At 37.6% G+C, this 72,089-nt stretch overlaps 2 protein-coding genes across 9 annotated transcripts; one reads left to right on the top strand and one right to left on the bottom strand.

Moving 5' to 3' along the window:
* Positions 1 to 27,284: 27,284 nt before the first annotated feature.
* On the top strand, positions 27,285 to 34,386 carry LOC105238896 (C-type lectin domain family 4 member D). Of its 5 annotated transcripts, none has more exons than XM_011228694.3 (6): positions 27,285 to 27,598; positions 28,750 to 28,839; positions 31,297 to 31,401; positions 32,107 to 32,258; positions 33,650 to 33,765; positions 34,061 to 34,386. In XM_011228694.3, the coding sequence occupies exons 1-6, from the start codon at positions 27,571 to 27,573 to the stop codon at positions 34,203 to 34,205; spliced, it is 636 nt and encodes a 211-aa protein (XP_011226996.1). In that variant the 5' UTR covers positions 27,285 to 27,570; the 3' UTR covers positions 34,206 to 34,386. The 5 variants fall into 5 exon arrangements, with proteins under 5 accessions (XP_011226996.1, XP_019658323.1, XP_019658324.1 ...); XM_019802764.2 differs by having other exon boundaries at positions 27,296 to 27,598; positions 28,753 to 28,839; XM_019802765.2 differs by lacking the exon at positions 28,750 to 28,839 and having other exon boundaries at positions 27,298 to 27,598.
* Positions 34,387 to 39,095: 4,709 nt separating this feature from the next.
* LOC100480687 (C-type lectin domain family 4 member E) lies at positions 39,096 to 44,344 on the bottom strand. Of its 4 annotated transcripts, none has more exons than XM_034645503.1 (6): positions 44,102 to 44,340; positions 43,190 to 43,319; positions 42,471 to 42,560; positions 41,606 to 41,757; positions 40,827 to 40,942; positions 39,096 to 39,430 (listed from the first exon to the last, which is right to left on the bottom strand). In XM_034645503.1, the coding sequence occupies exons 2-6, from the start codon at positions 43,227 to 43,229 to the stop codon at positions 39,259 to 39,261; spliced, it is 570 nt and encodes a 189-aa protein (XP_034501394.1). In that variant the 5' UTR covers positions 43,230 to 43,319; positions 44,102 to 44,340; the 3' UTR covers positions 39,096 to 39,258. The 4 variants fall into 4 exon arrangements, with proteins under 4 accessions (XP_034501394.1, XP_002922300.1, XP_019658325.1 ...); XM_002922254.4 differs by having other exon boundaries at positions 43,190 to 43,282; positions 44,102 to 44,339; XM_019802766.2 differs by lacking the exon at positions 44,102 to 44,340 and adding an exon at positions 43,460 to 43,501.
* Positions 44,345 to 72,089: the final 27,745 nt, after the last annotated feature.

The raw sequence follows: 72,089 nt of genomic DNA, 5'->3' as shown, positions 1-72,089 counted from the left end.
ATTTGTTTGATAGAGTTTCCTTCAGATAACAACCGTATACTTTCACTTCCATGAAAATGGGATACTACCGGGTGGGTTTTTTCCCATGAATCACGAGTCGAGTGGTCCCTTTCTCTAAGGATCCACCTATTGTTATCTTTCCTGGTGTCCCCTCAGCATAAACTGTCTGTTTGTACTTTTTATCTTGGAGTTGTGGGTCTCAAACTTGGCTTGCCCTTGAGAATCCCCTGAAGAGATTTAAAAAATTCTGAAGTTCAATACTTATCCCAGACCAATTAACTCAGAATCTGTGGGAGTGGCACCCAAGCATTGGTATTGTTTTAAACCTCACTTATTTCCAATATGAAGCCAAGTTTGAGAACCACTGTCTTTGATATGTGACTTAATATGTTTCCCATACTTCTGGGGTGCCTGGGTGGTGCAGTCGTTAAGCATCTGCCTTTGGCGCAGGGCGTGATCCCAGCGTTCTGGGATCGAGCCCCACATCAGGCTTCTTCGCTATGAGCCGGCTTCTTCGCTATGAGCCGGCTTCTTCCTCTCCCACTCCTTCTGCTTGTGTTCCCTCTATCGCTGGCTGCCTCTCTCTGTCAAATAAATAAATAAAATCTTTAAAAAAAAATATGTTTCCCATACTTCTTTCCTCAAGGCATGTGCAGCATCTCTACACCCTTAAATATACACACCTTTTGAAATTCCCCTTATAATTTTAGAAACACTCTATGCTTATCTTTTCAATTTCCCTATCTCCAGTTTGTCTTCATGGTTTCTGATCCGAGACCTGTGGAGAGGTAATGATTTATATCTAATCTTGAGATCTTGACTTTATTACTTTATTAGATAACTAAGTTTCTCAATACTCTATAGTAAAATTTGTGTTCTTTCCCTTGAATTGTGGTGGCACATTATCATATATCAACTCTCATATATATAACTCTAAGCGTTCTCCATCCTGTTCCATTGACCTGTTTTTCTGTGCTAATATAATACTGTTGTTGCTTTCCTACAGCTTTGTGATAATCATAGTATTTGGTGGGGCATGTGCATGTTTATCCATTCAAGTTTTCTGTTTATATTTGCATCAATTTTAACATCCTATATTTGCCTAGAATTTTTTCCACTTCATCTGTTTAAAAAAATGCTTTAGCAAATAGTTACTCCAAAGAGATTTTATTATTTTGAAATCTCTATCTATAGTTACTTCTTCCTGTTTATTCTATTTTTTTAAATCAATTCTTTACTTTCTTGATGAGTCTTACTGAAATTCTGATATCTTACTAATCTTTTGGATAAATAACCTTTTAGTTATGTGAATTTTTCCATTTTTATTTTCTATTTTATGAGCTTCTCCTTTTATCTTTAGTTTTTTTCTTTCCTTTTTCCTCCCTCCTCCTTATTTCCTTCTTTGCCTACTTCCTTCTTTCCCTCTTTTCCTCCTTTTCTCCTTTCCTCTTCCCTCTCTCTTTCCCTCCTTTTTTTTCAACTTGTTAAAAAGAATGTTTTACTTGGTTGAGTTTCTTGATAAATAAATTAATTAATTAATTAGTTAATTAATTTGTTATGAATATATTTACAGCAAATTATCCAGGGTAAAGCTAATTAGAGTCAAAGCTGTCCAGCTAGTGGCTAATTGGTGTCAGACTGTTTTCTTAATAGTTATGTTATACAGCTCTCTTAATGACCACTTTAAGTACTTCATAAATTTTCCTTTAAGTGCATTTAGCTTTTTTGGATAAATTTTGAGATGTATTGTAATTTAGGGTTTTTTTCTTAAAAAAAAAACATTTTGGAGCATCTAGGTGGCTCAGTCAGTTGAGCATCTGACTCTGGATTTCAGCTTAGGTCATGATGTCAGGGTCATGAGATGGCGCCCCAGTCAGACTCTACACTCAGTGGGGAATCCCCTTGCCTGCTCTCTCTAAAATAATAAGTAAATCTTTAAAAAAAACAAATTTTAATTATCGCAAAATACACATATCATAAAATTTACTCACCTTAGCCATTTAAAAAAAATCTCTGTATTTATTTGAGAGAGAGTGAGAGAGACAGCACAGGCAGCGGGGAGGGGCAGAGGGAGATGGAGAAGCAAGCTCCCTGCTAAGCAGGGAGCCCTTTCTGGTACTCGATCCCAGGACCCTGGGATCATGACCTGAGCCAAAGGCAGATGCTTAACTGACTGAGTCACCCAGGTGCCCTCACCTTAACCATTTTTTAAAAAATGGTTTATTTATTTTAGAGCAAGAGAGAATGCACACACATGGGAGGAGCCGAGGGAGAGGGAGAGAGAATCTCAATCAGTCGCTACGCTGAGCAGGGAGCCCAATACGGGGCTCAATGCCAGGACCCTGAGATCACGGCCTGAGCTGAACCACTATCAACCTTCAGAACTCTTTTTATCTTCCAAAATAAAAGTTTCTACTCATCAAACATTAACTTCCCCTTCCTCCCATCCCCCAACCTCTGGAAACCACTATTCCATTTTTTTCTCTAGGTATCTCCTATAAGTTGAGTCAGACAGTATTTGTCTCTTTGTGACTGACTTATTTTCACTTAGAATAATGGCCTCAAGTTTCATCCATGTTGTAGTATGTGTCAGAATTTTCTTTTCTTTCTTTCTTTTTCCTTCCTTCCTTCCTTCCTTCCTTCCTTCCTTCCTTCCTTCTTTCTTTCTTTCCTTCTTTCCTTCCTTCTCTCTTTCTTCCTTTCTCTTTCTTTCATTCATTCATATTATTTCTTTATTAACTTAATTTAATTTTTTTTTTTAATTTTGAGAGAGACAAGCAATGTTAGTACATTCTTAGTTTTTATTTCCCCCCAGGCTCCATGTTGCTATTGTCTGTAATTAAACTTCTATATTGTTACAGATATGCATTCCTTTAAAAATTTGTTTGGTCTTAGGTTTTTCTGAGACAAGAATAAACTTCACTAAAGGTCTTAGGTCATTTTATAAAACAATAAATTTTATTAAAATGTTTGATTCTCCCTTCTTGTATCTCTGGCAGCACTTGGCTGCATTTACTTACATATGTTCATGGGCCTCTTTATGAGTATTTTCAGTGATAGATTTATTTGGGTAGAATATTCTTATAGTGTTCTTGTATAGAAAAGACTATTTGGCTGAATATAAATTTTAGATTTCAAATATTTTTTATTTTTTTATTTATTTAATTTTTTTTTTAAGATTTTATTTATTTAATTGACAGAGAGACAGCCAAAGCGAGAGGGAACACAAACAGGGGGAGTGGGAGAGGAAGAAGCAGGCTCTCAGCGGAGGATCCTGATGCCAGGCTCGATCCCAGAATGCCAGGATCACGCCCTGAGCTGAAGGCAGATGCTTAACGACTGCGCCACCCAGGCGCCCCAGGTTTCAAATACTTTTTAAAAAAATAGATAAAAAATATTATTCCACTGTCTTCTTGTATCCAATGTTACTATTAAGAAACATGAGGTAAATCAGATTTTTCTTCCTTTGTAGAAGATTTGTTCTTTTTCTCTGGAATTTTTAAAAATACTCCTTCAATCTTCAGTATCCTTAAATTATGATAATTTTTCTTAATACATAATTTTATCTCTAGCTTTTATTACACTATGAACGCTTTCAAAAGCCATAATTCTATTCAAAATGAAAAATCTTGTAACTTACTTTCCTTGCATTAGTAAGAATTTCATTATCTAGCAGCTGCATAAGTGCATCATACAGCTTTTCTCTTTTTGTGATGCTAGTAGCCACTGGTGGGTATTTGATGACTAGATCCATTAATTCATTGGGTTCCAAGATGCTGATACTGTAATTGTATAATTTCTTTGTCATTTATCAGCTGAGAGACTTTTATTAAGAGATTTTTTCCTCTCAACTATGGTACCTATAACATTTCATCTAAGAAATGCAGGATATATACTTGATTCTTTCAACTTACTTGCTGATTATCAACATTCATGAATTTGTTCTCAGTAATTCTCAGAAGGTAGTTAAATTAGTTTTTATAATACCATTATAAACTCATGGATTTAAAGATATTTGGTGGGTGTCAATCCATTGGAATTCTTCATATTAAAGCTCAAATAATATCACTTTTGACCAGAGAAAGACTCTTTAAGTTGACTTCCGAGTATTTTTGACACGACCCTAGAAGTATTTGAAAATTTCCTTGCTATTTGGAATGGTTCCAGGTTCATCTTTTACATTCCTTCCACCAGACATGAAATCATCCATTTTTATGAGAAACTTGGCTTTCTCTTAGTGGTAAATACTATTTCAAGACCAAAGTCACAGTGCTGAGGATGGTCATGACTCAGCTGGAAGAAGTTTTAAAATAAGTGTTTTATGCATACATGCTTTTTTTTTTTTTGGCTTTTAAAATGGCAAGTATCTTTTATTATATGTCATTGCTAATATTGCTAATAAATAATTTGTCCTTACTAAATACGGACATAAGCCAAATCCCAAATACATACCAAGGTATCAACTGGATACAAAAAACTTTCTTTCCTTTTGGTGAGAGAGCCCCTCACACCAGCATGAAACCTCCATAATATTACTATTTTCTGTTATCATCATTAGGCAGTTCTATCCATTACCAGTCAACTTCTAAATACAATTGTAGGAGTGAGAAAAGTTATTTGAGGAGAAAACTGTATTTATTTAGGGAGTGATAAAAACAGAAAACTACTTACAGCAAAGATCAATACTGTAGTGGACTTCTTAAAAACAGTCTTCCCCTACAGCTAAGATATGAGCTTATACTGTTCGGCCTAATAAAACATTACAGCTTAAAAAAAAAAAAAAAAAAGAATCCCTCCCAAGAAACTGCATCCTTAGTCGCTGAAGAGGGTCAACGAAGAAACCCTGTTTCCCGCTCAGAGAGTGGCGGGAGCAGAAGACCACTGTGCTGCAGTGTGGCCGCCCGCGCACGTGGCAGAAGGAAAGGAGCAAGGGTAGCTATCCCCGAACGCCTTAGCGTTGTGGCAGGCGTACTTCACCCTCGCCCTCCTTGTCTAGCGTGCTTTCTGCACTCTCTTCCACTTCTTCAGTGCAGCAATCCGTTCCCAGTATTTGAGATGCAGCCACATGAGTCTCTCATTCTGGCGTGTGTTGGTATTCCAGGCATCGCCACCGTGTGTATCTTGCTGACATACGTCGGTCAGGGCAGCTGCATTTGCAGCTCAGGGGCAATTGGGACCTTGCATGCTCAGACCAGTAAGTCCGTCTCCATTTCCAGCAGCCTGCCCGAGGGAGGAGCAGTCTGCAGTACGTGCTCTGTGTTTTCCATTATAGCAACAAACTCTTTCAGCACGAACCCGGCCTCCCTTTGCCAGTCGTCTTCCTTTTCCAGGAAGCTCAAGTCCGCACTTCTCAAGGGCTGTAACTGTCTCTTTCCTTGCATGACCTAAGCCCGCTCCTGTTCCAGATATTACAATGTGGGGGGTTACTTAAGTTATTCATGGAGCTATACCCCTGGGCTGGGATTGGCAGGCCCGGGTCCCCTTGCACCACTGTCCGCAGGTCCTGGATACATACTTTTAACTCAAATTCAGGACTGACTTTGCAGTAGTTAAAATTGTGATGCAAACGTATTTTTATTAGCATAAGCATATTAATTCTTTCTTTGCGTCTTTCTTTCTAATACTAAACTTATCCACAATGGTGTTCCCTAAATTGCTTTCTGAAAACAATTGCTTTATCATTCATTTGTGGGAATGGTTTTCTATGACTCTGTGCAAAGAGGCCATCAGCGGGTGTAGTACCAAAAACTTTTTTTCTGGAGCATTTAAAAATACTTTATTTTCATTTCCAGTAGTTCCTCAAAAAATTACTTTAAACTCACAATTGAGGGGTTCCTGTCGTTCTTATATAATCCTTTGTTCTGGATGCCGTGCCTCCATTCAGCTTGGGGCTAGTGAAAACCAAATTGAAGGCACCATCTCTGGGTGACCAGTCGCTAGTGAGTGCTCCTTTATTCCCTAGGGAATGCATGGTTTCAGTTTCTGTCTCCATCTCAGACTGCGATTCAGAGACTGTGTCAAGTTGCAGAGAGTTGATACAGTTCCAACTTGCAGGGAGCTGTGGTGAAGGTGGTGGTGGTGTTTGCTGTTAAGGATTTTTGGGGCTTATTTCTGTCCAAAACTGTCAAAATGGGATCCTTCTTGCCTCAGGAGATGATATAATACATATTAGACACCAAAGTGAGTGTGAAACTGGACACCTATGAGTGTTTTCTAAAATACTAAGATCATTCCATGCATTCTTGAATTTCAAAGTCACAGCTTTATGAAATGTGTACCATCGTCAGCATAATTTACTATTAAGAAAAAAAAATAATGCCAAAGTGTGTGACTTGCCCAATATTTCCAGCAGAATCTTCGGTCCCTAGCTTGAGCACCAGTCCTAATTTTATGATGCCTGCTATCTTACACAGGTGCTCACCTGCTGTTGTCTCTTAAAGCACAAGAGAGCAGAAAAGATGTGAACTGTGGGGTTAGCATATAAAAGTCCTGGAAACATTCATTCACGGTGGGGAAGTTGAACTATCACATCTAGAAAGTTGTTTTCAGAAATATTCCAGTGAAAGGGACGTTAGGCTAGGACTTAAACCCATGGTGTGTATGGGAGCTGAGGGGTTTAGATAAATCAAGATGATTAGAAACTTCTTTCAAGGCAGTGTGGTTTCTCTGAGTCATGCGTTCTCTTACTACAAGTGACATTCAGAATTGTGCAGAGTCTCCTGTTAATATCATTTGTTTTCTGGGCATAAAGGAGATGGCTAAAAGTAGAATAGGCTTTCAAATCCCCATATGGTCAATCTGGAATATAATGAACAGGGAATCATTTCATTTAAAAGAAATCAGATTACCTGTGGGTTGGAGGAAGTGAGCACATTTTCAAGGTAGCTTTGTGCCCACATATCTGCAATATAAGTGATCTGCATTTTCCCCACAATTTTAGCTTCTTTCCTAAGATGATTGCTTGACTCTTTATGAATTTCCTGATTAATTTAGAATGGGATGGATGGGTTCTTGAACCACTGTAACCATCAGTGGAGCTCAGAGCTGAACTCACCAGGGTAACTGTGAGTGCTCGCTGCTTGGGGAACTCATGGCCTAACCCAGGTCTTAGGACTAAAGCTTTGGTGGTTTGTTGAGGAGAGCTCTATAGGATGCAGTTATCACATGGGTATACCAAGAAAAAAGAGTTCACAACTCAAATTAATTTCAGAACAGTGTCTTATTCAACTTTAGGATTAATTTATGTAAGAACCTGAGGACTTTTCTTTACGGGACTAGAGGCATTGTGAATCTTCAAGTGGGATATTGTAGGATATGCAGGGTTTTTCCAACTGATTTTTTGTGGTAGTTATAAGTAACTGCCACAATAGTATTTTGTGATATATCTGTTAGGGAAACACTGATATAGGCTGCAGAGGTTAGACACCCAAGCTCGTACGGCAATACAGAATTAAATGTGTAATTCATAAAACAAACAAGCATTGTTGATACAAACTAAGTCTAACCAAAAGCCTCATTTAATACTCATTCAGAAAACATATATTGCAAACCTTTTATGTGCAAGTTTTCTCCTAGGTAGGGATAAAATAGTAAAAAACAGAGTTCCTTTTCACATATATATTATATTCTAATGGGAAGAAGCAGTACATAAACAAATACATTGTATATCATATGATAAGGGCTTTGGAGAAACATTAAAACAGGATAAGGATATAGAGAATGATGGCGGGATACCGCTTAGCATGGGTGCTTAGGGAAGCCTCTCTGTGAAGGTGACATTTGGGCAACAACCTCACAGAAGAGAAAAACTGAGCCAGGCAGATATCTGACGGGAGGATCCAGGCTAAGTCATCTTGAAGATAAAGACTCTGAATTTTGAGACTGTGTAAAATAATAGGCCAGTATCAATGGATGTGCATTTGCAGGGAGAAGGTTGGTGAGGTAGACAGGCTAGAATATGTGATACCTTGTAGGCCATGATAAGGACTTTTAAATGTTATTCTGGGCAAGATAGAAAGCCAGTGAAGGCTTTTGAGTTGAGGAATGACAAAATTTCAATTTAGCCTTTTTATTATTTTTTAATTTTCTGGATATGAAGAAGCCGGCAACGTGAGACTAGTTTAGATGGGAAACCAAGAGCTCATTTTTGAACATTCTAAGTTTGAGTTTCCTATGAAGCTTTCAAATAGAGATATCAGGACTTAATTCTATAAAATTAAGATAATGCTCTGCTTTGCAAAAATAAGAACTCAAGCTGTATTTCTAGAATGAATAAAAGAATAGCTGAGTATTTTTTCTTTCTTTGAAATAAAGAAGAATTAATACCTGTTCTTCTGAAACTGTTCCAAAAAATAGAAATGGAAGGAAAGCTTCCAAACTCCTTCTATGAGGCCAGCGTTACGTTGATCACAAAACCAGACAGAGATCCCACCAAAAAGGAGAATTACAGACCATTATCTCTGATGAACACAGATGCAAAAATTCTCAACAAGATACCAGCCAATCGGATTCAACAGTACACTTAAAAGATTATTCACCACAACCAAGTGGGATTTATTCCTGGGCTGCAGGGTTGGTTCAACATCCGCAAATCAATCAACACGATACACCACATTAAGAAAAGAAAGGATAAGAACCATAAGATCCTCTCAATAGATGCAGAAAAAGCATTTGACAAAATACAGCATCCTTTCTCGATAAAAACCCTCCACAGTGTAGGGATAGAGGGAACATACCTCAACATCGTATCAACCTCAATGGGGAAAAACTGAGAACTTTTCCCCTAAGGTCAGGAACTAAATAAGGACGTCCACTCTCTCCACTGGTGTTCAACATAGTATTGGAAGTCCTAGCCTCAGCAATGAGACATCAGGAAGAAATAAAAAAATAAAAGCATCCAAATTGGCAAAGAAAAAGACAAACTCTCGCTCTTTGCAGATGACTTAATACTCTATGTAGAAAACCGAAAAACTCCACCCAAAATTGCTAGAACTGATAGAGGAATTCAGCAAAGTCACAGGATATAAAATCAATGTGCAGAAGTCTATTGCATTTTTGTACACTAACAATGAAGCAGAAGAAAGAGAATTCAAGGAATTGATCCTGTTTACAATTGCACCAAAAACCATTAAGATACCTACGAATAAACCTAACCAAAGAGGTAAAAGATCTGTACTCTGAAAACTATAGAACAATTACAAAAGAAATTGAGGAAGACATAATGAAATGGAAAGACATTCCATGCTCATGGATTGGAAGAACAAATATTGTTAAAATGTCTATGCTACCCAAAGCAATCTACACATTCAAAGCAATCCCTGTCAAAATACCCCAGAATTTTTCACAGAGCTGAAACAAACAGTTCTAAAATTTATATGGAACCAGAAAAGACTCTGAATAGCCAAAGTAATGTTGAAAAAGGAAACAAAAGTTGGAATCATCTCAATTCTAGACTTCAAGCTGTATTACAAAGCTGTAATCATCAAGATAGTATGGTACTGGCACAAAACAGAGAACCCAGAAATGGACCCTCAACAATATGGTCAACTAATCTTCGACAAAGCAGGAAAGACTACCCAATGGGAAAAAAGATGGTCTCTTCAACAAATGGTGTTGGGAAAACTGGACACCAACATGCAGAAGAATGAAACTGGACCACTTTCTTACACCATACACAAAAATAAATTCAAAATAGATGAAAAAGCCTGGCCCTGCTCCTGGTCAGAGATTATGAAATGCAGTGATTCCAAGTGGAATAATTTTTATGTTGAATAATTGACCCTTGATGGCAGTGACTATATAGTATTAATCTCTATATCCCCAGTGCCTGTGTTATAGCTGGGACTTAAAACTTTTTGCTAAGGAAATGAAATAATATTTCCCCAAACTTGTGCTTTTGAATTTTATAGAGAAACGTTTAGTGTTCTCTGAAATAATCCCAGTTTTATTGGCTTTCCATGAATGAAGCAATTTTTTTTAAATCCAATTTTGGTTTTTTGCTTTCTAAAATTGAAGTATTTCTGTAATTTAGTTGGTACTTGTGAGGTTTAAAACAGGGACTATTTAGAGTGCAAATCACTGATTTTGTTCTTTGTTATCAATTATAAAACAAAATTTATTAGGAGAAAGGCATAACTTGATTAAACTAAGAATCCTTAATTATCTAAACATTTTAATTGTCTTTGGTGTAAAGTAATCCAATCTAAAGATTTGGAGGTACCTATAACATAATGCCAAGGTGAGTACATGCAGGAAATGATGTGTTTTCTTAAGATTTTTTTGTTTGTTTTCTTTTTTCTTTATTATTATTATGTGATGATATGTTAGTCCCCATACAGTACATCATTAGCTTTTGATGTAGTGTTCCATGATTCATTGTTTGCGTATAACACCCAGTGCTTCATGCAATACATGCCCTCTTTAATACCCTTCCCTGGGCTAGCCCATCCCCCCACCCCTCTCCCCTCTAAAACCGTCAGTTTGTTTCCCAGAGTCCATAGTCTCTCATGGTTCATCTCCCCCTCTGTTTCCTCCCCTTTCATTTTTCCCTTCCTTCTCCTAACGATCTCCCTGCTATTCCTTAAGTTCCACAAATAAGTGAAACCGTATGATAATTGTCTTTCTCTGCTTGACTTATTTCACTTAGCATAATCTCCTTCAGTTCCATCCGTGCTGATGCAAATGTTGGGTAATCATCATTTCTAATGGCTGAGTAATGTTCCATGTATATATGGACCACATCTTCTTTATCCACTCACCTGTTGAAGGGCATCTCGGCTCCTTCCACAGTTTGGCTATTATGAACATTGCTGCTATGAACATTGGGGTGCCTATCAACTAATCTTCAACAAAGCAGGGAAAAATATCCAATGGAAAAAAAGTCTCTTCAATAAATGGTGCTTGGAAAATTAGACAGCCATATACAGAAGAATGAAACTCGACCACTCTCTCACACCACATACAAAGATAAACTCGAAATGGATGAAAGACCTTGATGTGAGACAGGAATCCATCAAAATCATAGAGGAGAACATAGACAGTAACCTCTTCAACATTGGCCACAGCAACTTCTTTCATGACATGTCTCCAAAGACAAGGGAAACAAAAGCAAAAATGAACTTTTGGTACTTCATCAAGATAAAAAGCTTCTGCACAGCAAAGGAAACAGTCAATAAAACAAAAAGGCAACCCACGGAATGGGAGAAGATATTTGCAAATGACACTACAGATAAAGGGCTGGTATCCAAGATCTATAAGGAGCTTCTCAAGCTCAACACCCAAAAAATTAATAATCAAATCAAAAAATGGGCAGAAGATATGAACAGACACTTTTCCAATGAAGACAGGCAAATGGATAACAGACACCTGAAAAAGTGTCCAACATCATTAGCCATCAGTGAAATTCAAATCAAAACCACACTGAGATACCACCTTAACCTTACACCAGTTAGAATGGCAAAAATTGACAAGGCAAGAAACAACAAATGTTGGAGAGGATGTGGAGAAAGGGGATCCCTCTTACACTGTTGGTGGGAACACTAGTTGGTACAGCCACTTTGGAAAACAGTGTGGAGGTTCCTCAAAAGGTTAAAAATAGAGCTACCCTATGACCCAGCAATTGCACTGTTTACCCCAAAGATACAGATGTAGTGAAAAGAAAGGCCATATGCACCCCAATATTTGTTTTCATATAATTTGTTGTTTGTAGTTGTAGAGGTTTTTTCTAAATTGAAGTTAATTATAAAGTTAAAATTGGACTACCCTGCAATAAAATTCAATAAGATAAAGTTGCCATAAATTCAGGAGATGTATGATAAAGTGTTTAATTAATCCCTAAAAGATTTTATGTTGTCCTTTGGCCAGTTGGCTAATAACATGGGTGTGCAAGGGGTTAAGGTGAGCCTTTCCAGTTATCTAGTTAGTCCTGTCTTTTATAGGAGAGAATAGATTCTGAATATGTAAATATAACATATGTGTTTATTGAATAATGCAAATAATTTTCTGCCTTATAATTTTTATATAAATTCCTGCTTGATGATTTTATATATTTTATCATCTTTATCTCCATGGCACTTGTGAAGTGGAGATGAAGTCAACCCAATTGCGGACAGGCACGGTGGCAGAGACTCCGGTGTGCTGAGGCTGTTTTTCCAAAGCACCACTTACTGTAACATCTCTGGACACAAATACAGATTTTTAACATTCATTCATATTCAGTTGCTTCTTGTTACTTTTGGCCCACCTATCTAACCTTTTCGGATTATGATACCTGATTCTGGTAGCAGAAAGATTAATGTTTCCACTCCACTTTATGTCATCTCAAAAATCTAACCGATGTATCCTATAGCCGAATAAATGAGCTAATTGTAAGTTGTGCATATTTTCTAAGAAGATATTTGCATAAGGGAAACACTGGAATGCAATAGGAAGTTCAGGGCTATCCTTCTCAGTTCTCTACTATCTCATATCTCTTGGGCTTTGTCCACAGAGACCTTAGTAATCACATTTGTGATTACCGGCCTCTCTCTCCTGTTGGCTGTACTTGGTCTAGGCTATAAAATCCAATTCTGTCTCTCAGGGATTCTGAATTTGAGCTGAGAGACATGGGGACTGGTTTTTGGGAATCAAACCTTGTTGATGGGAGGGCTCTAAGATCCAACTACATTTGTGTCCGTGAGTCCCCAAGCTACCTTGGTTCACACTTAGGGAAGCCTGTTATTTATCTTCTTAGATTCTGCAAAATGCATGAGCAGCCATCTTATACATTTATTTTTTCTTTAGCAGTTTTTAGTGGGCTTTTTACTATTATTGACAAATGAAACAACAACATAAATAATAAACAGGATATACAGACAATAAAAACTAGGAAAATGACAATCTGGGAAAGATTGGGATGGAATCTAAAAATATGGTGGTTTGGGGGAAGAGCTATAACCTTAAAATGAAAGTTAAGTATGCCCTTGACTATAAAAGAAATATAGGTGTAAGTATCTAATCTGTTTCCTACGGATTTCATCTTCTGTACTAGACCCAGTCAGTACCCTGGAAGTGTGGATGCTGTCTACGCTACTTGAAGAAAGTTCTTTGGTTAATGTCTTTGACTACAGTCAGGCCCCGAGATTGTGTCCACAGAATTTGTGGGAAGAAAAGCAAAGCTTTAATGTTGGTCTAGACATATTCACTCACAACCATTTCTGGTTTACTCTGGCCAGTCTGACCTCTGAGAAACATATTGTCCCAGGTTAGGGCTCTTTACTTGCTGAACCAAAGAGGAAACTGTGGGTTCCTGTTGAGTCATTGGATTGTTGCTATATTTTCCATCCTGTTTGCCTATGTTGGTTTCCTCACCATTGCTGCTGGTGTACATCTTTCTCTGCTGCTTGCACAGACTCCTTTTTTTTTTTTAGAGTAGTTCATTCTGCTCTCCATACTAAACATGCTCTTATTCCTTGTTAGTTTTTTTAAAAAAAATTATGTCAGCTAGTATTTATTCTGTTAGTCATTTTTTATTTGATAAAATGTCTTTTTGTTTCCTCAGAGGAGTATAACCTAGTGGTTAACTGTATGGGCTGGAGTGCCGTATTATTACCTAGATCTGAATTCCAGTTCTAGCATACTCTATGCAGGAGCTCAGGCAAATTTTTCTTTTCAAAGACTTGGATATATTATTTGTAAAGGGGGAAATAATAGTACTTACTTGATTGTATGGGGAGTAAGCAAGTTAATTTCTGTTCAGTGCTTTGAAGATTGGCCGGCATATCAACAAATATTAAGTATTGACACTTTAGAGCTATGTTTTTAATAATGCTACAAGGTTACAGCTAGTACAGCTGGCACTCATATTCTCCCAGGTGTGTTGCTTGGGTTACTTGTATTAACTTTTTTTTTTGACCAATGTTTAAAGTATTCAAACAGCATGAATCGGTGTTTTGTTTTTATAAAATATTTTATTGTTTGAGAAATCCCTGAGGTATTTCCAACTTTGGAAACTGTGGATATAGTTCATTTTCTTCATTAATGTGAAAAGCACATGGTTTTTGAGCTGCCATAACTGAAGTCTGTAAAACAGGGAAAATTTGTTTTACTCCCTTGTTTATAATAGCTATCTTCATCAAAACCGAGTATTAAGATGCCTTCATTTACATTTTCTAAATTATGATGAATGCTCTTTAGAAGCTAATTTCAAAATATCTCGTGCTTGGTTTAGTGACAATCATTAAAACGAAGCTCACTAGTTAGTAGACGACACCTGTTGTCCTCCTTTCAATGAGGCGCATATGTACCTCTTTTCCAATCCATGGGGAGTGTATTCCTCCTTTCTAGAAGATGTAGAGAGATGACTAATGGCTTGAGTATGCCATTGACCTGCTGATTTGAAATTTTATAGGATTACTTCAATTCATGGATTTCAAACATTACTCTTGCTTGGCTTTTTCTTCCCATAACTTGAGTGACCCTGCCTTTACCACCATCATTAAGGGTTTTTTGATCTCATTTGCATGATTTCAATTTAAGAACATCTGTGCAAGAGAAACGATTTTCCTGTGTGGTAATAATAATGATGGTGACTACTCAGGCAACATTTAACTTACACCGGTATGGTCAATGCTAGTTTTCAAATTTCCTTAAAATAATTTGCATAATTTCATTATGACCCCCTCATTGAGGATAGAACAAAGAAAGGCTAGAATTTTGTCCTTAGGGATGATAAACTCTAAGTTTTGACATGCTATGTTAGAAGTGTGTGGGTGTGTTAGGGGGACACACTAAAGATACAACAAAATATTTGGATAATGAATCAAAGACAACCTGTATGGCACCTTGTTAGAATCAGTCTACACAGCATCCATACTTGTCAGCCACTTTCTTCTCCAGGCTTTCCAGCTGCATCCACCAATGTCGACCTCGTACACACTCAGTCTTGCTTAGTTTCTGAGTTAACCTGAGAAATCACAAAAGACATCAACTCCTCTAATTTGTAGGCTTGAAATTAATTTTGCTGTTGATAGACCTGATATTTACCGTGTGAGGTACATACATTGTGTATAAAATTTGAAATTCTTTACCCTATCATCATACTGTCTACAAATACACCCATTTTTTGGACCCATTAAATATGATTAGGTTTCTGCCTCAGTTTTTATGCCCATGACTCTGGGTTTCTGCTGAGTTTTGGGCCCTGTGCTAAAAATTTCTTAATTGACACTCAATCTTATCCTTTCTGACTCTCCCCTCTAGCTGTTCTCCAAACCTAAAAGCATGTATTATCAAGACTCTCGGTGTTGTTACTTGTTTGATTTTAACTACAACCATTGGCTTGAATATTCTCTTGCACCTGATTCATGACTCCAGAGTTTGGCTTGTTCAGAGACTGACAATGTCTTCAACCATGGCTGAGTTAGACATGATTCCCGATCACTGTGTAACTGATTCCTCATTCTTAAATCCTGTGCTGTAATGCACTAAGGAAGGTTAGTGAGCTTTTGCCATTTTGTAATACTCTAATCTCTTGAACTAATTTATATACTCTTCCCAATCTGGGTAGTATGGAATAACAGAAAGAATGCAAACTCTGCAATCACAAAGGTCTATTGTGAAATAAAAATATGCACAAAACGATAATTCAAATAGTATAAAAGAGTTCACGATGAAAAGCAATAGTCTCTTACATCATCCTTTCCCACTCCAATCCTGCTATACAGAGGTAAATTGTTTTAGCTATATTCTTTCTCTTCTTCTTCTTTCTTTCTTTCTTTCTGTTCTGGTGATGTTTTCCATGACTCTAATTACCTCTATTTTTGAACATCATAATCTAGTACTCCTTGTTCCCCTAATTCTTTTTGACTTTCCTTCTATTTTCATTTTTTCTTCAAATTTTGAAGATTGAATGATGATTATTATTTTCAGTTATTAATTTATTGGTTAGTTTTTTAAAAAAAGATTTATTTCTTTATTTGAAAGAGAGAGAGCTCGGGTGGAGGGAGGCGCAGAGAGAGAGAGGGAGAGAATCTCAAGCAGACTCCCTGCTGAGCACAGGAGCCTGTCATGGGGCTCAATCTCACAACCCTGAGATCATGAACTGCGCTGAAACCAAGAGTTGCACGCTCGGTCAACTGACCCACCCAGGTGCCCCTGTCAGTCACATTTTAAATTTTACCTTGTCAAGGTGTTGGCATTCACATGGTTTACTATAGTCATGATCAAAGTCCATGTTTTGTACAGAGGCTAACTCTAGTCAACAAACTTTTACATGATCGTGAATCTTTTGGGCCAAAAGATGGGCTAAGATTATGTATAGATCCCATGTCTCAATTCTGAGTTATTTAGAAGAGATTGCTCCTTTCACTAAGGTCAATTGGATTCTATTTCCTTAGATTCTATAAGTTATTTTAACTCATTACATTTTAATTTGTTTCCTAATTGGACTCTACTTTCTCATACAGCCTTTTCCCCTGGTATTGCTAATTGGTTTTTCTTGGATATCCTGCTTCTATTATGCTCTTATTTTTCAATCCTTCCAATTAGTGTGCCCCTTATATGGCATTCAGCTTTAATCTGGTTTTCTCAGAGACCTCCTTCTGCTGCCCTGTACTGGACCCACTGCTATTCACAGTGGCCATCCAAGGACTCCCCTTCTTGGCTCTCCTGGTTAGACCTCCTGTTTCTTGTACACTGTGCCTTTCTCTTTGTTGCTGTGGGCATAACTCTTTATCTACAAGTTTAAATGTGCAAATAATTTCACATTTTTAAGTAAAAATAAATCTGATTCTGAGATTCTGGTATGCCAGCCTGGTAGGAAACCCAGTCTCAGTCATCTTGGGGCTCCTTTCCCCTCACTGCAATGGCAGGTGGATCCGGGAAGCTTATGTGCTGTCCAGTGAAAAAGAGAGGGACTCTTAATCTTCAATGCATTGGGGTCACCACTGCTTGTCCCATTGTTTAAGTCTGTGTGGCATCTGGGTAATGGATGGCATCAGATTTTCTGTGACAATAGTCCATTTTCTCTCAGTGAACTAAACAGTTTTTCTTCTCTGAAGTCTATCCACTTTGGGGATCTCTGTCAGGATGCACAGTACAAGTCCTTAGGGTTAACGGAATGTGACAACATTTGTTCACATCTAAGTCTTTGGAAATCTCCCCTCTATCTCTTTATTTGCCTTTTTGATGAATCACTCCAAGTATCACCATCTTCTGAAAAACAAAGGGGAAAAAGGGATATCGTTCATTACCAGGATATCTTTCTTTTTGGTGCTATACTGCATACCTTCCCTGCAGTGAGAAAACATAGGCCTGGTGACCTATGAAGGTGTAATTTCATTATTTCTAGTACCCAGTTACAATGGTAAGTGGTCGAAGATCAACTTTCTTTCTTTCTTTTGAGGAGATCTGCATTTTTTTTCTCTCTGGGAGAGTTTAGAGCCCTTTCTTGATGCTCAATCTTTTAAAATACTTTGAGGCTGTGAGCATGAGTTTGTCATTTTTGTGTATTTTCTCTTCATAACATTATTTTAGAACAAAGAATGAGAAATTTCTTGTAAAATACTGAGTCTCTGTCACATCTGAAAGGGACCCTGTTTCAGCTAATTAGTGAATCATTTGCTAACTATGCAACCTCCTATTGTCTCTAAATCTTCCAGCATTGCGGGATGTGGTGGGACAAACAACTCCTTCTCATCTTCTAAGTCATCCCTTCCTCCAGATGCCGTCTTTCCTTCCTCTGCAACCCGACTCCAGCCCAGACTGGGTTATGTGCTCCCATTTTTCTTCATTTTTATCCACTAATTCTTTCTGGGCAGTATTCATTAAATATATAAGCATTTGTAGAAACTCTGTTTTTCCCTAATACAGTGTCAGCATTAAAAGGATGCGTAATTTGGACCTATTTTGCCCATGGGCTTTTCCCCAGTGCCTAGAAAAGTCCTTGGTACATAATAGGTACACTGTGGAATTGGTGAAAGACAATGTTCCCTGTTGTATTCCCACAAACTGCAAAGTACTTAGCACCTCGTAGATACTTTCCAAATATTTGTGAACAATCAACTGATTCGTTTTTATTTCCATCATCTTCCTGGCCTTGGTTTCTTCATCAGGAATTTCCGTTATGTTTATTTCCTATATATCTTTTTCATGTTCCAACATCAGGATGAGTCCAAACCTTTTGAATGAAAAGAATTACTTCTTTGCTAAGTTTTGGAGCAAGATTTGAGGTTGAAATGTTTCTTTCACTCTAAAGCAGTAATTCATCTGTGAGATACTGTGGGACAGTCTGACAAAAGCCATTAAAGTGAAAAACTGAAGGCAAAAACTGAAACTCGTAGTGTGGAGGGGGTTGCACAACCCAAAAGAGTGCACAGCTCAGGATTTTCTCAACCAATAGGCTTTGCAATAATGCACTGTGAAGTTTTGGATAGCAGATTATTCTGGATCCCTCACTCTAACAAACCTCTCAGGCTTGCATTCCGTAGACTCCTATCCATTTCTGGGCCTGGTTGCCACACATTGGTTTGCTTATTTGGAAGGGTTGTCTGACCAACATCTTAATGAATTTAGTAGCCTGATTTGATTTTTCATTTTCTTAAAAAAAAGATTTAATTTAATTTAATTATTTTATTCTATTTTATTTAGACTTGAGCTGAAACCTAGGGTGGACACAACTGACTGAGCCACCCAGGTGCCCCTTCATATCACTTTTTTAAAGGATATTTGCCCTCTTTTGTTCTTGTTTTTACTTCAAAGATAAAATTTTTTTTATCATGTAGGTGTTTATTGCTATGAACTTCCCTATTAAAAATGCTTTTGCTGTATCCCATGAGTTTTTGTATGTTGTATTTCTTTTTTTTTTGTATATTTCCACATTTCCATTTTCATTTGTTTCAAGACATATTTTGATTTCTAGCTTGATTTCTTTTTTTTAATTTCTTTTTTGACCTATTGGTTAAAACATTATTTTACGGTATGTGAAGTACGCCATAATCAAATAATAATAATGATTTCTTTAAATGAAATGGACTACATTCTCCAATCAAAAGACTTAGAGTAACTCAGTGAATAGAACATATGCATACAGGAGCGTGTTGTTTAACCTCATATATTTCTGAATTTTTCAGGTTTTTTCTTGCGCCTGATTTCTAGATTTATAACATTGCTGTCAGAAAAGACACTTAGTATGATTTCAATCTACTTAAATTTATTAAGACTTGTTTTGTAGCCTAACGTGATCTTTCCTAGAGGATGTTCCATGTACACTTGGGAAGAATGTGTATCACGCTGCCCTTAGATGGAGTGTTCTGTACATTTGTGTTAGGTCCATGTGTCATTTAAGTCCAGTGTTTCCTTATTGATCTTCTGTCTGGGTGATCAGTCTGCTGTTGAAAGTGGGGCATTGACCTTACGCCAGTTAGAATGGCAAAAATAGACAAGGCAAGAAACAACAATTGTTGGAGAGGATGTGGAGAAAGGGGATCCTTCCTACATTGTTGGTGGGAATGCAAGTTGGTACAGCCACTCTGGAAAACAGTGTGGAGGTCCCTTAAAAAGTTAAAAATTGAACTACCCTATGACCCAGCCATTGCACTACTGGGTGTTTACCCCAGAGATACAGACGTAGTGAAAAGAAGGGCCATATGCACCCCAATGTTCATAGCAGCATTGTCCACAATAGCTAAATCGTGGAAGGAGCCGAGATGTCCTTCCACAGATGACTGGATTAAGAAGTTGTAGTCCATATATACAATGGAATATTACTCAGCTATAAGAAAGAACGAATTCTCAACATTTGCTGCAACATGGATGGCACTGGAGGAGATAATGCTAAGTGAAATAAGTCAAGCAGAGAAAGACAATTATCATATGATTTCTCTCATCTATGGAACATAAGAACTAGGAAGGTCGGTAGGGGAAGAAATGGATAAAGAAAGGGGGGTAATCAGAAAGGGGAATGATGCATGAGAGACTATGGACTCTGAGAAACAAACTGAGGGCTTCAGAGGGGAGGGGGCGGGGGAATGGGATAGACTGGTGATGGGTAGTAAGGAGGGCACGTATTGCATGGTGCACTGGGTGTTCCATGCAACTAATGAATCATCGAACTTTACATCGGAAACCGGGGATGTACTCTATGGTGACTAACATAATATAATAAAAAAAACATTAAAAAAAAAAAAAAGAAAGTGGGGCATTGAAGTCTCCTACTATTATTTACTGCTGCTATTTCTTCCTTCAGGTCTGTTAATATTTGCCTTATATATTTCAGTGATCCTATGTTGGTTGCATAAATATTTACAAATGTTATATCCTCTTGTTGAATTGACCCTTTTATCACTTTATTTTGACTTTCGTTGCCTCTTGTTATAGTCTTTGTCTTAAAGTCTGTTTTGTCCAAGTATAGCTACAACCTGCTCTCTTTTCATTTCCATTTGCATGAAACATCTTTTTCCATCTCTTTACTTTCAGACTGTGGGTATCCTTAAAGCTGGAGGCTCTTAGAGGCAGCATATAATTTTGTTTTATCCATTCAGCCACTCTATGTCTTTTGATTGGATAATTTAGTCTTTTCCATTAAAGTTGTTATTGTTATTATTAGTAGTATAAGACAGTTTAATTGTGGTATACTTTATGTACCATTAAGGTGTTTTAAGTATATATAATTCAATGATTTTTAGTAAATTTATGGAGTTGTAAAACCATCCCCACAATATAGATATAGAACTTTTTCATCACTCCAAAAAGATTCTTTGTGTCTATTTATAGTCACTCCCCATTCTCACTCCCAGTCCCAGGCAACCACTGATTTCCTCACTACCCCTATGGATTTGCCTTTTGTGAATATTTCATTTTAAAAAATTAACATGTGTTCTTTTGTGTCTGACTTCTTTCTCTTTGCATAATGTTTCTGAGGTTCATTGAGGTTGTTGTATATGTCAATATTTTATACATTTTATTCCTAAACAATATTTCATTTAGAAATCTAGCTCATTTTATTTATTCGTTCATGAGCTGTTAGACATTCAGATGTAGAGTAAATCTTTTTTCTTAAGGGCCTTCTTGAAATATAATTTACATGCCATATAATTCAGTCATTTAAAGTACACAGGTCAATGGCTTTTTTGCATATTCACAGATTTATGCAACTTTCATCACAATCAATTTTAGAACATATCGTTACCAAAAAAACCCCCAAAAAACAAAAAACCCACACCTCACACCACTTAGTCATTACTCCAAAATCTATACCACCTCCCCCTGCCCTAGGCAACCACTAATCTACTTTCTGTATTTATGAATTTGCCTCTTCTGGACACTTCATATAAATGGAATCACACAATATGTGATCCTTTGTGATTGACTCCTTTCACTTAGCATAATGTTTTTTTGATTCATCCATATTGTAGCATATAGCAGTATTTTATTCCCTTTTTTTGCCAAATACTATTCTGCTGTATGGATACAACATTTTCCCCTCAGTTTTATTGAGATATAGTTGACATATAACATTATGTAATTTTAAGGTATACCATGTATTGATTGCGTGCATTTATAAATAGCAAAATGATTACCACTGTGCTTTAGCTATCACCTCTACTCTGTCACATATTTTGCCATTTTTTTTGTGTGGCAAAAATCTTTAAAATCTATTTTTTAGTAACATTCAAGTATATACAATAATGTTAGCAATAATCACCCTGCTGTACGTTAGACTGTTAATTTTACAGCTGGAAGTTTGTACCATTTGACCAATATCTCCCTATTCCCCCACTCCCCAACTCTTAGATTGGATTGTTAGGGGTTTTTTTGTTTTTTTGTTTTTTGTGGGTTTTTTTTTTTTTTGCTATTTATTGAGTTGTATTAATTCTTTCTATTTTTTAGACATTAATTCCTTATCAGATATGTTTTGTAAATGTTTTCTTCCATTCTGTAGGTTACCTTTCCATTTTATTAATAAATGTTTTTGCACATCTGAAAAAAAAGTTTTTTTAAAAAGCAGAAAGCTTTTTTTTAATTTTTATTTTTTAAAAAGATTTTATTTATTTATTGTGACACAGAGAGAGGGAGCACAAGCAGGGGCAGTGGCAGGCAAAGGGAGAGGGAGAAGCAGGCTCCCTATAGGGAGCCAGATGTAGGACTTGATCCCAGGACCCTGGGATCATGATCTGAGCCAAAGGCAGATGCTTAACCAATTGAACCACCCAGGTGCCTGAGCAGAAAGCTTTTAAATTTGATGTAGTCCCACTTATTTATCTTTGCTTTTGTTGCTTGTTCTTTTGCTCTCACATCCAGGAAATCATTGCTGACACCAATGTCAAGGAGTTTTATCCCAATTTTTTTCTAGGAGTTTTATAGTTTCATGTCTTCTTAAAGTTTTTAATCCATTTTTAGTTCATTTTTATTAGTCATGTAAGATAAGGGTTAAGAACCACATTCTTCCACTTGTCATTATCCACTTTTCCCAACACCATTTTGAAGTGACTATTTTATCTCCATTGAGTACTCTTGGCTCCCTTGTCAAATATTCGTTGACCACATATGCAGGAGTTTCTGGGCTTCCAATTCTGCTCCACTGATCTATGTGTCTATTTTTATGCAAATACCACACTGTTTTCATTACTATGGCTTTGTAGTATAATTTGAAATTAGGAAGTGTTATGCTCCACTTTTGTTCTTTTTTCTCAGGATTGGTTTGGCTATTTAGAGTCTTGTTATGCCATACAAATTTTATTATTGTTTTTTTTTTTAATTTTTGTGGAAAATGTCATGGGGATTTTAATAAGGGTTGCACTGAATCTATAGATGGTTTTGGGTAATATAGACATTTTAAAAATATTAACTCTCCTGTCCATGAATACAGGGTATCTTTCCATCTGTTTGTGTCCTCCTTACTATTTTTTTTTAATCAAAGTCTTGTAGTTTTCAGTATAGTTATTTTACCTCCTTGGTTAGATTTATTCCTCATTATTTTAGTGTTTTTGATGCTATTGTGAATGGAATTGTTTTCTTTATTTCTTTTTCAGATGTTCTGTTGGTGGTCTATAGAAACAAAATGATTTTCTGTATGATAATTGTATCCTGCAACTTTATTGAATACGTTGATTAGTTCTAGAAGTTTTTTGATGGAGTTCTTAGGATTTTTTGTATGTGGGATCATATATGCAAACAAAAGCAATTTTACTTCTTCCTTTTCTGTTTGGATGCCTTTGATTTCTTCTTCTTCCCTGGTTGCTCTGGCTAAGACTTCTAGTGCTATGCCGAATAGGTGTGGTGAAAGTAGGCACCTTTGTCTTGTTTCTGATCTTAAAGAAATAACTTTTACCTATTCACTATTGAGTATGATGTTAGCTGTGGTTTTGTCATATATGGCCTTTGTTGTGTTGAGGTATGTTCCTTCTATACTTAATTTTTGAGAATTTTTATCATAAAAGGATGTTGTACTTTGTCAAATGCTTTTTCTGCATCTATTGAGATGGTCATATGATTTTTATCTTTTATCTTATTAATATGGTCTATTACATTTATTGATTTACATATGTTGAACCATCCTAATATCCCAGGTGTTATTCCCATTTAATCATAGTGAATGATTTTTAAAATGTGCTGTTGAAGTTGGTTTGCTATATTTTTTGAGTATTTTGTATCTATATTCATCAGGGATAATGGTCTGTAATTTTCTTTTCTTGTAGTATTTTTATCTGGCTGTGGTATCAGAGTAATGCTATCCTCATAAAATGAGTTTGGAAGTATTTCCTTCTTTTCAGTTTTTTGGGAAAGTTTCAGGATTGCCATTAATTCTTTAAATGCTTGCAAGAATTCACCAGTGAAACCATCTGGTTCTTGGCTTCTTTTTGTTGAGAGATTTCTGATTACTGATTCAATCTCTTTATTTGAAATTGGTCTGTTCAGATTTTCTATTTCTTCATGTTTCTTTTTTTTTTTTTAAGATTTTATTTATTTGAGAGAGAGCATGAGCAGAGGGGAGGGGCAGAGAGAGAGGGAGAAGTAGGCTCCCTGCTGAGCAGGGAGCCTGATGTGGGCCTCAATCCCAGGATGCTGGGATCATGACCAGGGATTGAGCTCCGCATTGGGCTCCCTGCTCAGTGGGGATTCTGCTTCTCCCTCTGCCCCTCCCCCTGCAAGTGCTCTCTCTCTCTCTCTCTCTCTCTCTCTCTCTCGCTCACTCTCTCTGAAACAAATAAATAAAATCTTTAAAAAAAGAACTGCCTTTGCAGTCTCCCATAAGTTTTGATACATTGTGCTCTCATTTTCATTTGTTTAAAGATACTTTTTCTTTCTTTCTCTTTCTTTCTTTTTCTTTCTTTCTTTCTTTCTTTCTTTCTCTTTCTTTCTTTCTTTCTTTCTTTCAGAGAGAGAGAGAAAGCGCATGCAGACACATGTGCATGCAACTTGTTGGGTAGGTGGGCAGAGGGAGAGGGAGAGAAAGAATCTTAAGCAGGTTCCACTCCCAGCTTGGACCTGACACCTGGCTCAATCTCCTAAGCCTGAGATCATGACCTGAGCTGAAATCAAGAGTCAGACACTTAACCAACTAAGCCACCCAGGCGCCCCTCCCTTTTGACTTCTTTGTTGACCCATTCAGGATCATGTTGTTTAATCTCCGCATATTTATGTTTTTTCCCAGATTTCCTCTTGTTATTGATTATTAGTTTCATTGTGCTTGGAAAAGATACTTTGTATGATTTCAGTCTTCTTGAATTTGCTTAACTTGTTTTGTGACTATCATGTGATCTATCCTGAAAAATATTCCATTTGCATTTGAGAAGAATGTATATTCTACTGCTGTTGGATGGAATGTTTTGGATGTGTCTGTTGGGTTCATTTGGTCTAAAGTTTGTTTCAAGTCCATTGTTTCCTTATTGATTTTCTGTCTCAATGATCTAGCTGTTGTTGAAAGAGAGGAATTGAGATCCCCTACTATTATTGTATTATTTTCTATTTCTCTCTTTAGGTCTGTTTATATTTTCTTGAAATATTATAGATGCTCTGATGTTGTGTGCATATATATTTGTTTTATCCTCTTGTATTGACCTTTTACCATCACATAATAACTATCTTTGTTTCTTGTTACCATTTTGGGCTTAAAGTTTATATTGTCTAATTTTAGGATAGATACTTTTTTGTTTTTGCTTGCATAGAGTATCTTTTGCTATCCCTTCACTTTGAATCTCTGTATGTGTTTAGAGCTGAGGTGAGTCTCTTGTAGTCAGTGTATAGTTGATCTTGTTTTTTTAACCATCCACCCACTCTATGCCTTTGGTTAGAGAATTCTATCCGTTAACAATTAGAGTAATTATTGATAGGCAAGAACTTGCTAATGCCATCTTATTAATTATTTTTTGGTGTTTCATGGTTCCTTTTTTTTTTTTTTTTCCTTTCTTTATGCCTTCCTTTGCAATCGATGATTTTCTGTAGTGGTATGCTTTGTTTCCTTTCTCTTTATCTTAGTGTATCTATTTTAGATTTTTACTTTGTGATTCCCATGAGGTTTACATAAAACATCTTGTAGATATAACAGTCTATTTTATGCTGATAACAATTTAACTTTGTGTGCATGCCAAAACTCCATTTTTTACTCTCCCTCTTTGTACATTTTTGATGTCAATATTTACATTTTTATTGTGTCACCATCCATTAAGAAGTTGTTGAAGCTATAGCTATTTTTTTTAAACATGTATTTATTTATTTTAGAGAGAGAGAGAGCATGTGTGGACAGAGGGAGAGAGAGAATCTCAAGCAGACTCCCTGCTGAGCATGGAGCCCAATGCGGGACTTGGTCCCACAACCCTGAGATCATGATCCGAGCTGAAATCAAGAGTCAGACACTTACTTTACCAACTGAGCCACCCGGTCGCCCCTGTCTTTTTGTGATCTTAACTGTATCTCGGACACATCTTTTCACTTGGTTCAGGAAACTTTCTAGAGCAGAGTTTCTCTCCTGTGTTTGAAATCAGGTTTGTTTTCTGGGAATAAGAATATGCCAGCTGTAGTTTATTTTTTCCTGTTCTAGGTGGGATTTATATATCTTCTAAGGCTCCTAGATCCTTTTAATAAAGAACACATATTACTTTAGACAAAGATGTAGTTTCTAGGGTTGCTTTGAGAGTTTGTGGGTAAGTACTATTGCTGCTGTGGGAATACTTTTGGTTGTGACAGTGTTGAAAAATATGTGTTGTCAAATTTATAATTTTACTTCTTCCCACTTCCAACTTAACATAGCAAAGTAGCATTTCATTCAAGATCACTAAAAATATTTATGTTTGTATATATATATATGTATGTGTGTGTGTGTGTATATGTATATAAACTTAAAGTAATATTGTAGCTTAAGGAAGAAGGTAGGTGAAGGGCCATATTTTGGAAGTTAGAATTTAAGAAGGGTCTCCAAGCTGCTAGTTACTTGTTTTTGTGATCTCAGGCTGCTGTAACAAAATACCGTAGATTAGCGGTTTAAACAACAGGAATTTATATCTCACAATTCTAGAGGCTGGAATGTTTGAGATCACAGTGCCAGCATGGGTGGGGGACACAAACATTTAGTCCATGATGGCACTGGAAAAGAAGTCAGGGACCCTGATGATGTCTTTATCACAGAATGTTACATTTCCTTTTCCTTTGCCTTAATCAGTTTATTTTCTCTCATCTAGGAAGATTTGAGGATTTAATCAACAGCTCTACCATCCCTTTCTCAACCCCGAAACAAAAGTTACTGTGTCTTTTGCATACAATATACATACACTGTGTACATTAAAAGCTTTAGCTCAGGGATGCCTGGCTCAGTCAGTTAAGCGTGTGACTTCAGCTCAGGTCATGATCTCAGGGTCCTGGGATCGAGCCCCACATTGGGCTCTCTGTTCAGCAGGGAGTCTGCTTCTCCCTCTCCCTCTGTGCTCTCTTTCTCTCAAATAAATAAATAAATAAATAAAATCTTAAAAAAAAAAAAGCTTTACATTATCTTTTGCCATCTTGCACACAACTTACTCAGCTCAAAGAACTTTTTAAGGCAGAATTTACCGCAATCATGTAACTGCCTTTGAAAATATAACATCCAAAAAAAAAAAAAAAAAAAAAAAAAAAAAAAAAAAAAAAAAAAAGAAAAAAAAAAAAAAAAAAAAGAAGAAGAAGAAGAAAGAAAGAAGGAAAGAAAGAAAAAGAAAAATGAAGGAAATTAGGTATAATGATTATTCTTTTAGGGCATTGCTAAACTTTTTGTTTGAATGAAGAAAAACAAATTGAGAAATTTCACATGACACACTAATCTAGTGATCTCAACATACTTAATGGAAATTTCTACTGGCTGTTTTTGGTTGTTGCTTTCCCAATTTCCTTTTGTCTTTGCTCTGTCTCCCAGAGTGAATCAAAGGAAACTTGTCTTTGAAAAGACTTCTTCTTTTGACTTGTCTTTTATATAGGGAACTTTCTGATCTTACCAGAATAAGTAAAATTAATGTTCAATCTCAAGTATTTCTGAGGACATACTCCTTACCCACAGAAATACACACTTGGGGCAAAAATAGAAGAGGCTTCTCATTCTCCCAACCACTGGACAGCAAGAGTTAACTTACAATGAGACAAGAAGAACCTCAAAATAAAAGTGAGTACATTCTCTCCTCTCAGTTTTAAAGAGACAAATGTAATTATGACTAAGATTTAAAAATACAAATTAATGGTAGTTATAGTTGTGAAGATTGAGGATGATGGCAAGGAGGAGTTAAAGGAAATGGCAATGACTTTGGTGAAGAGGAAGGTCATAGATTCAAGTATGTTGGGTAAGAGAAACTTCTTTGTGAAACATAAATTAGGCCAAGAGAAGAGATAAATTATGCAAAAGAAAAATAAGATGGAAAGAAAGAGTAATTTGGGAAGATTCTTTTAAAGGCAAGAAGCAGAAGGAAGATAGACAAAACACACCAACTAAGGCTCACAGTTTACCTGAGGCTCTGACTTTATCCCATTTTATTCTGTACTTAAGGGTCACAATATATTTGTATTACAAGAATATTAAACAATATTCTTGAGAAGGAGAACAAACGCAGAAATATATAATTTTAAAATTAGTGTTTTGGTTCACCTCATCACTCCAGCATGGCAAACTTCAATGGGACCACAATGTACATTGGTCCTGAAACACACCTTCTTTTTTTTTTTTTTTTAAAGATTTTATTTACTTATTTGACAGAGACAGCCAGTGAGAGAGGGAACACAAGCAGGGGGAGTGGGAGAGGAAGAAGCAGGCTCCTAGCAGAGGAGCCTGGTGTGGGGCTCAATCCCAGAACACTGGGATCACGCCCTGAGCCAAAGGCAGATGCTTAAGGACTGTGCCACCCAGGCGCCTCTGAAACACACCTTTTTACATAACAATATGTCTTGGAGACTTTCTGTCAATACATACTGATATATAGGATTATTTGAATCACTGTGCAGAATTCCATCATAGAGATTCACCATCATTTAGAATCTGTACTATTAATAATACACATGCAAGTATTGGTTTCTGGTTTTATTAAAAAAAAAACCATTGGCTTTATAAAAAGCCTTTCCATTCAAAAAAAAGTTTACATTTTTATGTATGTATGTTTTTATCAGTAAGCTCTAATACTGATTTATTCAGGAGGAAATCTTTAAGCTCTCCTCTAGATCTAAAATATTGTGGATGATCTCATGTTTAGCTTGCTTCCCAGTAGAATATCTTCCCTACTTCTTATGGCGGAGAAGACAATGTATTTATCTTTCCTTTTGTCCTAGTAGGAGCCCATCATTCCCAGTTGATCCCTTGGGCCATTGCTGTTTTTCTCATCTCACTGCTCAGTGCTTGTTTTATTGCAAATTGTTTGGGTAAGTTATTAGCAGAAATGGAACTCTGTGGCTTTCCCCCCAATGACTTTCATAAAGTTCCTCTAAGCCTTTTGTTATTTTGATCCCCCCCCCACAACATTTCAATCCATACTGCTTTTCAGGGTCTTGAATTTAAAATCTAGAGCCACATTTTTCACCTTCTATTCTTTGATGGTGCTGTCTTGTATCAGGGAATGAAAGATGGAAGTTAAACCCTTTTCTATACATATGAAGGTTGGTGGCTGTAGTAAATCATTCCTCATTTTTTACTGAGATTACAAAGGGCTGTATCTTATCACTAAAGAGTAACCAGCAAAAACTCAACTTTCAGATGGATTGTAGTCTGGCTTTGAAAAGAAGAACAGTTGAAAGATTTGTTCTTCCTAATAGCAAGACCTTGTGTAAAGTTATTATAATTACAGTAATATAGCATAGGTGCAAGTACAGACAAATAGACCAGAGGAAAGGAATAGAGAGCTTAGTTACAGATCCTGTATGGATGAACGCTTTATATAAAACAGAAGGGGATGCTGCAGTTATAGGAAAGGACAATTTTGCTCAATTAATGTGCTAGAGGACCATTGATTATCCTTATTCAAAAAATGAAATTGGTCTCCTGTCTCATATCATGTACAAAACCAACCTGGAGTGGATTATTGGCCAAAATGTGAAAAGCAAATCAATAGTGCTTTTTAGAAGATAAATGGAGAATATATTCATATCCTCAAGGTAGGGAATGATTTCTTAAGTCATAAAATGTGCTAGCCAATGAAGGAAATATTGACCAATTATTCTATATTAAAGTAAGAATTAGAGTGCAACAAAAATACCAAGAAAGAAAACAGCCATAGGAGAAAGTGTTTGTAATGCATATAATTGATAAAAAATTAATGTACAGTATATATAAACAATACTTTCAAATCAATAGGAAAAAATCCTGACAATACAGTAGAAAAATAGGCAAAATTTTGAATGGGCACCATAGAAAAGAAAAATTGAAATGTTTAATGAACAAATGTTTAATGAACACCATAGAAAAGAAAAATTGAAATGTTTTCAGGGAAATGAAAATTCAAACTCACAATGAAATACCATTGCATTCATACCAGGATGGCAATAATTAAAAAGTCTGGCACTATTAAATATTGATGATGATGTGGAACAATTGGACCTTCAATGAATTGTTGCTAGTGGGAGCATAGCGCAGTAAAACCACCTTGGAAAACTTTGCCACTATCATAGTTGGCAATATGTATATTCTATTACCAGCAGTTCCATTCCTAGGCATATAGCCCACAGAAATGTATGCTTATGTGCTCTAGGATTCATGGTCAAAAATGCTTAGAATGCTACAGCTCGTAATAGTCAAACACTGGAAGCAATGCAAATGTCTACCAGAAGAAGAATATATAAATAGATTTTAGTGCATTAAGACAATAGATCACTTTATGGCAATAAAAATGAATGGCTTATAGTTGTATGTAACAATATAAATAAATTTCAGAAATAACACTGAGCAAAAGACAGAACCAAAAGAATGCATATTTTATCACTTTATTTATATAAAGTTCAAAAGCAGGCAAATCTGATCTGTATGATTTACGGATATGTTATCAAGTGGTGAAATTGTGAAACAAAGCACAAAGTGATTACCTTAAAAGCCATGGCATAGTCACCTTTAAGACAGAGGAAGTGGGTTGTATTTGGGATGTGAGGGCCACCTGGGGTGTTGGCAATATTGTGTTTCTTAAGCCAGATTGTTGTTACCTGGAGTGTTCACTTCATAATAATTTGATAAACTGTACATTTGTATTTTTCACTTTTTGTGCTTGGTTATGTTTCAAAGTAAAAATATTTATTTATGTATGTATGTATGTATTTTTGAGAGAGAAAGGGAGAGAGAGTGTGCGAACAGGGTGAGCAAGGGGCAATGGGGGAGAGAGAGAGAGAGGGAGAGAGTATCAAACAGGCTCCATGCACAGCACAGAGCCCAGTGTGGGGTTTGATCTCACAACACTGAGACCACGACCTGAGCCAAAATCAAGAGTTAGATGCTCAACTGACTGAGCCACCCAGATTCCCCTTGTAGTAAAAATATTTAAAAGATAAATAAATGTATATGGTTCATAAAACTTGGCAGAACTAACCCAGTGTTCACTAAAAATCTCCACTCTAACACAGATTCTGATAGAAAAATATGCTTAAAAGGGTATACACATAAAGGTTTGCAGAATTACTCCCATAAAGCATGAAACGGATATGATAATAAAAGTATTAATTTTTGACAATTCCTTTCAACTTATTCACCTGGAGCTGAAACAAATGAACTAGGTAGTGAGAATAGGGGATATTTACCTTAACTCTTAAGGGAAGAGAAGGACTGGAGTGACCAGCTCCCATTTCCCTAATTAAGTGGTTATATAGGAAACGAAAACTAACTCTTTTCCCCTTTGACAGTGACTCATCGCAACTTTCTATGCTGCAGCAGAGACACGAGGGTGTTCAAGTTACCAGAGTACCACACGAAGGTGACATGCACCAGAGAGAAATCAAAATTGGAAGGTAGATAGAAAAAGGCATAGGAGAATTTCTTTCTTACTTCCATTTCCATTCAGGTTCATAATTTGATTTAAAGTAATCAGTAGTAAACCAGGAGAGATTAAAACAACAGGAGTATCTGGTGCAAGAGTGAACATCAATAAATAGAAATAGATTTCTTGTGACTGTAATCAGTTGAATAACACCACATTTAGGATCCGTTTTTGGCATCCAACACATAACATTAATTTAATTCCATTTTCTTTTGATTCAGACATATCTTAAGGATTGTTTCCTCTGCTGAGTGACTTTGTCTCTTTTATTATGCTGGAATTTGTAAAATCCCCCATCCTTTGGGAGGATGCAGAAATGCTTGAGAGTTCTAGTAGGTTCCCTACCCCCGTTAGATAAAATTTCTTGTAAAAGACTTTGTTCTGGAAGCACTTCAAATATGGATGTAAATACATGTAAGGACATTGAAAACTAATGTTGTCTTCTAAGAGAATATCTTGTAATTTTCGTATAGTCACTATGTGATTCAGGTACTTTTGCTCAGAAATATTTAGAAATGTAATTTTCAGGATTTTTTAAAAAGGGGAACAGAATTATTTTGGTAACCTGGTGTTATTTCCACAAAATGTTAACTGGATAGTTAGCAGAATAGCTATGCAATCTGTTACAGATGAAATGCTCCTTTGTAACTGATTTTCATTTCAATTTTCTCATGAGGGAGCACCTGGAATTGCTGTCCTTTTGGCTGGAGAGCCTTCCAGTCCAACTGCTATTTTCCTCTTAATGACAACAAGACATGGGGTGAGAGTGAAAGGAGCTGCACCAACATGGGGGCTCATCTGGCCATCATCAGCACAGAAGCTGAGCTGGTATGTTGGGAGGCTCCCATCCGTCTCTCTGCTGGTGTGAATCTCTTTGCAGAGAAATTTTTGCAGAGAAAGAGGAATTTCTCTGCTCTGCCTCTGTGCTTTGTTTCACCTGTTTTGTCTTCCTCCCTCATTTTTCTTCATCTGGCCAACTTCTGGTCTTTCCAGATTTGATTCACGTGTTATTTCCTCCAGAAAACTACCCTGACCATCTTCCCTACTCCAGCCTCCCTGTTCTAATTTGGACATACTCCCGTGGTACTTTGCGCACTGCGTGATCATGGCATTTATATCACTGTACTGAGGTAATCTGTTCACTGCCCCATCTCTGTCAATGACTCTACCCTGTAGAGGGCTGTAGCCGTGCTCTCCTAATCTTTGCATCTCCGAAGTCCTGCACAGTGCTAGGCACACTGGATAGGTCTTGATAAATGTTTGGTGAGTAGCTAAATAACTGAATGGTTAAGCAGGACTGAAACAGCTTCTCAGGAGAAAGCATAGGAAAAATAATTCAGTTGTATGGTTGTAATTCTAACTAAAAAATTTTCCTAAGTTTAAATCAGTTCTTTTTTTTATGATGATAATTTTTTATTATGTTATGTTAGTCACCATACAGTATATCCTTAGTTTTTGTTGTAATGCTCCATGATTCATTATTTGCATATAACACCCAGTGCACCATAAATCAGTTCTTTAAAAACAAATGTATTTCCTCATGTAATATACTTCCATATATGTACCATAACTCATATTCTACTCTTTTTTTAAAAAAAGATTTTATTTATTTATTTGACAGAGATAGAGACAGCCAGCAAGAGAGGGAATACAAGCAGGGGGAGTAGGAGAGGAAGAAGCAGGCTCCCAGTGGAGGAGCCGATGTGGGGCTCGATCCCACAACGCCGGGATCATTCCCTGAGCTGAAGGCAGAAGCTTAACTGCTGTGCCACCCAGGCGCCCCTCTACTCTTTTCTTAGTTAGGGGGGTTTCTCAGAGGATTCTGTTCCCATGGTTTTGCAATCTATAGTTTCATCAACTCTTTGAAAAAAATGGAACTTAATTTAATACACAATCAAAGAAGACAATTTTAAAAACATAAGTTTTTTAAAAATCTGATCCTATTAAACATTGTGCTAAGTGATTTGCAAGTATGATCTTATCTGTTAAGTAGTAAAGTTGTCCTTTTGGAGATAAGAAATCTTGGGTTTGGTGACATTAGAGCACTTACTAACATTTCATGATAAATGGCAGAGGCAGGATTTGAAAGCAGATCTGTCCGACGACAACGCTTTTGTGCTTAGCTAGTAACCTATCTGACCTTTTCTCTCTTTTCCTAACATAATAGCTATTAAATGATAAATGCAAATATACTTATAAAAATTTACATTTTTATGCAGAACTTTATTATTCGATTTTTGGATAGACGATTTTCGTATTTCCTGGGACATATAGATGAGAACCATGAAGGCCGGTGGTCGTTGGTGGACAAGACACCATTTAACCCACATAATTTGTGAGTATGTTGACTGGGGTGAAAGGGCTCTATAGGCAAAGGTGAGAAGAGAGCAAGCAGAATTCATTTGGGCTGGAGTATACTGCTGTAGAAATGCTTACTCAGAATAACTCTATGTGTTGAGTAACCTCTATACCAATATACTATGATACTTCTATTAGACAATGCAGCTTTACATTTTTCACCAGAGGCATTTTCTCTGCATGTCCCCTGACCCACACACACACAGTCACACACACACACAAATATAAATATATAAATATAAATATAAATATATTTTTTTCCTTCATTTCAGATTAAGGCGTGAGGGTGAACCCAACAATCAGGAAGAAAATTGTGTTGTCCTTGTTAATGTTCAAGACAAATGGGCCCGGAATGATTTTCCTTGTAACTTTGAGACAAAAGGGATTTGTAAATTACCTGGAACAGCATTCAACTAGAAACCTCCAAAGGACTCCTTGTGATGGGGATGACAAAGAAGAACCAAATAGACTAGGAAAGAATGCCCCTGCATCGTTGAAACAGAGAAAACCTTCTGAGAAAATAGAACATTTTCAGTTATGATGGGCTTATTTATTTTTGTTCTGTTCATTCAAGATAACGTGTTTCTGCCACAAGAGACTATATACTCTGGGAAACAAACTGAGTGTTTTAGAGGGGAAGGGGTGGAGAATGGGTTAGCCCGGTGGTGGGTAGTAAGGAGGGAACGTAGTGCATGGAGCACTGGGTGTTATACACAAACAATGAATCATGAAACACTGCATCAAAAACTAATGATGTGCTGTATGGTGACTAATATATCATAATAAAAAAAAAAGATAATGTCTTTCTGTGTGGTATGGTGGCAGGAATCATCTTTTCTGTGACAATCTGTTTTCATTAACTTTGCTTTCTTTTTAGTATATCAGAGTATTTCCTTTTCAATTGGTTTGCATCGATTGCATATCAAACAGAATGGCTCAAATGATGCAATCTCTTAGTCATTGTTTTCCTCTGCTCAGATTTTTAGCTCTTAAGATTCAAACGCGGGGTATTCCAACTGGTAGTGGTATGCCACTATTTTAGCCCCAGTTATGACAAACCCTTTAAAAGATTTTTTTTTAAGATTTATTTATTTATTTGAGAGAGGGAGAGGAGGTGAGAGAGAGGAGGAGGAGGGGCAGAGGGAGAGAGAGAATCTCAAGCAGATTCCCACCAAGCCTGATATGGAGCCCAACGTGGGGCTCGATCTCACCACCCTGAGATCATGACCTGAGCTGAAATCAAGAGTCAGATGCTCAACCAACTGAGCTATCCAGGCGCCCCCTAATCTATTTCTTGCAGTCTGATTATTTTTCATTACCTCTATGGTGACCACCGCAGTCCACCTTTCTTACCTGGGTTATTGCAATAGCTTTCTGACTGGTCTCCCTGTTTCTCCCCTCAGTCCCTTTCAGTCTGTTCCCAACTCTCATGGCACTTTTCCTATTCTTCATAATTTCTTTAAGACAACTGATAATAATTTAATAAAAATAAGTGCAAAATTTATTAGGACGTTGTGGTAGTCCTAGAAGTTTGAAACACTTAAAAAACTTAAATACTGGTTTTGTCTTTATTTTTTTTTTAAAGATTTTATTTATTTATTTAACACAGAGAGAGACAGCCAGAGAGAGACAGCCAGAGAGAGAGGGAACACAAGCAGGGGGAGTGGGAGAGGAAGAAGCACTCATAGCGGAGGAGCCTGATGTGGGGCTCGATCCCATAACGCCGGGATCATACCCTGAGCCGAAGGCAGACGCTTAGCCACTGTGCCACCCAGGCGCCCCTGGTTTTGTCTTTAAAAATGTAAGATATATGTGTGTTAAGAAGGCAAACAGGAAAAATATAAATGAAAACATAAGTTAAATCTTCTACCCTGAACTCCAGTCCCTTAAATGCTTCTTCAGAGAAACTGTGATTGTCAGTTTCTTATATGTATTTCTGTATATGTTTAAATATGTGTTATATAAATGTATATACATATATGACCTACTTTTTTTTTTTTTTTTACACTAATGGAAACATTACATTGTCTTAAACATCTTGCAATTTTTTCCCCCATGAACCTCAGGGGTTTTGTCTGTGTGTTTTTCTTTTTCTTTCTTTTCTTTTCTTTTTTTTTTTTCTTTTCTTTCTTTTCTTTTCTTTTCTTTTCTTTTCTTTTTTCTTTTCTTTTCTTTTCTTTTCTTTTCCTTTCTTCTTTTAAAGACTTTATTTATTTGACAGAGAGAGAGACAGCCTGTGAGAGAGGGAACATAAGCAGGGGGAGGGGGAGAGGAAGAAGCAGGCTTCCCACTGAGCAGGGAGCCTGATGTGGGGCTCAATCCCAGAAAGCCGGGACCACGCCCTGAGCCAAAGGCAGATGCTTAAAGACTGAGCCACCCAAGCACCCCTGTTTGTTTTTCATTATGATAAGTATACTCTTTGATCCACATCCCTTCTTTCTGCTTTTCCCTATCACCTCTCCTCTGCTAACCATAAGTTTGTTGTCTATAATTGAAAGTCTGTTTCTTGGTTTGTCTCTCTCTTTTTTTCCTTCGCTCATTTGTTTTGTTTCTAAATTCCATATATGTGAAATCATGTGGTATTTGTCTTTCTCTGACTGACTTATTTTCTTTAGCATAATACACTCTAGCTCCATCCACTTGGGCAAATGGCAAGATTTGGTCCTTTTTTTGTGGCTGAATAATATTCTGTTGTATATATAGCACATCTTCTTTATCTATTCATCAACTGATGGACACTTGGGCTGCTTCCATAGTTAGGCTATTGCAGATAATGCTGCAATAAACACAGGGGTCCATGTATCCCTTTGAATTAGTGTTTTTTTATTCTTTGGGTAAATACCCAGTAGTGTGATTACTGGATCATATGGTAGTTCGATTTTTAATTTTTTGAGGGACCGCCATACAGTTTTCCAGAGTGGCTGCACCAGTTTGCATTCCCATCAACAGTGCAAGAGAGTTCCTTCTTCTCCACATCCCTGCCAACACTTGCTGTTTCTTGTGTTTTTTATTTTAGCCATTCTGACAGGTGTGAGGTGATATCTCATTGTGATTTTGCTTTGTATTCCCCTGATGATGAGTGATGTTGAACATCTTTTCGTGTGTCTATCGGCCATCTGGATGTATTCTTTGGAGTAATGTCTGCTCACGTCTTCTGCCCATTTTTAAAAATTGGATTTTTTTTTGTGTAATCATCTTGCATTTTTTACTTAAAAATATAGTTTGGGGAATGTTTTATACCTTGTTCCATATAACTAAGTAGTGTTTCATTATATTGGTATATCATAATCTGAAATAACCTTTAAGTGACAAAATATTTCCTTTATATAATAAAAATCAGCAAAATAATGGCTGTGAAAGAAACCATGAGAACAATCCCTGTTCAGATCAGAAAAGGAAGACAGTTCCAAGAGGATTTCTTTTCGTCATGAAAATATGGGACTGATAGAATGTATTTGAATTCATTGAGAGGTGATGTACAATTCTGTATAGTTAAGGGATGCATTATTAATCAGTACATAGAAAACTAGATAAATAAAAAATGCTGTCAATATTACCTATATGAAAAGCAAAATGTGTTTAAGTATGTGATATAATATATAATCATGATACAGTACAAGATTCAGCTGTGAATAATATTTACATATTCATAATGACATACGAGTAAAAATTTTTGATAATGAGTATGTATCATTTTCACCAAATGTATTAGAATGATTTTTCTTTAAAATATTTTGGGGCCCAAATGGTAATATTTACATCTTAACAGTGGTTTACTTTGGGACTACGCTCTTGGAACTATGGGTGATTGATTACCTACTCTTTTATTTTTTGGAACTTTCTGGATTTTCTGGTGCCTAAGTATTTTTGTAAGTCCTATTGTAAAATATCATATTTTAAAATAGTTTCAACCAGATGATCTACCCCTCAGAATTTTCCAGATAAATAACCTGGGTTCTGTTGATCTTTAACCACTAAACCCTGAGCGATTGTTTCTTTTCTTGCCAAACTTTGAAGACAAAGTTAATTGCATAACAAATTATAAATGTATGGTGAAATAATGCATACTAACACTTTCATATATCTTTCAATATTGAAATAAAATTTAAAATATCAAATTATAGCCAACCACAGAGAAATAATAGTGAACAAAAGTATTTCCATATGTCTTTCACTGATGTTTATAATTTGAAAAAAGGGAATTAGAAAATAGAAGATATATGTACTGGATTACTTTTAGGTTGAATGGCCTTCAGTTTAAAGGTGTATTGGTTTCAAATCAGCATGTGGTCCCTTATACCTAAGAGGAATAAACATTTGTAAGGAAAGTTAATATATTATATTCACTTATTCAGTTGAATTTCCCATTTCATAATTCCACATTCATTCCAATGTACGAGTTTTGAGGGTCTCTTTATGTGGAAGAACCATGGTTATTAAAGGTGCTATATTATCTAAATATTCTTTTTTTTAAAAGATTTTATTTATTTATTTGACAGAGATAGAGACAGCTAGTGAGAGAGGGAACACAAGCAGGGGGAGTGGGAGAGGAAGAGGCAGGCTCATACTGGAGCCTGATGTGGGGCTCGATCCCACAATGCCGGGATCACACCCTGAGCCGAAGGCAGACGCTTAACCGCTGTGCCACCCAGGCGCCCCTATATTATCTAAATATTCTTGAATAACCTTATCATGCAAGTAGTGGATAGGCTTGAGATAGGAAATTGTCAAGCTGAATGTCCTCTTAGAACAACTCGACTATTGGACCCTAGCTGAGCAATAGCCGTAAACTCAGGTGAGATTCAGTTATTCAGTGGAAGAGAATAAAGAGAAAAGAGAGTTCTTGGGATGAACAGACCGAATAATTGTTTGGAGCTGAAGCTTAGCATGGCCTTTTCCTAGCAAGGGGCAATCAAGGCCTTTACCCAGGAAGTCCACATGTCTTTGGAGCAAGAATAAGTTTCGTGACTTGAGGGAGTTTCTTACTCATTGTACAGGAAAACATAGCGAGGATACCTGCTCGGGGAGGGGTAAAAATGGTATGCAATCAAGAAAGCAAGGCAGACTTTTCAGGAGCCAGCAAGAAGAAGAATTGATCAGAGCCTAAATTCAGGGGATTGTTCAAAGTCACTTTGAAAATCCTCTTCTTGCTGGTCTTTCTCTATTTTCACATCAGTATTCACAAATAAAGCAAATGTGCCCCAAGGAGCATACTTTTCCCAGCATTTGTTCGAGAACTGATTGGTAAGTTTTGAGAAGTCCTGAGACTAATATGGAGACAGATACATCAATCAGCATCACAAATTATAACATTCAAAACGACTTATTTTTATTGGTAGTGAAAGGAACAAAGTCCCCCTGAAGTCCCTATGGAGTCCTCATCAAGTGTGGGACACACTTCTCTCAGGTTGGAGTTGTGTTCATGCTCTTGTGTCTCCGTATTTATGCATTTAAGTTGTGCTTTCTGCTCTTAGATAATTTTTTTGTTGCTTGAAAGATTTATTTCTGGCATTTCACAAACCCGAAACATATTGAAGAAACAGGGCACATCATTCCAATTTTTCCTGGGATTCGAAGAGTCTCGGATGGTGGCACAGTCTTCCACTGTCACTATATTATTGGGCTCCCCGACATCCCAGAAGCTGAAAGAAAATAATGCAGGAGATTTAAAATCCCAGCTACAAGAAGCCAAGTGACCTACTATGTGAGGCACATGACATTTGTGTTGTATAACTTTAAAACAGTTTTGTTAGTTAGGCATTATAATCTCCATTTTATTTTATTTGTTAATTAAAAAAAGATTTTATTTATTTATTTGACAGGAGAGAGAAAGTGCACAAGCAGGGGGAGTGGCAGGCAGAGAGAGAGGGAGAAGCAGACTCCTCACAGAGCAGGTAGCCCCTCTTGGGGCTCGACCCCAGGATCCCAAGATCATGACCTGAGCCAAAGGCAGAAGCTTAACCAACTGAGCCACCAGGTGCCCTATAATCTCCATTTTATTGATAAGGAAAAGGAATCCCAGAAAAGCTAAACCACTTGTCTAAGTTATGGAGTTTATAGGAGTAAAAGCTGAACTGGATATTCCTGACTTTCTATTCTGTCATGCTCCTTTACGGTTGTCCACCCGTAATGAGTAGCTATTGATATTATCATGGATTTGTTCCCTTCACACTCATATCTCATCTTATTCCACACTGAATTTGTATTCACTTAGGTACATGCTTCAGTGGCATTACTGTGCTATAGTGAGCAACTTTCTAAAGTCTCAGTGCATCTGGGCTGTACCCTTAGAACTCCTGACCTTTAATTTCCTCAAATGCTAAGTGAAGATTAATACTATTAATGTATGTCAGAAAGGTATAATTTAAGTAAAATGAAAAAATGAATGAGATAAAAACTTTGAAAGCTCCAAAGTGCTGTGCTCTAATGATGTAAGGTCATTATTAAGGAGAAAAGAGACATTATTGAGGGAGTTCCACACTCTCACTCCGTAAATCCACTTTCTCAAATCACTATTTTTTTTAAAGGTTTTATTTATTTATTTGATATATAGATACAGCCAGCAAGAGAGGGAATACAAGCACGGAGAGTGGGAGAGGAAGAGGCAGGCTCCTAGCGGAGGAGCCCAGTGTGGGGTGCGATCCCAAAGCACCGGGATCACGCCCTGAGCCGAACGCAGACGCTTAACGGCTGCGCTACCCAGGCGCCCTATCAAATCACTATTTTTGTTTAATTAACAATTTGAGGCATAAAGCTCTGAATTTCACTCTGTCTCTGCTGCATTTCCAATGAATTAGTCTTTAATTCTAACCCTCTCCTTCTCTTTGTCTGTTATTTCCCCTTTATTCAGAGAGTCTCAGGAAGGGGGAGCACTAGCTCTTCACGCTGCCTTCGTGTACCTTCTTGCGCGTCATATCACCCAGGGTTGACCTGAAGATACCTCGTGGAACAGAAGGAGGTTCTGAGAACTCCCTTCAACAGCGGTCTAACTTTGGGATTGGAGACAGTGTTAAAATTCTCCTGCAAGAAGGAAATTACCTCAGAGATTCTGAGAAAGGTGTTCCATCTACCCATTGCCACTGACCCTCGGTCACCTGGTCTGTCAGTCCAATATAGAACTCTCTCCTTTTAGGTTTCGCAAAGAAAAGGAATTCCTATGGAAACAACACAATAAAAAAAATAGATCAATTATTTCAATTTTGAACAAATGTTGAGAGTAATTGTTATTAAGAGAAATAAAGTAGGACAGAGACTACAGATGATAGATAAGTGGCTCTGAAATCGTAGGATCATGGAGGATTATCTCCTGATTCTTTTTGTTGTGGTAAAAATATACATACCATAGAATCAAATCTTTAACAGAGAAGGAGGTTCTCAATAACTCATTCAAAGTTTATCTACTGTTATTTGTAGCAAAATCTACTGTGTATATCCAGCATGAAACATTATTAATCATAGCTTAAAGATAGTGGACATATCTCTGACATATCTGACAAAATCATATGATATGTTCATCAACATAATAGCCGCTCTAAAATGAACTCCCAGCCCCTTTTTCCTCCCGTCTTCCTAATAAAGAAACTGAGCATGGACATTCCCCCCCACCTTTTTAAAAAGGAAATTCCCCTTTTCTAAAGGCTCTTCTAGTGATGAAAATAGAGTATCAACTTACAGAAATAGTAGGAATGACATGCATTTCAATACATTCATTTAACAAATAGTAATTGTGGCCCAAACACTGTATACACATATGGAGAAAGGGATAGATCCTGTGAAGAAGGTCACGTTGACGCTGGGGGAGGCTGTGCTCCAACTACCTGCTCCTCCTGTGTGTTGATAACAACCAGATGAGCTCCCATGTCGGAGCAGTTTTTTAAACTTGATGTCCAGGACATGGTGTTGGTAGAAAAGAAGTAGCAGCTAGATTGAAAATGCACCCAGTCTGTTGGACAGCAATTCTTGACTGAACCTAGGAGGAGAGAAGTTTCCATGAGTGTCCTAGCCCAGAGGAGCATCATGTAGCATTTTAGTAAGACTTGGAACAAGACTATATATATAAGAGCATAGGGAGTCTATTTCTGAGATATTTCTAAATTCCCTATTTTATATATTTTTTTCTCCTTTACCTCATTTGGAAGCAAGTGAGGAATGAAAAGAGAATTCATTCTTGGAGATAATACCTTCCACTTCTAGATTTTCTGTTGAGACATACCTCAAATTTACTCTAAAAGTTTTCTATAATGTCCCCAGGATTTCCTGTCCTGATGCTAATTGCATTTCCAAAGTTCTAGAACATTCTTTTTACCAATTCCTCAGCATTCTCATAGAGTATAGGCAAGATTTTACATTTTGTTTTTGAAAAACAAAACATCATCCAACTACTTTACTTGTCCCCAAATCAGTCTAGAAGCCAAAAAAAAAAAAAAGTGTTGATATAGGGAACACTGGGTGGTTCAGTTGGTTAAGTGTCTGCCTTTGGCTCAGGTCATGATCCCAGGGTCCTGGGATCAAGCCCCACATCAGGCTCTCTGCTCAGGGGGGAGTCTACTTCTCCTTCTGCCCCTCCCCGACATTCATGCTTGTGCTCTCTTTCTCTCTGTCTCTCTGAAATAAATGAATAAAATATTTTTTAAAAAGTGTTGATATATAAATGTTGATGTTCAAATTTGAGGACTATTATACCCGATCCATCATTGGAGCAGGAGAAGTCCATGAACGCCTCATGTGGCTGGAACTTATTCTCATCACAGAGTTGAAAAACACGATATGTCACTGTAAGGAAAGGGGCAGAGTTAATGTTCATTACTCTTGATAAAAAATAAATTTTATCATTTTGTATTTATAACAAAAGTACCAATAATCATCATGGTTTCTTTTTCTTTTCTTCTTCTTCTTCTTTTTTTTTTTTTCTATTTGTCCTTCTACACAGAAAGGCACCGAGATTTACTTACTCAAAGAAAGAACAAAGAATTCACATTTCATGGTTTTCCTGATTTATGAAGATGAATGTACTTTATTTCAGGTCCAAAGGCTCAGAGAAAACAAATGCGTTTTCACTCTCTCTTATGCCAACCCTCCCTACCCTTCTTCCAAAAAACTATTTTTTCATGCCTCTGGCTAGGATCCCGTAGAGAAGTTTACCCTAATGATAGGAGTACATAGGGGAAGACTCAAGGCCAGCAAGGAGATGAAAAATGTCTATCATGAAAAATGTGTCAGAGGTCGTTGAAATTTGGTAACTGTTCTGTACTAGTTGGGGTTCTAGTTGAGCAATAACCTGGAGATAAATAGGGAAGAAAGTGGAACAGAAATACCCTTTGAGGGGGAAGAGAACCTACAGGCAAGAAAGATTTTACCCCTAATATTCACCAGGAAGATTAAACTTGACCTTTTGAGCTCACCAACACATCTGGTGATGAAACAGGCGCTGAGCAGTAGCATGGAGACCCCAGCAACAGTCCATAAGAGCACTTGGGAAGATAAGCATCCTTTCTCTGTAGAGAGAAATATGCAAACGTGGTCAATCTTCCCCTAGCAAGATACAAAAGAGATTCTTATTCAACCACTTATTTCCTTCCACTTGCACTGTTCTATATGGAGTAATTCTCAAACTTCAGCATGCATCGGAATCATCTGAACAGTGTGTTGAAACACAGATGATGGCACCTCACCTCTAAAGTTAACAATTCGTTAGACATGGTGTGGAGCCAACAAGTTCCCAGAAGCTGCTGAAGCTATTGGTCTGGAAACCATCTTTTGGAACCACTAGAATAAGCCATTGCTAATCTTAAGATTCATGAACTGAGACAGATAGGCGATTTTTCTTTCCTAAGTCTCCCAGGTTTTTCCCCTTCTTTTCCTATCTTTGTCTTTCCTTTTCTCCCTTTTATCCTCTCTGTTTTTCTTGTCTCTCTCCTGCTTTCCTCTTTTCGATGTCTCATTTCCCAAGCCCTCTGTAAATCATTCAAATAAAACATAAGCCATCCTCTAGTAGCTCCTCTCTCCCTCCCTCCAGATACACATTTTACAGACAGGGAAAGGAGGTTCCAGAGAAGTGAGATGACTTGCCCAACATGACACAGGGAAAGGGTGGGCAGAGCAGTCTGATTCAGCTCTCCCTGGAATCCAGACCAGCTATCCTCAGTAGAGCAGACAGTCCCTAACCACTGCCTCAGCTGCCTCTCTTGTGTTCTATCTCTGTCTCCCTTCTTTTGCTCTAGTGGAGACTTTTCTATTGTCCCTTCCCTCAAAATATTTATCACCTCTTCCCAAAAGAAAGATCTATGAGAGAAAGGGAGAGTAAAAAATTTTACCTGTGCCTTCTGATGTAGATGGCTGGGATGAATTCATTCTCTCTCTCTCTCTCTCTCTCCCCCTCTCTCTTTCTCTCCTTCTCTCGTCAGTTTCTGAGTCCAGGAGAATTTTGTTGGTAAGATTCAAGGAAAACAAATCTTTTTCTGTTTTTTAGGAAGTGTAACCCTAAGACCTCATAATATTAATGTGTACTGTGGCTTTGTGTTTCAGTCAGGGTTTCCTTTCTTGCATAAGGAGAACAAGGGGCTTTACCAGTTGACACATCTCCTTACTTTAGGAAACAACTAAATGGGGAAATGGTGAAGTGGTTAATTATCAACAGAAATGGGCTGAGCGTGTGAGCACATCAGGGGCTTAAAAATACAATTTTATTTTGGTGGATAAAATTTCTCTACTTTCTTCCAGGCCTCACTCATCCTTCAGTCTGCCCTTGACATTTGTGGGGCTCTCCTCTGCACTTTCAATCTCGGTCCTTGCCACCACACGTTTGTTAACTGGAAAGGGGACAGACTCCAAATCTTCACACTTGGCACAGAGCTGGGCGTATAGTATGTGCATTTACAACTTAACCATTTGACTTCCTTTTCCTGTGTTATGTTTTTTTTTCTTCCTCCTTCACTTGCATCTCTCGAACCTTCTGGATTTCTCTCATGCTGTGTATGTTGCATTATGAGTTTATATCTTCTATCAAAGTGCTTACCACCAGGCCCTCTCACAGGTCCACCCCAGTGGAACTGCCTCACATGGTATGACTACTTTGAAATTCAGATCCGTTCCTTATGTCAAAACACAGCTTCTGGAGCCTTTGAGACTCAGCAGGTAGTTTCATTCTATTCTTTCAAATTATTTGGGGATTTTTGTTTTATACTAGGGCCTATATTTGGAGAAATAAATTGAAATGTCAGAAGAAGCAATTTCAATTAGACATGAAAATATAATGCTTCTCTGGAAGGTTAGATAGATGTAGCAGTCTTCCAATCCCTTTCTTAAAAATACTTAAGAACAAGATCAAACTGGACTCTATTGATTAAAATTCACAAGGATCAGGAGGCATTGGTAATATATACGTATGAACTGGTAATCCCCATGCCAATGACTCACAGACTTCACATATTAGAAAATATCCTTGTTCTCAAAGGGACTTTTTATTGTTTTCATGTATTGCTCAATTTCCTCGGCATTCTCTATTTTATAGCTATAAGATTTATTAAAGAAAATTTAAAGGGTGCCTGGGTGGCTCAGTCGTTAAGTGTCTGCCTTCGGCTCAGGGCGTGATCCCAGGGTCCTGGGATGGAGCCCCACGTCAGGCTCCTCTGCTGGGAGCCTACTTCTTCCTCTCCCACTCCCCCTGCTTATGTTCCCTCTCTCGCTGGCTGTCTCTATCTCTGTCTTATAAATAAATAAAATCTTAAAAAAAAAGAAAATTAAAAAATTCTACATGTATACATTATAAAATATTTGCATCTCTAACATGGGTCTTATGAGCAAATGGTTTTTGGCCAGTAAAAAAGTATTACCTAGTGGATGAGTTAAATGAATTATTAAGTGATGAATCATAGTGACTATAGTCAATTATTTGTAATGATCAATCAGTAATAACCAATATCAATAAATAATCATATGTTAGTATTTTTATAAATATGCAATTAGCTAATATTACTAATTAACAGATTAATATCTTAATACCAGTCAAAATACATATATGTATTTATCCTTTGTTTTATCACCTTTTCCAAATTATAAAAGTGTTATTTTTATGGTTAACAATATGAGAAGAATGTTGCAAGTAAAAGACCTCCCATCTGTCCTAAGTGCGCTCTTTTAAAGTCAACCATGCTTGGGGCGCTTGGGTGGCTCAGTCGGTTAAGCGTCTGCCTTCGGCTCAGGTCATGATCCCAGGGTCCTGGAATTGAGCCTGGCACCAGGCTCCTTGCTCAGTGGGGAGCCTGCTTCTCCCTCTGCCTGCTGCTCCCCCTGCTTGTGCTCTCTCTCCCTAATTCAGACAAATTAAAAAAAAAAAAGATTTAACGTCAACCATGCTTAATGATTTCTTGTATATATCTTGAGACATTTCCCAAGTTTATATATTCCACGTTTGAGTTTATATAATACATTGCTTACTCATTTTTAGTCAAATAAGATCATACCTGAAATACTTTTATGTTTTAAAAATCACTTTTATATTCATCAATGTATTTGGGTATCTATCTTCTTAACTCTATTGTTTAAACTTTTCTGTAATTTATAAATGGGCACAATTAATTTCTATTTTTCTGTCCTCTAACACAAGAGGTAATGGCTACCTTTATACATATTTGCAGGTGCACACTTTTTGGCTCAATGGTACATGCCAAATGTTAAACATCATTATTTGGCTTGAGCGTTCATCATAGAATAACATTCTGGGCTATAACCAGAAATATAAAACTTTGTCTGAAGGCAATTTTCATTGCAATTAAATATTGAAACCTTATTAGATAAGTTAACACAATGACATTACATTTGTGAGCATTAATTACTCTACAGAGCAGCTGGTACATGACTCTTGTGATCGGTATGCTGCTATTTTTTTCATATGGTACAAACTTCCTCTTCACTGTGGGAGAATAGAGAACAAGATATTTTTGAATACTTTACTCCTCTCAAATCCCTTCTTATTCCTATTCCTTAACAACAAGAATTTCTTTCTGTATCATATATGATTTTCCATGCATTTTGTTAAGTAAGATTTTGGAAGTTTTCCTCCCTTATGAAATTTCAAGCTGGCAAAATTGATATTCTGCTGCTAATTCATCCGTGTAAGATGTGAAAAATGCTCACATAGAATTTAACTTAAAAGACTTGTAGTCTTGGGGCGCCTGGGTGGCACAGCGGTTAAGCGGCTGCCTTCAGCTCAGGGCGTGATCCCAGCGTTATGGGATCGAGTCCCACATCAGGCTCCTCCGCTATGAGCCTGCTTCTTCCTCTCCCATTCCCCCTGCTTGTGTTCCCTCTCTCGCTGGCTGTCTCTATCTCTGTCAAATAAATAAATAAATAAAGAAAGAAAGAAAAAAAGACTTGTAAGTCTAAATGGAAGTTAAGTAACAAAACAAATGATTTCTCTCATTTTTAAAGATTATTATGTCTAACAGAGGTATTCAGCAAAGATTAAAATTATGCTATAATTAATTTCTGTTACATTTGTATTACTATCTCAAATTTTATAAATGTATGTGAAGCATATTATTTAAATTTTTGTGAATAATTTTATTAAAACTATGCAGACATTGTACTCTTTTTTCTTTTGAGATTTATTTATTTATTTTAGAGAGAGAGCTGGCATGAGCAGGAGGTTCAGGGAGAGGGAGAGAGAGAATCTGAAGCGGGCTCCACACTGAGTGTGGAGCCCAACACGGGTCTCCATCCCCAGACCTTGAGGTCATGACCTAAGCCGTAACTAAGTATCAGACACTTAACCAACTGAGCCACCCAGGTGCCCCAGCACTCTTTTTAAATATTTGTAGTCACTACCAATTTTCTTATTTATTTTTGCAATTTACAAATAAAGAGCTTTAAAACAGAGGTGGTAAGAATATAACTATTTGAAATGGCTGTGATGATGATTAAATCAGATCAGAATGCACATTCCTTAAGGAATTTACTTGACCTGCAGGTCCTAAGCCCTCAGTTAAGTTTGTCTGTAGCCTCCCCTCCTTTCCAGTTTGGATCTGTTTGGAGCAGATTGGGAAGAGGGCACTACAGGCCTGTTGGGGACTCAGTCAGAGACGAGCTAAGTCACAGGAATAGCATGTAAAACACACGAAGGAAACAAGCATCTTTCATTGAAGTCCTAATGAAATCTATTTGTGGGACAAGAACAAGTTATTCATCCGCTTTTTACCCAGGCTCGTCCCAATTTGATGCTACTGCCCTTGGTTCTAAAAATTCTGCTTTAGGATGCAGTCAGCTCTCACTGTATTTTGGCAGCTGAAAATCAAATCTCTTTCCTCTGGCAACAGAACCTCCCCATCAAACTGTCTTCGATACATTAATAATGTTTCCCTTGTGCTTCTCATACATCTCAATAAAGGAAAGTATTAGTTTCGATCACAAATTCAATTATCATCTCAGTTTCTAATCAACAGTGGCTTTTAATGTTTGAGGAGATTTGCTCTGTGAGCGCTACATATTTGCAAAGAGAAAGGCAGAGGCATCGGGAATGAAGACTATTAGAGCTCAATGCAATGATCTAATTTAATACATTCATTACATACAAGATACTGTGTCCCAAATAGGAGAGATTATTTGCTGGAGATCATGGAAATATTGAGTGGCAGAACAAGGTGTAAGACTCAGATCTCTTGTATCAATGGTTAGTGCTGTTTTTTTCCTATTTCTTGCCTGCCTACTTACTACCGAGTAGGTTTTCTCCTGATGGCAGTTGAGAAAATAAAGCGGCCTTTACACAGTCTGCCATCAAAAGACCAGAAACCCTGGATTTAAAGAGCAGTCATGGAATTCTGACAGTCTTTTCTCTGAATTTACAAAGTAGAGCAAAGGAAAATGCACATTTTTTACATATTTGTAATTTCACATATGAATTAAACAATTCATAAATTTATATTGAGCTATAATTTACATTAACATTGTATAAATTGAAGGTATGCAACATGTTATGCTGATTTGATACATTTGTATATTACAATATGATTACCACTGTAGTATTAGCCAACACCTCTATCACATCATATAATTATTATTTCTTTGGCATGGAAGTAAGATCTGGTCTCTTAGCAACTTGGAAGTTTATTTTATAATATAATATTGTTGATTATAACCTCCATGCTCAGTATTAAAACTTCACGAGTTATTTCTCTACTAGCAGCAAGTTTGTACCCTTACATAACATCTTCCCAAATATTTAATGGAGCATCAGCAATGTGGATGGGATAGAAGGACCTGTTCATGAGGGTAATATCATAGTAATTCAAGTAGGAAAAAGGAACAGTAGTGCCAGAAATACCTCCACAGCTACCATCTAATGTACTAATCATTTGCTATTTACTATATGTCACTCACTGGGTTAAGCTGTTTATATAAATCTCATTCAATAATCACAACAATCAATAATGAGGTCCTATTATTAATCTCATTTTAATAATGAGTAAATTAAACCAAGATAGAGAGGTTGAAGGACATGCTCCATGCATTAAGATGTAAGAAATAAAGTCACAATTTGAACCCATAAATTTTTTTAAAAAATGACCTTTTTAATAACTAATATTAAATAATTTTTAAATGAAATTCTTGATATTTGACTTGTATACAAATTAAACAGCTTTTTCAAAACCATATTGTAGTGTTTTATTCTTGATAATATATATAGATTTGTATTTCATCACACTGAAAGGAGTTTCAACAAATAGATCATGTAGAGATTTTTAAATTCAATTTATATGTCTGCTGCTTGATTAAACTTAAATAAATATATAAGCATTAACAATGAATCCAAATGAACACAAAGGTTCATTGATTAAATAAGATGACTACCTATGTGGGTCTATGAACAATGATCACGCACAAGTCAAAGAATGCTAATAATGACATTGATGATACAATGTGGGAAGACTGGCCTCTGCTGCAGGACACTCTGTAGATTTTGCTGAAGGATCTTCGAGGAAGGGGATGGCAGGGAACCCACAGAAAATTCAAGGCTCAGGCACCACTGTAAAGTTTTTGCAGGTCTCCTGTTTGCGTAAAACCCATTACAACCGAACCGTTGTGAGTTTGCTCCTTGGTGCGTCAGACACACCAGGTGGACTTGTTGCACAAAGGAAACTTCATTTGCAGCAAATGAGATCACAGGGAATAACTTCCAAAGCCATGGCTTCCCCAAGCAAGGGTGAATGGGTTCCTTTTATTTTGGGGTTTGGACGATTATTTAGATAGGGAAACCTTGTCACCGAATATAGAGGTGGGCATAAGGCCATGCGTTTACCTTAAGGAAACATGCCTATACAGACATTGTATGTTATGTAAATGAGGCTTGTGGTCCTCCCTGGGTGGAGGTTTTAGTGTTACAATGAAGTAACGGTAATTATCAGTCTTTCCAGAAGTCACTCCATGGTCATCTGTGAGGCACGAGTTGGAGGTTACTTTCGAACTGGTCTGGGTGGTCTGGGCTGGCTGGAGGTCTTGTCAGGGCAGTCACTTTGTTTGAGGGGTGGTTTCGGTTTCCATTTGCCTGACTGAAGAGATAAACTGGAAAGAAGAGCTTAAGGTAAAATGTGGGACAATGGTCAGTGAGTACAAGCAGGTGGGCAGTAAAGGCCAGGTCTTGGGGTCCAGCTGGTGATACCATGTTGCCCCAGAAGCTGTGATTGACAAGTTGCAAGCCTACCCAACCCCTAAGAATGTGAAAGAGGTGCAAAGCTTTGTAGGATAGCACAGCTGTGGAGGACTTTTCTTTCCACCCGGCACAGTCCCTCCATCCCTTATGTCAGTCACCTGGTGAAGAAAGGGCACATGTGCGGCCAGGAATCTGAGACATAAGGTGCCATCAAGAAAGCCTAAGTGTTAGAGAGGCACGTTAAGTCTCTGGGCATCTCCCAAGCAGGGCTAGCATTGGGGTTAGATGTGTCTGTGACTGCGGGAGGTATGGGTCAGGCACTGTGGCGGAGGCAACAGAAAGGGAGAGTGCCCCTCGGATTTTGGTCCCAGCTCTGGAAGGCGGCAGAAACCCAGTATAGTCCCTTGGAGCAGCAGGTCATCACAGAGTACACAGTGCTCCTCTAGGGAGAGCCTCTCACGAAGGAACAGCAGACTGTGCTGAGAACTTCTCTGCCTGTTAAGGGGGTGGGTTGAGAATGTTCCATTGACCCATGGCTTAAACCCCTGCTTTGAATAAGTGACATGTCTCTTTGTAGCAGAGAAGCACCCTGTCCACCAGCCCACTGTCTCTAGAAAGGTGGGTGTTATGAGGGCTTGTGGAGTATGCAGATTCTGCAGATGCCCCCGCCCCCATTTCTACGGTGGCCCCTGTGGTCTGCAAAGAGGGGGCAGAGGAAATTCTTGCCGATGCTTGGTGTACAGACGGGTCTAGTGAAGGAAGTCCGCCCCCATGGACTGCTGTCGCTATTCCACCCGATGACGGACACCATCTGCATGGAAACAGGAACAAACTGTAAAGGCCGTGGGCTGAGCTCAGAGCAGTCTCAGTGATGATCACCATGTGCCTAGGCTGTTAACCCTTTGCATTGACAGTTGTGCTGATCTAAAGGGATTAACACTATGATTTGGACAATAGGAAGCCAAGGGGTGGATGATTATGAACAAGCCCTTATGGGGTCAGGCTATGTGGAAGGACATTTGGGTCCATCTGTAAAAGCCTGAGTGGCCCTCACTGTTTTTCATGTCCCACTTCAGAAGGCACTGACACCCCCCCCCCCAATCAGGAAGCTGAGACCTTGTTCAGGCGTGAACCTTTGCTACTGACCCCCCAGTAGATACGGTGGATTGGATGCACAGAAAGAGTGGCCATCACAGTGCCATCATGTCACCCAGGATGGCGTATTGCTGGGAGTGCCGGACTGCCCCTGATGGACAGTGACTTGGTTAATGCAGTAAGAGTGCGTCTTGTGTGTTCTAAACAAAGCCCAGGACAACTGCCAGAAGGCGGCGGGGGTCATTCACCAGAGTTCCCAGCTGGTGAGGGACTGGCAAATTGATTATTGTGGCCCCCTCCCACTGAATGAGGGTTCTAACTATGCCCTGGTTTTGTGGACGCTACATCTGGCCTAACCCAGGGTTCCCCCTGCTCCCATGCCAACCAGGCTGTCACCATCAGGGGATTGAAGAGACTGGGTACCATACCCTCATCGAATAGTGATTGGGGGTCACATTTCAAACATCATGATATGTAGGACTGGGCAAAAGAATGACATTGAATGGACATTCCATCTCTTTTATAACCCACAAGCAGTGGGGGTGGTAGGAGGGAAAATGAATGGAGGTGGGTGCCAAACCCATTAAGTTTCTATAATGATTATAAAGAAGTCCTTGTTCTTAAAAACAGCTTGTTTATATCACTCTTTTGGAAGAGAGATTAACGGCATAAAAATGAATAATTTTTAAAATATTTTTGGTAAAATTTTTGGGGAGTGCAAATCCACATTTGAATTTGTAATTGTTTTTCTAATATAAATTGTGCTGTATGTAATTGTTCTTCAGAGTGAAAGAGGTCAAACCTTAATGGATGAAACTTCACACTTCCTTGTGCGTGTTTTGCAATTTCTTCAAAACACTTACCTCTAAAGTTTCTTCCTCTCATTGTAATTTTTTACCGTAAGCTGTTAATGATAAATAATGATAAATCTGTTGTAAAACTGCGATCATAACCAAGTTACAACTTTCAAGAAAGCACTCAAATAAGATACTCAATAAATGTTAGGACTCTTTATTTCCTAGGTTTTCTGTAATTGGAGCCCAGAATCCTCAGAATGTATTTGCTCTTCCTTTCATATATTATCAAATACATTTTTTATATGGTCTGTGTTTTTCCCTGAATATCACTTTACTTTCTAAATTCTTGCTCTCTCATTGTTCAATTCAACTCACTCTTTCTGGGTATTTTGGATTCAGACGTGTACTAGATGATTTCTCTCCAGTTAAGGAAGGTCTTTATTTTTTCGGTGTTATGGTCTAATGAATGTAATTGGGTTTATTTACTTTGGAATTTAAATATGGTCCGTTCAAGATATATTTGCTTTACACATATATTTGGGGAATGACTGATAGGCTATAATAAATCAGACTGTATCTCATTCAGATGTGTATGAAGTGACCCACATCCAAATAAATGGAGAAATCACTGCCTCCCAAAAATTATGACTTTTTCGTTGTTGTTGTTCCATGGAGATCTGCGAGGAGCTGTTCTGGTCTCTGGTCATTAGTTTTCATGTCCTCACTACTCTGATTTTAGAACTGTTTAGCCAACATGGAGACACACCCATTGTTAGAGAAAGTAACTGCAATCTCAGTCATATCCTTCCTGTTTCCTTACTGCTTTGCTTCCTGTGCTCTTCGACTTGTGCTGGTTGGCCTCGCTCAGTCACCTTCATCTTGAGATAAACGTTCTTTTTGGAGTTATATTTTCTGTGGTCATTTCTGCTGTTTTAGCAAAGACCTTCATTGTGGTTGTGGCCTTCAAAGCCATAAAACCAGGAAACACTACAAAGGTGGTTGGTGGTTGGTGACCCAATTTTCCAGTGCTATAGTCTATAGTGGCTCCCTCATTCAAGTACATATCTGCATAATCTGGCTGGGAACTTCTCCCTCTTTTCCTAACATTGACACCCAATCAATTTGGTAAAATCATCCTTCAATGTAGCAAGGGATCCACCACTGCCTTCTACTGTGTTCTGGGTAACTTGGGCTTTCTAGCTCTTCTGAGCTTGACTATTGCTTTTCTGGCTATAAGCCTACCAGACAGTTTCAATAAGCCCCAAATAATCACTTTCAGCATGCTGGTTTTCTGTAGTGTGTGGATTGCTTTCATACCCACCTACCTGAGCACCAAAAGCAAAACCATGGTGACTTTGGAAACCTTTTCAAGCCTGGCTTCCAGTGGTGGTTTATTGGGTTGTATATTTCTTCCCAAAGGCTACGTGATCCTACTAAGATCAGGTAGGAATTCAAGGAAAACATTACTTGAATATTTTCCTCCCCAAAAGTAAAAGGAATTAGTGTTTAAGTGGCACCATTGACACAAAATGAACAATAATATGGAAAAAAAGTTCCGAAGTATGGCATGAAATAAATGCATTTCATCAAAACAATGGCAGTTGCTTTTTAATCAAGTGACACTGTCGTCCCTGTGGGCAGCAAGCCATGGTGAAAAAAGCTCTGGGGTCAGATAGAGCAACGTTCAATTTTAACACCCCTACAGGCTGACTCCGACTTCCAGTTTATCCAATTAACATTTCTTTGAATCACATTTTTCTCATCTTTAAGCAATATGTAGCAGGTGAATAAGGGTTATGGTGACAATTAAATAAAATCATCCATGTGAAAATATAATGGGTGCTCAAAAGTATGCTTCCTTTCTGTTAGCTATCTTTTTCTTCTTATTTCAATAAAAATGAAATTTGAAGGCATTTTAAGTTCTGGTGTTAGAAAGCTAGCGATATCTAGTGGTCCCACATTAAACTGCTCATAAACCCAAAACTAGATGAAATTTGAGCTTTGGGAAGTCTGAACCCAGGTGACATATGGATCCAAGATTAGGGAGAACACTGGGGGGGGACAGTGCTTATTGTTGAACCTGCTAACATGGCAATGGGGAAATTTGACTGACTGTGAGAGAGAAGAACGTCCGTTATGGGAGAGGGTTGCTTTTGAATATACTCAGAACTTTCAAACATTTTCACTTTCCTCTCCTCCCCACTGATACCCAATATCCCTTACAATTTCTTAAACAATATTTTCCAGTTGTGAGATATGTAAGGGGTTAGATGAGAATCAAGAAATGAGGTTTCCATCCAGGAATGTAAGATTAACAACTGTAATTAAAAGCACCTGGATGAACTCCAGAACAGTTCTCTCTAGGAGTTGTAGTTTTTCAGTTATTTATTTTTTTCTGGCAAGGGAATTCTGTACAGTCCATTTCTTTCTTTCTTTTTTTTTTTTAAAAATATTTTATTTATTTATTTGACAGAGATAGAGACAGCCAGAGAGAGAGGGAACACAGGCAGGGGGAGTGGGAGAGGAAGAAGCAGGCTCCCAATGGAGGAGCCTGATGTGGGGCTCGATCCCAGAACGCTGGGATCACGCCCTGTGCCGAAGGCAGACGCTTAACCGCTGTGCCACCCAGGCGCCCCTGTACAGACCATTTCTGATTATTCAGTAACAGATCAATCCCTCATATAAGTCTTCTTTTTTAATATATTTTTAAAAGATTTTGTGTATTTATTTGAGAGAGGAAAAACGAGAGCACAGAGGGAGAATGAGAGAGAGAAGGAGATTCCCTGCTGAGCAGAGAGTCTGATGCAGGGCTTGATCCCAGGACCCTAAGATCATGACCTGAGCTGAAGGCAGCACTTAACTGACTGAGCCACCCAGGCCCCCCCCCCCATTTAAGTCTTTAAAAGCAAAAGGCCAAGTGGACTGGGAAGGGAGTACACTGGTCCTCTTCTGTTAGCTCTCCTCAATTGCCACGTCGGCACCTGCGTGTACATATAGACAAGTGTCGCAAACTTGATTTCTGGAGCTTAAGCTGGAGTTTGCTATCGTGGTCAGGGTCCCTGCTAAGGCATGGCAGCCATGCTCCAAGTAATAGAAGCATTGGAAATAACTGATGCTTAGAAATTGCTACATCAGGCGAGTGTTTTTTAGAGCAGGAGTTATATGTCTTTCAAAGTTCTGGAGCTTGAGAGGAATTGTGTTTGCACATAATATTGAACACAGTACAACCATAAGACTAAGGAACATTGGATTAAAGATATTCTTAGCCTAATTCCATTCTCAATCGTCAACCCTCTTTTCTCTTTCTGTAACAAAATAGATTTTTTGGTAAGATTTATGAATATACCTTAGAGAGAGTGTGTGGGGGGGTGCAGAGGGAGAGGGAGAGAGATCTCAAGCAAACTCCCCACTGAACAGGGAGTCCAACTCCAGGCTCGATCTCACGACCCTGAGGTCATGACGTGCACAGAAATCAAGAGCCATCAGGCGCCTCACAAAATAGATTTCTAACTAAAATTAAGATAGGTTTACCACTTTGGTTATATTGAACTGAGTTGTTTCTATTTGGCCATAAATTTGTAAGAAAGGGAAGGAACATTCCATTGGAATCTGCTTTGATGTGAAGAGGCAAATGATTCTCCTGGTTTATTACCTGATAATAATGGAAAAGATTGTGTTGTAGAAGCTGTGTTGGAAAGTTTCTACACCTATATTATGCATCCATTCACTGGAACTTACTGGTTAAAGAGGAATAAGCTTAGTTTTAAAAAACCGGAAGAAAGATCAGCACAATTATGACAATGTAAGGCCACGATTTCTAGAGCAAATATTTCTGTGTTGGGGCTGTATATCAAGCACTGAATTGTAAGGAATTGATGGAAGGAATAAATGTCATCAGAGGCATTTCTATATAAATGGTAGAAATTTGACCTTCTTGCAGGAGCATAACCAAGTGTTTAAGTGAATATATCAAATATATATTTGTTTTTTCTTTTCTTTTTTTTTTTTTAGATTTTATTTATTTATTTGACAGAAAGAGTGAGAGAGCACAAGCAGGGGGAGTGGCAGGCAGAGGGAGAAGCAGGCTCCCCCGTGAGCAGGGAGCCCAATGAGGGACTTGATCCGAAGACCCTGGGATCATGACCTGAGCTGAAGGCAGACGCTTAACCGACTGAGTCACCCAGGTGCCCCATTATCAAATATGTGTTTCAAACCAAATGTTCACAAGTGGAAATGGACTGTAAGGGAGCAATTGAGGTATGGCTAATGCTGAATACCTCATCATCCAATGGTCCTTTACAAAATATCTAAATTTATTATTTTGTAATACATTACACTTAAAAGTATAGATAATGTCCAAGTAGTGTTTAAAGAATTTTTATTATATAAACGCCTTTTTATGACCACCTTGCTAAAGAAGTATTAATACCAGGGTGCCTGCATGGCTCAGTCGGCTAAGCATTTGCCTTTGGCTCAGGGTCCTGGGATCAAGTCCCACGTGGCGCTCCCTGCTAAGCGAGGAGCCTGCTTCTCCCCCCTTACCCATCCCCCTGCTTGCGCTCTCTCTATCTCCCTCTCTCTCAAATAAATAAAATCTTAAAAAAAAAAAAGATGAAGAAGAAGACGATGATGAAGGAGAAGGAGGAGAAGGAGAAGAAGAAGGAGAAGAAGAAGAATGATTAGTACCTATGAAGGTCCCTGGATGTCAGTGTCTGGATGTTGGTCTCTGCATGTCCTTTCCCAGGCCACATTCTGCCCCCTGCAGTTCTCTTGAGGGAAGCGCTACTCTAAATTTGGTGTTCATTTCCTTGCTTTGTTTGAAAATAGCTTTCCATCCCCAAACAACATCTTGTCGAATTTTGGTTGCTTTTCAACTTTATATAAGTGTATCATATTGTATATATTCTTCTGTAACTTGCTATATTTCAAAAGCCTGTTTTAAGGATTTATACCCGTGTCATATGTGATATAGTTTTATTTCATCCTTTGTCCAGGCTGCATGCTGTATTTTGCTATGTAAGAACATAATATAAACTAGTGAATTCTCCTCAAAGCAGCTATTTGGACTATTTCTCTTTTTTGCCTTATTGCAAATGATGCTGTTTCTTCTATTCCTGTACAAATCTGTTCATATGTGTACTATTTCTCTAGAAGTGGAATTTCTGTGTCATAGGGTATTTCTTTGCTAAGAAATATCAAATTACTTTCTAAATTCTATTTTTTTAAATGATTTTTTTATTATATTATGTCAGTCACCATACAGTACGTCCCCGGATTCCGATGTAAAGTTCGATGCTTCATTAGTTGCGTATAACACCCAGTGCACCACGCAATACGTGCCCTCCTTACTACCCATCACCAGTCTATCCCATTCCCCCACCCCCCTCCCCTCTGAAGTCTTCAGTTTGTTTCTCATAGTCCATAGTCTCTCATGTTTCATTTCCCCTTCTGATTACCCCCCCTTTCTTCTAAATTCTATTTTTAAATTCTTAATTTGAACTTTCAACAGCTGTTTATATAAGCTCCCACTGGTCCACATCTTTACCAATGCTTGGTTATTGTCAGGCTGTTAATTTTGTCATTTTGAGATTGTGAAGTGGTGTTTCATTTTGTCTTATAATTCCCTGATTCATAATGAAATTGTCATTTTACTTCCGTTCTTCTTTGGAATTCCACAATTTCACAATGACATGACTAAGTGTTGGATTTCTTTTTTTAATCATGTCTTGGATATTCTGGTCTTTCTAAATATGTAGAGTAACTTACTATTTTAGGAAAATTCTCAGACGTTTAAAAAAATATTTTGTCTTTCCTAGTCTCTATCTCCTCTCCTTTGGGATATATATATAATAGTCTTATTCTATGCCTCTTAAACTCCATTTTATATTTTTCAATGTCCCTTAAACTCTATTTTCTGTTTTTCATCAAAGAGAAAAATTATTTATCTTCATAAAGTGCCTTCCGCATTTAAGGATCTTGACAAAATTTAATATCCATTCTTCACATGAACACTTGGTAAAGTATAACCTTGTCATCCCTAAAGCCAGCTTTTAACTTCATGGGGAGACACTATGATATTTCCAGTAAGATCAAGAACAAGGCAAGAAGACTCACTTATTTCCATTACTATTTACTATTATATTGGAAGTATGGGCCAGTGCAAATTTTTAAAAAATAAAATGACTGGAAACCTAACAATTGGAAAAGAAGATACGAAACCAACACTATTAGCAGATAATACGGGAATATACCTGAAACATCTAAGAGAATCAAGGATGCAAACAATGAAACAAGTTTAGTAAGAGAGCAGAATGGAAAGTGAGCATACAAAATTAATACGTGTACAACCATAACCAGGCAGAAGAGAAAACCCTATTAACAATAGCAACAGATGAGATACAATTCCTTTATTAATGTTTAGTTTTTGCATTTCATCAGTAGTAAAATAAAATTACTTTAGTAATAGATTTAAATTTCTGGCACAACCAATACTTCCTTGGAAATGGTTGAAATGGGCTTTGGGGGCGCCTGGGGGGCAGAGCGGTTAAGCGTCTGCCTTCGGCTCAGGGCGTGATCCCGACGTTCTGGGATCGAGCCCCACGTCAGGCTCCTCCGCTATGAGCCTGCTTCTTTCTCTCCCACTTTCCCTGCTTGTGTTCCCTCTCTCGCTGGCTGTCTCTATCTCTGTCGAATAAATAAATAAAATCTTAAAAAAAAAAAAAAGAAATGGCCTTTGAAGCCGNGGTGTTCCCTCTCTCGCTGGCTGTCCCTATCTCTGTCGAATAAATAAATAAAATCTTAAAAAAAAAAAAAAAGAAATGGGCTTTGAAGCCTCGATGGGCACAGATTGTAAAAGAAAAGGACCCACAGAGGCTAGGGGAGAAATCAAAGCATGTTTCAGCAAAGCAAGATAAATTGTTGACAAAGAGTTAGGAATCGTCATACTGGCAGCTAGAGCCCTGACTTAAAGAGTTCTATTCCAAAACCAAACACATCTGCTTTTCTTCTGTAACACCAAGACCTGAACACTTCAGTCTTCTGTTTTGACAAACTTCTACCCAACAATTCAGTGTTTTGTATGGAACAATTGTCCAACCCACTGTGTTGTTTTTTGTTGCTTTGTTTTACCATTTTATTACCCCATCTCAAGTTTACATAAAACATCTAGAAAATCCACAATCAGTTAAGAAAAATAATCTCAAAGGTAAACATTAGCAAACACAGCATGTTGCAGTTTCTCCCAGATGCATAGATTTTATTTGTGAGGACAGCACATGATAGGCCATTAGAGAAGAAGAAAAAATACCTGGAACAGCTAAAGCAATTATACAGTGTAATGGTTTCATTGTGATCATTTCACAGACACATCTGTGACAATACTGAATCTGCTACTAGTTAAAAAGGGCCAGCCTAGGAAACAAAACATCTGGACCAAAATCATGGCTGAAATACCATCAGAACCATTACCTATCCCTCACACTTTCTTTTCACTTGGCAAGGCTTTATGAAGGGACATTGTCTTCCTTAAATATTTCTGAAACAAGATTATTACCATAAATATCTATGCTATCCATCTCCTTCTATAATGGAAAATTATAATAATAGATAAATAGATATATAATATCTATTATAGATAAATAATTTCAAATTAGTTCTGTTAAAATATTTTTCCTCTGATAATTTAGAAAAGGAGCCTCATTTCATATCTACCTTGGTGGTGGTGGTGGGGGTCAACATTGAGCTCTTTTTCATCTTTGTAATTCCTTTGGTTCTTATCATTGTATTTTTAAGGAGGTTCTTCCCAGGCCATGTCTTTGGCAGCCCAGTCATACAAATATCTTACATTGTCCTCCTTAAGAGTTTTGAAATCATCTTTACTCAGCACTAACACCATAAAATGGCATTGAGTTCTATATTACTGTTCAAGAATAACATACAAAAAATTGAACTCTTCAGGGTAAAAAAAAAAAGCATAGTTTTTTTATTTTGTTCTGTGGGTGGGTTCATAAATGGAGAAGAACTTGAGACACGTCATGGTGGGAGCGGTACTCCAGGGTTCCTACCTCAAGCCAATTATTCAATATAATTACGAAATGCCAACATCCTCTAAGAATGCTCTAGTTCTTCCTCTGTTTCCCAAATTCATGCAAAGAGGAAATTGGGACCTCTGCTGTCAGTTATCTCCAGCCAGACTTTTCACAGTATGCGTTTCATCTGCTAAATATTAGCTTTCATCTACTCACTGAAAACACATGGGTGCTTAGGTCCTGGCATTTTTCTGGATGTACCCCTCAACATCAGTCTGCCCTGGCTTAGTTGCATAAATAGCCAAACACATCTGGAGATTTTCTGTTGTTTTTGTGTTATTCTGCTTGAAAACAAAACAGTTTGAGGGTGAATAAAATAAGGTACCTATACTTACATAGTTCACATTATATCAGAGAAGAGTCCATTGAGGATATGCTAAGGGGTTATGAAATGGTTCTTACCCACATCTGTACACACACACACACACACACACACACACAGAGCTGAGAGTTATCATTTCTTCTCTCAATAAACATTTATTGATGCAGGTGTTATTCTAGGTTCTAGGAATACTGAAGTGACAAAGCAGACAAAAATCCTTGCCTTTATGGTAGATATTTTCTAGTAAGTGGAGAAACAATTAACTGCATCACAAAAATTTTAAGTAAAATACATAGTATATTAGAAAATGATAAATAATATGGAGAAAAAATAAAACAGGTAAGGAGACAGGATTCTTCCTGGAAGAGAGTTGAAATTTTAAATAAGGTGGTCAAGGAAAGCCTCATTGAGAAGGAGATAATCAACCAGCATTTGAAAGAAGTGGGACAGCAAGCCATGAAGGTGTCTGGGGAAGAGAGGCAGAGGGAATAGAGCAACAGCAAGAGTAAAAGGCAGGAGGTGAGTGGGTGAGGCACAGAGGGCAGCAGATGAGGTCAGAGAGGTCATGGTCATGGAGGTCAGGATCTCTGAGAGCCTTGTCCTCCTTTTAAGGATTCTCTCTGGCGTTATTCTGACTTCGGAAAGAAGCCACTGGAGCTTTTGCAAAGAACGGTGTTATACTGTGAGTTACCTTTTCACAAGATCACTTCAGCTACTGCATTGAGGGGAAAAAAGACAAATCAGGGAAATTTTTTATACTAACAATAATAATTATAATCGCAATGAAAGATGATGCCATCTTAGGCCCAGGTGGTAAAGATGATAAGAAGTCTTAAAATTCCAGCTATATCTTGAGGTAAACCGGTGGGAGTGATGATGGATTGGTATGAATTATCAGGGAAAGTAGGAGTTAAGGATAATGCCAGCAGTCCAGATCAAAGCCTGGCAGGTGACATTTAGAAAATCAACCTGCCTGGCTGTAGAATGTGCCTCTGTCCACTCCTGTTAAATGGACATGAAAATTTGAATTTGATGAATGCAGCACAATAACATCTGGATTTTCTAAATTTTGTTGGTTATGTGAGCTTCCCTGCCAGAGTAAATTCTGCTGTGAGTTTTTCGGACAGGAGCCTGTTTGATGGGGTCGATGAAACCCAGCATTACAGGGTTGTGGTGTCTTATAGTGGAGATCTCCTTTCTCACAAGGTCACTAAGGCCCCAATTTGTCACGAAATAGTTCCATTTCCCTTTCACATTTGTCTTGTTGAGCTGCATTTCTTATCTGCTTATGGACACAAGAAATGGAAAATCTGAATTTCATAGACCAAAGTAGTTCTTCACTTTGGTTTGGTATTTTTAACTCTACGTAATTCTGAATCCATGAATTATTCACCAAGTCAATAAGTATTTATTGGATGGCTACCATGTGCCAAGTAATGTTTTAAGAATTATGAATGCTATGTGATTGAACAAGATAAAGTAAATGATGAGAAGAGGATAAATTGTAAATGCAGGGAAAATACTTTCTTATAAATTATTTGGTATATCAAGTCTCATTCCTGAGGTAATCATGCCCTCTTGTGGCTCTAGATTGCTGTCAAATCAGTCCTTCTCCATTTCTTTTGGAATTCAGGGTGCTTATTAGGAAATGCCACGACATATTTCCATGTTAACATTAAATTATAACATAGAAATTCACATTAAGTAAACTTTCAACTTACTCTATACTCTAGGATATAGATTTCCAAGAAAAAAATTTACTTTTAATCCAGTTTTTTCTTTTCTGTTGGGAAAATAACATCATTAATTTGGTGATAGAACATGTGTGTGTGTGTGTGCGTGTGTGTAGTTTATTCATGGTACTTATATAGTGTAAAGTCACTAAGAACACAGAATCAGTGAGTATTGAACCGCTGCTCTCAGGAAGAAATTTAGAGTTCGGTGTCTATTTTTGTCAACTGNAAAATATAGAGTTCGGTGTCTATTTTTGTCAACTGATCAGTACATCTATGTCATGTATTTTCTGTTTAAAGACACTGTATTAAATATATATTGTTGGTTCATTAACATTATAAGATTCACTAACAGCCAACAGCACCATAGCTCATGCCTGAAGGAAGTTTATCAAACACACGTACTTTCTCCATTAGGCACATCACAGCCTTCCTGTGCTTGTGAACAGCAGACAGCACATCAGCATCAGCCCTGCATGTGGGGAGCATTTTATTTTATTTATTTTATTTTTAAAGTTTTTATTATTTATTTATTTATTTATTTATTTATTTATTTATTTGACAGAGAGATAGTGAGAGAGAGAGCATGAGCAGAAGCAGGGGGAGGGGTAGGTATAGGGAGAAGCAGGCTCCCTGCTGAGCAGAGAGCCCAACATGGGGCTCCATCCCAGCACCCTGGGATCATGACCTAAGCCGAAAGCAGATGCTTAACCAACTGGGTCACCCAGGTGCCCCCGTGGGGAGCATTTTAAACAGTGAACTAAGCAACAGAAAAGCACAAAACGCACACAAAACACCCGTTGCCCTAAATGTACCACAAAAAGGACAATTGTTTAGTGTACGGAAAGAGAGGCAAGGAGGCAGAGAATCAGCTTGCTTGCCCTCTGCTGGGAACACATGCCTCGGGCAACTCAAATTGTCACTCTGTGCATGTCCATGAATGACCACGGAAGTCTCACAGAGCATTGATTTTAAGGGTGCAAGTACATTTTAGCAAATAAGTGAATTTACAGATACATGAGTAATGAAGTGACCTTTCTGAGAGATTTAGGAATCTGAGGTTAGGAAAAAGCTCAAGAATAACTATGTTTTTTTACCCTACCAAACAAAACAATATGCAATTTTTAAAAAGTGACACTCTTATTCTTAAATAGAGTCAAAGGACCAATTGAAGTGATAATTGTCTTCATCTCTACTTTGAAGTAAAGACCATACCTTGGGTATTGTATTTAATTTATCTCTGCACACTTTCAGAAGCGTATTGGCTGGGTGGATGTCTGTGCTATATTGTTCATTCCCAAAAATGCAACTTGAAGGTAAAGATAATTCAACAGTAATAAATATGAGAAAAAAAAGTATGTTGCTGTTAGCATATTGAAAGAATCGCTCATAACTCATGTTAATAATATTTGTTCTTTTTGGTGGTTAAGATAAGGAAGAGGACAATAATATCTTGAGCCAAACTCTCTAAATTGGAATCTCAGTTCAGCCATTAACTAACATGTGTGACTTTTCCAATAACCTAACCCCTCTGTGCATTAACATCTCCATCTATAAAATGAATATAAGAGGGCACCTGGGTGGCTCAATCAGTTAAGCGTCTGCCTTTGGCTCAGGTCATGATGCCAGGGTCCTGGAATCGAGTCCCACATCGGGCTCCCTGCTCGGCCGGGAGTCTGCTTCTCCTTCTGCTCCCTCTCCCCTCACTCGTGCTCTCTTTCTCTCTCTCAAAAATAAATAAATAAAATCTTTCAAAAAACCCCCAAGTATAATATGTCTATCTCTATAGCCAGTTTTCTCCTTAAAATCCTTGGCAAATTATGAACCTTGCCAGGGAAGATACTGTAAAATAAGCCAAAGAAAAGTAGAACAGAGTTTTTGTAGCCTACTGATTTTAAAGAGACAAAGATTTGATTCTAGAGCTCACCAAAGAGGTCTCTAGAGAACATACTCTATGTTGAAAGCCCTGGAGGGCTATCTCAGGAACAGGGTGAATAGTCAGAGGCTGTACCTTAGCCAAAATGAAATCTAGACTCAGCTCAGCTCAGCATCTTGTTAGGACTGAAGTGTTCTAACTTCACTCTATTCTGCCTACCAGAGAAAAAGGTATGATATGGAGCCTCTCTAGTTTTTATATGACTGAAATGACTGAAAACAAAGATAAAAGGTCCAATAAACACAGGTGATCCCCAGGTGATCAGAATATTGGAGTTAACAGATAATAACTTTAAAATGGGCATGATCTAGATAGTTAAGTAAATTGACAAAAAGAGGGGGAAATTGAAAACATTTCCCTGAAAGATGGAAATTCTAGTACGAGAAGAACACGATACCTTAAACGAGGAACTCTAGGGCTAGTTTTAAGAACAAATTAAACACAGTAAAAGGACAGTCAGCTGAAAGCCACATCAATACAACATATCCAAAATGAAGGACAGAGAGAGAAAAAAAGAAGAAAACACAAAAAGAAGTTTGAGAGACATGTTGAACATAGTGGAAACTCCAACATGACTTACTTTGGAGTTCCAGAAGCAAAAAGAGAAAAAATCAGGGGAAGCAATTTTTGTAAAGAAAATAGTTAAGAATTTCCTCCAAATTACGAAGTCAACTAACGGATACATTTGAGAAGTTCTAAAATTCTCCAACAGGATAAACAAAAATAAAACTACTCTTAGCAGGGTGCCTGGGAGGCTCAGTACGTGAAGCATCGGACTCTTGATTTCGGCTCAGGTCATGATCTCAGGGTCCTGAGACTGAGACCCGTGTCAGGCTCCACGGTCAATGCCGAGTCTGCTTCTCCCCCTTTGTCCCCCCACTTGCTCTCTCTCTCTCTCATAAATAAATAAATAAATTAATTAATTAATAAAATCTTTTAAAAAATAGTAGTAGATTCACAAATGGAATGACAGAAATTAAAATGCGTTTGAAATACAGAAAACACCATAAGGGGACTATCACAATTATGTTGAGTAAAAGAGTTCAGACACTAACTATTATACAGCAGGCATGACTGCATGTATATAAAGTTTCAAAACGGGCCAAATACCCTGCAGTGTAGAGTCAGCATAGATGGTTTCCCTGGGGAGAAAGAGGTATCTGAGGACGCAAGGTGGCTTTGGTGGTGTTGACATTTTTGTGCTCTTACCTGCATATTGGTTACATAGGTGTGTTGATTTCATGAAAATCCATCAATCTGTACACTTGTGACAAACTTTTTGTGTTTCTATTGATAGTTAAATAAAACTTTTGCTTACAAAATAGTGCTTATCATTCATCAGTTTGTTGGGAATATTACTTCATTTAACACAAGTTCTCAGAACACTGTTTACCTCAGTTTACTGGAATGTGTTATTTTTGAACACCATTATCATTTGTGCTGCCTTTATATACTTTTATATTATTTTACTTGTAACAAAGGGCAGGTATTACTTTTGTGACTCCAAAAAACCAATAAATCAAAAAATTATTTTCGAGCCTGTAGATTGATTTCTTCTTCCTTCCTTTCTTCTTCCTCCCTCCCCCCTTTCTTTCTCTCTTTCTTTCCCCTTTTTTAAGAGAGGGAGAGAGCATGCATGAACAGGGGACAGGGGCAGAGGGAAAGGGAGAGAGAAAATCTGAAACAGACTCCAGGCTGAGTGCAGAGCCTGATGAGGGGCTCGATCTCACCACCTTGAGGTCATAACCCAAGTGGAAATCAAGAGTCAGATGCTTTGCCCACTAACTCACCCAGGCGCCCCTAGATTGATTTCTTGAACATAAATTTTATCTTTATCACAAACGTAACTTTATATGTTTCAATGTCATCTTAGTATCTGCAATAATAATGATGCTATATATTTGACATTGTCTTGCAGCCCAGAGACTGTAAACCTCAGTTCCTTCTAAGAACTGACAGGGCTAATGATGCATTTTTTCTTGGGATGCTATAGGAGTAAATAAAGTAATTTGTGTAAAACCTCAATATATCTCATTATTATTATTAATGTTGAGACTAATATCATAGTCACGTTTTTATGTAATTTTGAAACTTCCAAGTACTTTCACAAGTCTTTTCCCATTCAATCCTTGAGTCATTCCTAGGAGGTGTGATTATATATATTTTACAAAGATGGAAATTGAATTATATTTATTTAAGAATGCAGTACAGTGATTATAGACAATAATAATATCATATTACACCCATCAAACTTGGCAAGAGTCTAGATCTTAATTATTCTAGCCACAAAAAAGAAATTATTATTACGCAAAGTGATAGAAGTGCTTTGGCCACCATGCTAATCATATTAGAGTATATAAAATGTATCAAAGCGACATGTTGCACACCTTAAATTAGCACAGTATGTCAAATATATTTCATTAAAAAAAGAAACCATCCAAAAAAAAAGAATGCTCAACTGGGTATTGGCAAAATTTTAACAAGAAGCTAAGTATCTAGATTCCTTGGTAAGCATGTTCTCATTACCCCACCTGACATACTTAGAACTCAGGTTTGAACCCAAGGAGTTGGCTTTGCAACAATTTTTTATTGTTTAAATTTTTCTTTTGTTATGGTAATTGATGGTACTAACTTTCGATCAAAGACTCCTTTACAGCAGATTTCTTTCCCCAGGATTTTTTTTCATATTCTAAAATTTGAGAATACAGTGTAATTTCACTGACCTTGGGAGAAATACAATTGACCTTTGAACAACGTATGGGTTAGGGGTGGTGACCCCCTGTCCAATGGAAAATCCATGTATAACTTTTGACTCCCCAAAATCTTCACTACTACTATTATTGGTTGAAAGCCTTACTAGTCACATAAATAGTTCATTAACATATATTTTGTGTTATATGTATAATATACTGTATTCTTACAATAAAGTAAGTTAGAGAAAGAAAATGTGATTAAGAAAATCACAAAGGAAATGCACTTCCAGTACTGTATTGTTTTTATTTGAGAAATCGACATATAAGTGGATCTGTGCAGTTCAAATCTATGTTGTTCAAGAGTGAGTTGTATTTCCAAATTTCCATAACAAAATGAACCATTATTCTTTTGCCCACAAATTGTTTTGAAGACTTAGGGCAATTTGTAGAGTAGGTGAACTTTTCCCTTTTTCTCTTCTTTCAGTCCCTCTCATGTATTTTTCAAGATGTCCAGTTATTTTGTGATACCCTGACTTCTCCTTTCATAATGGAAATGAATAATCATTATCTTTCCAAAGATATTTTTCTTAATTTTCTAATAGTGAAATGTGAGCTATTTGGCCACTGAGAAAAGTTAGTCTACCTGGAGCGCTTACCTTGTCATGAGGACTTCAACTTTGCTTTTCCAATTGGATATTCTTTTTGCTGTGACATGTTAGGTCATGCCCAGAAATAATGCCTAAACACGTTTCTCTTTGAGCCTGGTTTTTTGTAAGAGAATTTTCACTAGTTTCAGGTAGCAAATTATCAATCTCAATCAATAAGCTTTTCCTCCAACTTAGATTTTGAGGATTGGGACAAGATGGGTTATCTCCTGCAATAGTTTTGTTCTTGTTCGAAGAGAAAGAGAATTGGTGTTTTACGTCAACTTGTGCTTCCGGAATGGATCAACAGAAATAGTACCTAGAATGTTCTGTTTGAAATAAATTTACCTATCAACAAAATGAAATCATTTAGTCTAAAAGTGTTTGCCTACTTTTTTTTTTAATGCCCATTGGATTGACAATTTTAACTCAATTTACTACATGAGTTCATGGCTTTGGCTTGGTGACTCAAAGTTTTTAGCTTTTAACTCCTTGGACATCATGACCTATTGACTTCATTCAGCATCAACCTCTGGACAGCAACGTGAAACTTCAGGCTTGTTGAAGTTGAAGGAATAGGCTAGAATTCCCATTCACAACTCTCCCAGCCTTCTACTTGCCAAAGGCAGAGGCCTCCAGAGGGCTGGAATATCTCAAATGTATTTTTTATCCATTATCTCTATTCTAATTGAAAGCAGGTGCAAAACCACAGGGCAGAAACTTCTAAAGGAATGTAATTTTCGTCGGAAGCTGAAAGGAGAAAAAGAGTAACATTAATGACATGATTAAAAGTTTTCATCGAGAACCATGGAAGTCAACAGGCCCTGTGGCAGGTACCAACTCTTGCACTGATGCTCAGCAAAGTGCTCAAGTATATTCTCGATCAGCCTCGGCTCATCCCTAGGCGTAATTATGAAGTTGCTAAAGTTGGTTTCAGCAGTAAACATCACTTTGTCACCGTTCCCTTTCTATTCGTTAGCGCATGGAGACTTTATTTCTGTTTTATGCCTTTCTAATGCCTCATGGATGCGCAGGCCATGCCTTTTGGGGCAACACTCCATGGTCCAGTCCTCTACATTATTTTAAATCAGAACTCATTAAATCAAGCCTTTGAATTAAATTAAATTAAATTAAATTAAATTAAATTAAGCTTTTACATCAGAGCCAGTTGATTGCACGTCATGTTTTTTCCAGGCTTATGTCCACTGAGTGAGCTGAGATATCCTTCACTTTTACAGACACACCAAGATATGTATGTCCCATTTAGTATAGACCTCAAAAGGCTAATTCAAGAAATTATAGGAATGTCAGTCATCCTGATAGGTTGGTAAGAAATTAAAGTTTCTCCAGTGAAGCTTATGTTGGCACATATGTATTTAAATTCTTTTTGTTAAAATCTCTTCTTATGCACGGAGTTTTCCCTTTCTGCATGCGCTCTGCACATGTAATCTACCGAGCTGATTCTCAGTAACTGGCTTTCTATAAACCTGTATACATTTCTGCTTCCACAGAGATTTTCCAAGAATAAAAGACACACAAAATTGAATAAGTACATTTAACAGGACCAATTAAAACAGGATGAATAGCAAATTTGTACATCTCTTTCCCAGTGGTTTGGGTGAGGAAAAAGTCCTCCATTTAGACATCACGTCCGTTTTTATAACACAGTCTGGGAGGGATGAGGCAAAAGATAATTACTTTCATTTGTAAATTCCTACTTTCAGTCATACTGTCAACTGCAAACTTTCTACAATTGCACTACTCTATTTTCTTAATTTAATTACACTGACCTTTCACTTTTCCTCAGCAGGTTTAGGTGTGACAGTACATCAAGCATTGGTGTCCAGCAATCCCAGTAAAACTTGTTCACCACTCTCAGACCATTTTACCCATACCAGTGCATATGATCTTGTGTCTCTGCTGGGGACTGTGCCAGGAGATCCTGGCCCATCAGTTCTTAAAAAGTTAGACATACACTTAAAATGACTCTGCATTCTGCTTCTAGGTATTTACCCAAGAAATGGTAATTAAGTTGCCGGTGAGACCCTTCAGTACTCACTTATCTGGGTGTAGCAAAATCTGAGGACCGCTGTTGAGATGTTGACACCAATTAATAATAGAACCTCCATCAGCCTAAGTCCTTGAGTAACTGTGTGAAGGAGAGCTTTGTACTTACTAGTCCCACACCTGATCCTTGCTGGGTATGTAGTGTGAGCAAGAAATGCATTTTAAAAAAAGATTTTATATATTTATTTATTTTAGAGGGGGGAGGGGCAGAGGGAGAGGAAGAGAGAGAATCTCCGCAGAGCACGGAGTGTGATGTGGGGCTCAATCGCACAACCCTGAGATCGTGACCCTAGCCAAAACGAAGTCGGTCGCTTAACTGGATGAGCCACCCAGGCGCCCCAAGAAATACATTTTTAAAATGGTTTTAAACCACTGACACTTTGAGGTGTTTGTTGCTACAGCATAGGTCCACCTGTCGAATACAGCTACGAAGCTGGAAGTTTTTCTGTCTTCTTATAGCTTTTTGCCTTGTTTTCTGAGACTTCGTCTGCTTTGCCTCCCTGTGTTTTGTTTTTCTTCTTACTATTTCTCTCTTCCCTCTGTTCTCATGAACACTCCGTCATCATACCATCCATCTTATCCTACTATGTTTCACGTATGAATGTCATCATCCTTCCGTGTGAATATAGTCAGTTCCTGGGATATCATGACTACGTAAGTCATCATGGTCTATCATTAGAGGCAAATATGGAAATGATGGCAAAGAAAGAGTTAGGGGAAAGAAACAATTTACTCACTCTATCTTACTGTAGTTTGTTAGGGGACAGGTTAGATTCAGAGTCTATCCCCAGCCATTATTCAAAATCCATCAGTTATTGATTAAGGGTAAAAATACCTAAATATCCAAACCAATATGAACTAACGTTGAATCAATCTACCCTAGCCCAATATACCATAATGCAGTGAGATGTATTCTCCTTAAAAGAAATAAGAAGGAATGCTTGGTGTGAGAATAAATGCTATGCTGAAATAACAAAGACGCACATAAATACAGGGGACTAATTAAGATAGGAATTTTATTTCTCTTTAAGAGTACCAGTCTGGCATGTCTGAATTGGCTGGGTAGCCCCACTCTGTGAGGTAATTCAAAGATTCAGGTTCCCTCCACCTCAGAGATCTACCATCTCCTCTCAACCTGTTCCGGGAGAGAATTAGAATTAATGCCCCATACATTCATCTTGTGTGATTAATTAGCTTATTTCTTATGCACATAAAGTAGTCTTAGCTACGTACCATGCTTGGGAAAATTGAGAAAATGATCATTCGAATAATTTTCTTTAGGGAATTCTCTGGGAGCCATGTTGAGACAGCCTGCCCTAGTGCATTGTTCTTGTCTTTATGGTCAAAGCGGGGTCATTGCCATGTTCGCGGTCCAGCCCACAGGAAGGGAAAATAAGGAAGTTCAGGACAAGTAATTCCCTTTTAGGAAAACAAGGTCAAAGTATTTGTTCTTTCACTCAGGTATTGTCAAGTAGTCAATCATATGGCCACACTTGAGTTAAGAAAACCAGAAAATGCGGCCTCTACCTCAGTGGCCAAGTGTCAGGAAGAAAGGAAGAATGGGTTGTGTCCAGCACAGGAGGATTGGGTGATGTGGTTGGATTATACACTGTGCGAAATCCCCCATTTGGAAGGAAACTTTTATTGCAATAATCTCAAGCCGATACTACTCACGAGATTCTTGGCTTTTTCTCTAATCTTCTCCTTTTAACTTAACCTAGTAGTCATGTCCTGGAATTACATTTTGGCTTTATTACAAACCCTATTATATTTTTCTTTACAGTTTTATTGAGATATAATTGACATACAACACTGTATAAATTTAAGGTGTACAGAATAATGCTTTGACTTACATATATTGTGAAATGACCATAATAAGTTCAGTTAACATCCATCTTCTCATATGGGTGCCAAAAAAAAAAAATGTTTTTCTCCTTGTGAGAACTCTTGGAATTTACTCTTTTAAAATTTTATGTACCATACAGCAGTATTAACTATAGTCATCATGTTGTTCATTATATTCCTAATATTTTTTATATTATAACTGGAATTTTGTGCCTTTTGACCACCTTCATCCAATTCCCTTTGCACCCACCACCAACCTCTGACAACCACAAATCTGGCATCTTTTTCTATATCTTTCTATATCTTTTCTATCTCTGGTATCTTTCCTTCTCTCTTTCTCTTTTTTTAGATTCCAGATGTGAGATCATTTAGTATTTGTCTTTCTGTGTCTGACTTATTTCACTTAGCATAATGCCCTCAAGTTCATCCATGCTGTCATA

This window comes from Ailuropoda melanoleuca, chromosome 16 (genome assembly GCF_002007445.2).
Source record: "Ailuropoda melanoleuca isolate Jingjing chromosome 16, ASM200744v2, whole genome shotgun sequence".
NCBI classification, from domain to species: domain Eukaryota; kingdom Metazoa; phylum Chordata; class Mammalia; order Carnivora; family Ursidae; genus Ailuropoda; species Ailuropoda melanoleuca.
The sequence above is the reverse complement of the archived record's forward strand: the minus strand, read 5'-3'. Positions and strand labels throughout refer to the sequence as shown.

What these genes read in the sequence shown, in the direction of transcription:
- LOC100480687 (XM_019802766.2), bottom strand. Translation starts at nt 43,486, where the DNA reads ATGTCTAACGAATTGTTAACTTTAGAG. An exon ending in ACGAATTGTTAACTTTAGAG is followed by an intron (nt 43,320 to 43,459) that starts GTGAGGTGCCAT and finishes GTATCTTGCTAG; the next exon opens with GGGAAGATTGACCACGTTTG. An exon ending in CTGCTCCAATGATGGATCGG is followed by an intron (nt 41,758 to 42,470) that starts GTATAATAGTCC and finishes CTCTCCTCCTAG; the next exon opens with GTTCAGTCAAGAATTGCTGT.
- LOC105238896 (XM_011228694.3), top strand. Translation starts at nt 27,571, where the DNA reads ATGAGACAAGAAGAACCTCAAAATAAAA. An exon ending in AGAGAAATCAAAATTGGAAG is followed by an intron (nt 31,402 to 32,106) that starts GTAGATAGAAAA and finishes TTTTCTCATGAG; the next exon opens with GGAGCACCTGGAATTGCTGT. An exon ending in TCAGCACAGAAGCTGAGCTG is followed by an intron (nt 32,259 to 33,649) that starts GTATGTTGGGAG and finishes ATTTTTATGCAG; the next exon opens with AACTTTATTATTCGATTTTT.